We start from the raw sequence: 66,847 nt of genomic DNA, 5'->3' as shown, positions 1-66,847 counted from the left end.
TACAACAAGAAGATGAAAACAACCCCTTTATAAAGACTTGGATATTAAACGGCAAGAAACCTCTTTGCAAAGAAATTGGGGAATGTAATTATGCAGTTAAGAGTTTATGGTCGCTATACGAAACCTTGAAATTGATAACGGTTTATTGTGCAAAGAGCAAAGCACAGGAGGCATACTACGCGTCGTCGTACCCATGAAGGAAAGGCGTGCCGTTTTACAACAATGCCATGACAATAAGACATCAGGACATCTTGGAATCAGAAAAACATTAGGAAGATTAAAAGACAGGTTTTATTGGCCTGGAATGCGACGTGATGTGGTGGCCTGCATAACAGGATGTGAGACCTGTGTAAGAAGGAAAGGCCCACAAAAACGAAAGAGAGCCCCAATGCAGATTCAAAAGTCAGGCTACCCTATGGAAAGGATAGCCATCGACATTTTGGGCGAGTTGCCAAAAACCTCCAACGACAATAAGTACATACTGGTGATAGGTGATTATTACACAACATGGACAGAAAGTGAGAACATGGAAGTATCGACGGTTGCAAATATCTTAGTAACAGAAATTATTTGCAGATTCGGTGTACCCACAATGATTCATTCAGTTTGAGAGTGAGCTTTTCTCTGAAATGTGTAACCTTCACCAAATCAGCAAAACCCGTACAACACCATACCATCCACAATCCGATGGTATGGTTGAGAGGTTCAACAGTACTCTAGTAAAAACGCTAAGTGCGTACGTCGATGAGCATCATACAAACTGGGATCAGCTCCTACCCTATGTGATGATGGCTTACAGAACGACTGTACACGAAACAACCGGGTGCACTCCGAACCGTATGATGATTGGAAGAGAAGTAGTTACTCCTGTTGATATTATATACGAACTCCCAAGGAAAGTGAAGTCCATTCCGGTTAATGAATGGGTATGGGAGTTACAGGAGAGAATGGAAGACGCCCACCAGTCTGTTCAGAATCATGTTAACAGAGAAATTCTTCGGCAGAAGCAATATCATGACACACGTTTAAATTTAATAAAAATGACAAAGTGTTTGTTTTCTTTCCTGTACGTAAGCTTGAACAATCGCCTAACTTTACAAGTTATTGGCGGGGTCCCTTTAAAGTGTTAAAGCAATACTCAGATGTAACCTACCTAGTTAATTGTGACAGAAAAGACCGACAACAGGTAATTCACGTTGATCGCATGAGGCAATGCAAGGATCAACGTTTATTAGGTGAACCATTACTAGGTGAGCGTTTACAAGGGCTCGAGCCGTCAAATCAGGTATCCGAAATGAACGATCAAGCTCAAGATGTTGGCGAAAATGCCTCATTTGAATTTGATTTTGAGAAGAGATATGAGACCATTGAACAAGACGAATACATTAACTTACTAAGGTTAAGACGGGAAAGAAAGCCTCCCACTTAGTTAAATGACTATGTTCAAGATTAAAAAAATAAATGAAACGCTTATAGAAAGTATAATCATATACATAATATGTAATTTTGTATAAACATGTATATATTTACAATGATTTCTCTTTAATTACAGATGGCAAACACTAAGAAGACACCACGTGCACGATGGAGATGCCCAGTATGGCAGGTACGCTTTAACACGGAGAAAGACTTGGAGGACCACGTTCTGGCATGTGCGAAGAAAAGGTCTGCCGAGGAAAAGTTCCTATGTGACATTTGTCCATATGCTACCAGCAGAAACAGTGACTTTATGAGGCACTAGAGAAGAAGACATCCAACATCCTTATCATCATAGAGAATACAGACAGTGAATGGGAGAAGCAAAACCCGGGGACCATGTCAGATGTACTCGGAGAACCATCGAGAACCAAGACTAGTAAAACAAGCACCTCGGTGATGGCATTAAGTTTGCTCATCCAAGTCAGAGTGGTCAGGAAGACCACTTCTCCCCAGAAAGAGGCTACTAGACACCTTGGAGAGTTCTTTGGCACCACAGAAGGTAACGTCCGAGAAATTCACATTTCCAAGAATGCCAGCAAACACGATGCCAGCCACCACTGCAACTATTGTGGCATCTCCTTTGGCCAGCTCGTTCTTGGTTCCAAGGGTGGTTGAAACTGACTCGGATGAATCTTCAATGTCAAACCCTACGCCGTTGTTGTTCTCATCCTCACCAATGGATGTAGAGTGTATAACAACAACTACAACAGGAACCATCCCATAACCAGCATAGGTTGTAAGGCCAGCTGCTACTTCTGGGTTGATGTTGGTAGAGAGAAGAATCGTGAGACGATACAAAGAAAATGGCAAAGATGTCGAAGAAACAGAAATATGGTAAAGGTGAATGGAACAGTTGAAGTAATTAACATGCAAATATCATAGCTAGGTAGGCTTGACAGGACCATACAGTAATAAGTCCGGATACAAAGGAGAAGGTCCACTAAGACCCCTTTTTGGCCCCAAAATATAGCAGTTTTACAAAATTGTTAAAATGTAAATTTTTAGCTATTTATTGGAAAGAAGAATACTTCTGTTACATAAATATGGGCTGTTTTTGACAATACAATGCACATGTTTCGGGCACTAGCATCATTAATTCATGCTAAATTACTGAAATCTTCGAAATTTTAGCATTTTGGTTAACTTTTAGACGGTTTCCGTCTGAAATGGAAGTGGCCGCATTTGTGTTCATTCTTAATATTTAAATGTAAGTTGTATTTGATGATAATACATAACATATATAAAGGTTGAGAATGAACACGGATGCGGCCACTTTCATTTTTGACAAAAACCATCTGAAAAGTGACATATTATGGCATATTTGATAGATTTTTCATATTTAAGCTTGAATTTGGGCGTCTTTTATGACTAAATCAGTTCAAATCTTTCACATAAACTAATTGAATCGACTGAAGTAGACACTTAAGTATTTAAAAAGTGTCCAAAATCTTTCATCAGATGAACCTGAATTTTGAGGCCAAAATCGGCCATTACCGGACCTACTCCTTTCGATAGCTTTGTTTAGAGTGAGACTTATATACAAGTTCTCTGAATGTTCGCGAGGGATCGGACAATACAGACATTTCAGTTACTTGTTGAAGGAGAAAGATTTCCAAGAATTATGAAAACTTTTGTGTTTTACTGTTTATATATTATGACCTGTTTCTTTGAATATATAATAATGATGTCCGTCGGATGGGGACGTTAAATCCGAGGTCCCGTGTTCATGGAGTACCACGCTTTGTGCACGTTAAAGATCCCTCTCAGCAAGCCCTTTGAGTGGTCCATAAGTGGCCGGTTGTTAGGCAAAATTATTTCATACCGGTTTTGGCTTTGTGATGTTTTCGGTGGTTTTCAAATATACTATTTGGCTTGTTGGTTTACATGGTTAAAAATTGGTTGCTAAAAAAATCTGTCAGCATGCATATTTGAAATACAGATGTAAAACGACTTAAGGGTACTTAAAGTTGATGTGTTTAAGTTGATGCCCATGTTAAATGTTTCCTCCAATGTTAAGACAATAATATACAGTTGAGTGGGAATCTTGTCATGTCGGGTAGATCACACATCTACGAGTTGTTAGTTACTGAAGAAGTAACAGATGTTTTGTGATATTCAGCTTTCTGGTTTTTGAATGACATGGCTCGAGGCAATACCCGGATAGAGTTTGGGACTGGAAAATGTCCACTTGATGTAGATGTGCTCAATTGATTTAGGTAAATGCGGGGACGCATTTCTTGGGAGCGTGGGTAATATGATGAATTTGTTAACTTACCTGTTTCTTGCTTATTTTATAATCCAATTGAAAAGTCCAACATAAAGAAATATCATTCAAACCCTAGATTTATTCACCAATTGTTTTACTTTCACTTTCGATTTGTTTATAGATTTACTAGGTGATTAGTAATTGTTTAAGGGGTCAGGCACTGACCTACAAATCCGGAATTCCCGCGATCAGTTGTAACAAAGTACATAACCGTCACAATAATGCTTTGTAATCTTATATATGCTTAGGTGTTGTAAAACGTTTTAGGGATAAAGTCGTTTTTGGACCAGTCTATTATATGGACGAGTCTACAATTTGGTATATATACCAAGGTTTTCACAGTTTACATTGTTCTGAGTTTAGAATTCAAGACGAGCAGTTGGATACTACAGATACAGACTAAAGGTGAGATTAAGTATAATTATGAATAAGAATTATAAGCAGTGTTCCTGAATAAGGAACCAAGTGTTTAAGTAATTATAGCTGCTGAAGAAGCAGTGACTTCAGAGAGAAGCATTGGCTGTATACAAGGTGAAGCATTGGATACAAGCAAAGTAGTGACTCAGACCAAATAGTTTAACAAGCACTGGCCCACAAGTAGATATTAAGCAGTTACCACAAGTAAAGCACTGGTCCAGACCAAGTAGATATTAAGCAGTGGCCACAAGTAAAGCACTGGCTCAGTACATAGTTGATAAGCCGTTGCTTTTAGAAAGCACTGGCTAAGCAAAAGTAGATAAAGACTCGATATTAAGTAAAGCCTTATACCAAACAGGGACGTCATTATAATTATCATCCCTGGCATTTATCGTCTTATACCCAAAGCCTACTTAATCTTGACGCCCATCATCTAAATAAAGAGTACCCGAATATTCAGTTTATAAAGTAAAGCTACCAGTTGTTAAGCCTTGACTGTATCCAGAGAAACGACTCTGGTACGAAACCCAGAGTAGAGCAGTTGCGTACCCCCGGTACATGACACTAGAAATATCTTCATTTTCAAGTATTGGCATAATTTTATTTTAATTTACAGAATTATATTCTTTATCAAATCATGGGCACGAAAAGGCACTTTAAAAGAACCACTGTCCTCTAACTGGAAGTATTTTTTATTGTATTTGTTAGCGTAAAGATGATATCTAACAAATTCTCTCATATATCACAATTCGATGATTTCCAGATCTATAGTCCTATAACATAGACCCATTTTATTTATTTTGCTATTTGTTATTTTGTTATTTTCTATTTCTGTTTTATCTATCAATGTACCAAACAAGTTTGCACTAAAAAAGAAGAAATATCAGCGTAAAAAAGTTAAGAATTGAATAAGAATGTGTTAATATAATAGACTACCGGAACTAGAGCAACACATTTCACTAAATTGATTATTTGTTTAAAACAGAAAATACCCGACACTTCAATAAATTGCTGTTTTCCACCTTTGATCATAGATGAAAAGTGGTCAATAGTAACGTGGACCTATTATTCCCACCTTATATATCAGGTCTATGCTATTATCCCTCAATGCCGCATGCTTTATTGAGAAGCGCTAAATATTTGGTTTGCCCCAGTCGGGATTTAGCATAGGACACCCGCAATCTACCGGGCAGTTTAAAACACTACCAGCTAAATGCTTTATATATAAACAAAATTTCACAGTGCAAAATTTATACTTCTTACTTGGTTCAGGAAAAGCTGGGATTGTAATTTTAAAACTTCGCCCAGTACACACGGACGCTATATTAGTCGGTGATATAGGCAATCTGTCTGCATGTGTCTCACTTTTTATACATGCGTTTTTGAAATGGGAATCCAATAAGGAAAGTTCTTGATTCAAAAAATGAAAGTGGAGTATGTCATTGCAGCAAAAAAATATGAATGGCGATTTTCATAATGATGTGTGAACACTGGTTTAACCAACCTGCTGCAAAGTAACGTAATTATTAGTCTATGATGAAAATAAGATGACAATTTTTTTAAAGTGGACTCGTAGGGTTAACATGGTTATAGACATATGACTTCCCTAATCCGACAAACCCTTGCTTAAACAGGGTGTTCATACAGTTGGATGTATAAATACACAGCCTCGTAGGGTTAAAAGGGGAATTTTGACCACATCCAGCATATATTGTACCTTCATTCACCAGTGGCAGTCCATTGATCTCGCCCTTCCTACTTAACCTTCATATGGTACTTATCATCAATATGTTCTCATCCTTAATATGCTTGAAATATTTGCCAGTGGACATTCAGCAAGCACCAATTAAACTTTTATTCTGTGCAATATATTCAAAAGAACATCATTTCGGGGCCTTTTATAGCGGACTATGTGGTATGAGTTTTGCTCATTGTTAAAGGTCGTACAGTGGCCTATAGTTCTATGTAACTTCTATGTCATTTCGTCTCTGGTGGAGAGTTGTCTCATTAGCAATCTTACCACATCTTCTTAATTTTATATTTCACACATCTCTCTGACCTTTGTAAATGAAAAATTTACTTTGATAAATTTTGTCAAAGACAAACTATTAATTTCCTGGTTAAAAGTTTTATTTGAGGGGCATATAGACCTTGAATATCGCAGTTTTCATCTCTGTAAGATCAATAAAATGTACCAAATTTGAAAATGGCGAGTAGACAGATTTGTTGGTGTTACAAAGATATTGATTTCAACCATGATAGCTGTGTTTTGTGAAATCAATTTCACAACACCAAAAAATGGAAATAAATTGTCTTAAAAAATAAAATGCTTACAAGCAAACGGTGTGAACTATCAGGACCAATATTGTACCAATACAAACAAGAGGTATCAGGATAGATCACATATTTTTCCAGATTTACCTAGATACATCTGCATGTATGGTAGTCACAGCTATCAACACTTTTTCTTGTGTTAACAAGAGTGCACAAGCTGGAATGTCTCACCTGCTTTACTAATCATGATTGATTTTATGATCAACATAATGCATCAGTGCATAAAAACAGTTTGAGAAACACGAACCCAAGCTGTGTATCACCATAAACATTTCAAGTAGTTTTCAAGCCGCGCGGGTTTTTTCTAGTAAAGTTTATAATTCAATTACGAGTCCCCACCCTGAGTACTAACAAATGCTTTATAACGGAACATATGCTTTCAACTAATTTTTGTTTGATGGGCAGAGACTATATTTCATATTTGCATTTTTTTTTAAATTATTAAAATTTCATTACAATTATCCTTGCCATGATTATTTTTTTTAAATGAGAGCTAATCTAATGGTTGTGTGTTTCCTGCAATACAAAATAAAATGTTTCTCATCTTCAATTGTATTGCAGGACTGACATAATCGGTTGGCAAAACTGGTCTACACCTGTACTTGTTACAGTCTTTGTAATTATGACAGAGCAATACAGATTAAAAACAGCAGATGGAAACAGAGTTTTGATTACTAATATTCATTCACTATGACCAACATCAGCTTGGTTTGTAGTAGGATTGTCAACAGAAAGATCTGGTACATCTATAACCATATCAGTGTAATTCCTACTGGCTATATCCAGATCTGTTCTTCCGTATCTTTCAGGGAAGATTATTAAACAGAAAAGCCCAGCACCTATACTTCCTACGACTGCCCAATTGACCCAGGATGTCCCTGAAATACAAACAAGATGAACGATAAACATCATATGTTCAAAAAGAAGTTTCACACTTAGAGAAATATTTTTATGTACATTTATATTTCAAAAGCATTTTGAAACTTAGCTGTACTGTTAAGAACAGAATAGATAGCGTGAGTACAATGTATCAACAATATCTATAGTGTTACCAGATAGCATCATTGAATCATCTTTTTGCTTCCTCAGCTAATACCACTCTCGTTCTGTATGGAACTGTGCTTGTATCGACAAATTGTTGTACGTGCACACTAGTCTCTCGGATTAATTGTGTAGTTTTGTTTGTCTTGTGTTGGTTCTCTCATTCTTGTATTTTTACTATTTTTACTCTTTCTTGTGACAAAGAGTTCGCTCTCTTTTAGTCTCTACAACATGGTCTTATTTATTATTTTGGTATAAGGTAGAATACTTATATTTATCTTACCTCCTATAGATTTCTGGGGATATGATTGGTTAAAGGACTACACGTGGTGACTTACATATATTTGATATATGGTGTCCTAAAAATATGGGGCAAGTTACCATATGGGGTTAGCAAGGAGTTACTTCCCTTTCAAAACAAAAAAGAAATCTGAAAGGTTTCAACAGACGAAGAAATTGATAATGAACGATTGAAATAAAGTCATAAAACAAATTTAAAGCTAACAAGTTGTTTTTGTATAGACAAATGGAAGTAGATTCTCAATACTAAGTATTGAAGACTTAATCACTTTGATAGACCGCTAGTCCAAATACCACATGTGAAGATAGTTGGTAAGATAAATTCGTTACACGGTGTGCTAGTGACCTAATACGATACATATGGGGTCAGTAAATTCCATATGGGGATTCGAGCTTCGCTCTCACCCCACATGAAATTTACTGACCCCATATATATCGTATTAGGTCACTAACACACCGTGTAACTAATATTTGTCAATAATATATCCTCATACACGATCACCTTCTGGAATTGTGTGCCTACAATTTTTACAACGTACTCTTTGTGATACGTCATATTATATTTTACGTAAGTTAAATCTATATAAAGTATCAGTTATTCAAAAAAAATATTGTCGAACTTAATACCATAATGACAAGTACATAGCACATGGTTTAGGTCTTAAATTTCGTCAACAATGATCGATGTGAAAATTTGCGATCACTCATAGTATGTTCTATCTAAATGCCACCATACATCATGTACTGTGTTATTAACCAAGGTAAAGCTGACGATCGCGAGGACTGACGAAAGCTATATTTATATAGCCTAGTTGGTCAAGCGGTCTACGTGGTTGGTCACATTGTAGGAAATGTTGCCATGATGTCACAGAAGCATATGTTCAAATCCTGTTGAGCGAAGTACAAAAATTGGCTGACGCAGAACTAACATTATTGAGTATAATTGTAGAGTTGTAACATATTTAGACGTTTTTATATACATGTGTGGTCGAGTGGTCTAGCGCGCCGGGCATAGTGCAAGGCAATTTGGTGCCACGATATCTCAGTAGCATGAGTTCGAATCCCGGCCAGGGAAGAACAAAAATTTGCTTCCGCAAATTTACAGATCTAACATTGTTGGGCTGTTATTTAGACGAATTCTATATACAGAATGTGTTTTCAGCCTTGTATCACCATCATTGGTGATCCGATGGATAAAATATGTCGTAGAGTTGTCACTGGTTCAGTATATACGTACGTCTAAACAAGTGACAACTCTACGACAGATCCATCCATGGGATCACCAGTGAAGGTGATACACGACTGAAAACACATATCATATTCATAATTACTCTAAATATCAGCACAACAATGTTAAATCTTCAAATTTGCGGAAGCAAATTTTTGTTCTTCCCTCGCCGGGATTCGAACTCATGCTATTGGGATATCGTGACAACACCGCCTGCACTGATATATTACGTTCATTTACAGTCATATATTATATTGGGTAAGTAATGCTAGTTGATAAACATGACAGCCTTTTTTCATTTCATTTGTTCCTGTTTCCTTACCTATTCCAGGTATCTGTAGAACAAACAGTAATACTGTGCCACTAACGTTGTTTAACGTCGTTAGAAAGGCTCCAGTTACCCCTTCTGAGACCGGATATGACGTTTCAGAACATAGTTCATAAAATAACGCTATACCACCATTCACAAACATTCCTGCTAGAATACTAGAGGAGTATAACTGAACTGAAATGAAATGAAGAAAAAGAAATGGTAAATATAATATTCAGATCGGAAAAGGGCCACACAAAGTTAATATAATGTGACCATAACAAGTTTACAGACACCCCATCTCACCAACAATTATATATACTGGTATATATATTGTGTTGTTTCAGATCAAATTATTAGTTTGTCCGTTGCTAACGTCTTTGAGTCACATGGATCTCTGACGTCATTGAATCTGATGAATAGATCATCCATTTTTGCCATGAATGAAGATTTCTAGCAAAATTTGATTTGTTATACCTTTTGCATTTTTTTTTACACAATTCGACAAAACAAAACAAAATGAAGTACAAGAACTTACTTACCTCCTTTAAAGACATTTATGTGGCATAATTTTGCCTTTTCTTAAAAAAGGTATTCGACAGAAAATGATACACTTACTTGTAGAAAACGTTAATACTCTGGTACTTATAAGAGTAAACCATACAATTGCACATCCTCCACACAAAAATAAACACATGAGAAATAACTTCATATGTTTCATAAATATATCAGAAAACCTTAAAAAGAAAAGAAAAAATGTTTTCAGTCAGCCTATCCCATTGTAAATATACAGTCGTGAAAACATATCTTAGAAATATAAATGAATGCAACAGTAGTTTACCGATGTTCTATAATCTCGTAAATAGAATAAGAAAAGACAAATCCAGGCTCCGTAACAAATAAAAACTGATGGAATCGCAGGAACTCCAAATCAAGCGAAACCGGGTGCTATGTATACACCACCCGCCATTCAAACTCACACTCAGTCAAATGTCACAATCGGTAACATTACAGACTAGTCTTGTATCTAGAGATCTAAGACCATGAAAACATGCTGCTATTGAGTTGAGATGCATACACATCACATATATATCAGTCAACCATTTCGTGACGGTTAACGTAAAACGTATGAAGTGTCTATTTCAGTCGTTCTTTCTCATAGCTATGTTGGAGGAACATTTTTAGTATAAAGAGCACATCCCATTAAATGAAGTCAACATGCATGAGCGTATCGTATGAATTGATATATGTAGACGATATAGGAAGTGACAGAGGGTATGTTACTGCTGAGAAACGGGAATTTGACAATAAGAAGGTTGAATCTTAACGTATGTAATAGATTCTAGTTTAAATGTTGTCCGGTATCTGTGTCAATATCGAAGAAAAGATCAAGATATGATGCAGACTTTCTAGTTTCGGTAGTATCCTTAATACTAAGTTCACTGAGATATAGGAAATGCAAGTACTCACTAAAACGTGGGTTATAAGTGACAGGATATCATTAATATTTCTGAAACTGAAATCAAAGAACTTTACAAGACGCTTTTTTTGTCATTGAGAAGGTTCTGTTTAAATTCTGCTTCACACGAGTACAAACAAAAAACAAGTCGGCCAATAGGAGTGCACAGGTATTGCCAATTGGAATATCGACTGTCTGTTGAATATAAATCCACCAATCTCAATAAAAAGTGTCCAGCATTTTGATGATATCACCATTCGTGTATTTGTTGTTTGAAACAATGACAGTGTTGTTTTTCTCAAAATAAGATTTTTCATAACCTAACACAAGAAATGTGTATCTAAGTACTTTTGTTGAAAAAGCTCTGGCGTAAACAAATCAAAAGGTTTGATATTACTGCAAAATTGTAAAGATTGTGATTAAAGATTTTGTAGTAAATCTTTAGAATGTTTTAGAATCTACATCTGTTTGATACCACTGCTGGTTGAATATACCTCATGAAATTATTTCTAAAGGCCATCTTTTACGGTAGAAAGAATGGTGGTAAGAACTTGAGAAAGATGTTTACTAGTCAAACAACTTGACGACCAGCCTATATATTATATTCTTTGTAATGATTTTTGTAACGTTTAGGCGAGAGATATTCATCTTCCCTTTTCCTCCATGAAATCAAAGGTGCATGTTAAAAAATACCGATGTCTGAAGAATCGAATAGACATACTTTGATTTCTGTATTTGCAGGTTTTAAAAAAAAAAACTAACATTAAAAGAGAGGCGGAATATACAAAAGGGATATACAAACTCATCAGTCGATGACAAACTGATTCGATACGATCTTACATATTTTTTACTAATGTTTTTATTTTTGTTTATTATCATTATTTTTATGATAGTATTATAGTATAATACAATTAAATGTTTCCCCTGAACTGTTTTTTTTATTATATGATCTATTATGTTCCGTTAGTAATTCAAAAAATAGCAAGTAGAAAGAGAATTCCTGACTGCCAAACCAAACTTGTTTACCTTTCTGAATATTCATATGATGCATGATTAAAGACAAGAACCACCTTAATGTTGATCTTTAGTGTGATGAAAGCTATTTTGCTTCCAGAAAATTCAGATTTCCAATCAACTCTGTAAAATTTATTCACAACTTTTTTTAGTTATTCATCTATTGTTAAACGGAGGTTGATCCCTAGATGTTATCATTTTTTTAAATTTTGTTGGGTGGCTGTCTCAGTCAAGTATGTCCTTCATATCCTATTAATACTTTTTGCCATATCTTGTTTCTAACTTCTGCCCAACCAAATTTAATTGATTTTCTTTATTGGAGAGGAGTGTGAGGAGTAAAATGTCCATCTGGGTTATGTTTTACCAAACCTTCGGTTATCTTACCTTGCTACAAAAACACAAGATATACCTCCTGCTATTGTGGCGTAAAACCCTATCCAACCTGCTTCCATCTACAAAAAATAATTATATTCAAAAGAAAATCTTCATAGCTATTATATATCAGTTTTGTTACAACGTGTATAAGTCGAATCAAAATTAAGTTAAAGAAGTAATGTTACTCAAATACCCTTCTCCCGTATTCCACGTTGGATTCTAGTTTACTTTACTAAATGGAAAAGTTTGACTTTCACAAAGGTTTGTACATAGGTTATATTTTTACCACTTACCTGAGAAATTCCTACAGGGTTGAGTATTAAATCCAGTACAGCACCCCATGCTCCAAACACACCCGTTGGTATTGCACAAGCTAATGAGATTAACCACAAAGGACCATTACTGTAGTATAAAAATTAAAAACAGATTTTATATCTCAGTTTTCGATTAGGATACAAGACAAACACTCATACATTCACATTCATAAAATCAAGTTCGTGTATCGTTATAAGCCCAAGTTTATGCAAAATTAGTCGAACGAGAGCATCTATAAAAATAAGAAGATGTGGTATGATTGCCAACGAGACAACTCTCTACAAGAGACCAAATGACTTGATATAAAGGAATATGTAGACAGCTCTCTCAAAAGCAAAAAAACCCTAACCGTAAAATATAAGGGCATACACTACAAGAACGGGGACACATTCTACTGCATCCACACATCACGAGTAACAAACCCTGCAGTAAATATAAAAATAAGAAGATGTGGTATGATTGCCAATGAGACAACTCTCCACAAGAGACCAACTGACTTAATATAATGGAATAGGAAGACAGCTCTCTCACAAGCAAAAAAACCCTAACTGTAAAATAAAAGGGCATACACTACATACACGGGGACACATTCTACTGCATCCACACAGCACGAGTAACAAACCCTGCAGGAAATATAAAAATAAAAAGATCTAGCCTTTTATGTTGAATGTGACCTCCTTATGGATTACACAAAAGGTTTGCCAGTAAGGATTCGGGCGGGGGTGAAGCGGCCGTGCACCCTCTAAAAAGAAAAAAATATTTTGGCATAAAAAACGTTAACAAAATTAGTTAGGATGCCTTCATAACCTCAAATCCGAGATCCGCCCCTTTTTGGAGACCGCTATCAAATCATATCTTTATGTCGTTGGGTTCCTGTCTAATTAAGGTATACAACCACATTTCCATTTACTCATATTATTTAATTATGTTTTAAATACACGTCTTGATAAATCTTTAATTAAAATCAATATTATAGTTGAGTGTCAATTGGGTTAAAAAATAAAGCAAGAACTTTTGACTATATGTTTGTTTTAAAAACCATTATTGATAAGTATTGTAATTCTGGTAATGGAAGACTGTATGACTGCTTTGTTGATTTTCAGAAAACATATGATACTGTTATTCACAATGATATCAAATTGATTTTTTGGAAATAGGTGTTGGATCTTTTTTCTATAATATTATTAAAATATGTATACACCGAGCAAATCATGCATAAAGATAATAACACAAGTTTTAGCTTTCTAAAAAGCTTTGGAGTGCTTCGCTGTATCATACTTTTAAGTAAGATGTTGTCTATGTGATTGTTTAAGTATAGAAAACTTTGTGCATATACTCATAAGTGTGGTATTATAAGCCCGTCATAGATGGGAGCTTGAGTTTTTCCATGAACACTTCCTACAATAACTCAAATTTGCTTTAACCAAATCCCACAAAATATAAAAGTGTCATGCACTAGCTGTAGTATGATTGGATCAATTTAACATATTTACACTTTTTTGGTATTGGTGAATCTAGACTCGCTTTGGAATTGTAAATTTTATGGTTAATCGTTCGAGTTGTGGGACTTTATCATTCATATTTTTACGCAATAATTATTATCATATGGATACGTTTCATATATGTTTTCCTACACAGCCATTTTACTAAATTGTTGTACGAAACGGGTGCTTTCATAAAACAAATCATGAAAAATACTCGCCAAATGATTTATACCATTGTCTGTAATTTTGTGTTTATGTTTGTGATTTTTTTCTCTCAAAGCATTGGGTCAAGCTATGATAGGGTCTGCATCCAAATCCAAATAGTTTTTGCACTTAATTTTTACATTTCATATTACAATGTCCTTTCAGCACCTGCCCTTGGTGACCCCTGCATTTGGATAACTGCTTAGTATTCTTGTCCATGTGCATCAGCCACGAGGAGGACTAGATAATGATTTTTTGAATATTAGTTTATAGATATAAGAAGATGTGGTATGAGTGCCAATGAGACAACTCTCCATACAAGTCACAATTTGTAAAAGTAAACCAATGTAGGTCAAAGTACGGCCTTCAACACGGAGCCTTGGCTCACACCGAACAGCAAGCTATAAAGGGCCCCAAAAATGACTAGTGTAAAACCATTCAAACAGGAAAACCAACGGTCTAATCTATATAAAAACCGGGAAACGAGAAACACTTATGAACCACATCGACAAACGACAACCACTGAACATCAGGTTCCTGACTTAGGACATGTGCAAACAAATGCAGCGGGTTTAGACGTTTTAATAGGCGCCAACCTTCACCCTACCCGAAACAATAGTGTAACATCACAACATAGAAAGACACACTATAAAATATCAATTGAAATGGCTTAACTCAATCAAAAGACATATTAACAAAAACAAGTGAACACACACTGACCGAATAAATTTGATCTATGACACAATGTAAACACAAAATTAATAAAACAAGGGGGATAGATGTAAAACAATATCAGAAAGACAACCATAACCTTGGACAAAATGCCGCCATATAAAATAACGTACACAGGTAAATAAAAATAATTTTGTTGTAAGGTATACATGGAGTACGGAAATAATTTTTACAAAATAAATAATTTTGTTGTTATTAGTACGAGAACAAAAGTGAAAATTTATCGTCATACTAAACACTTATCAAAGGTGGTATATATTAAAAATAATGAGACTAGATATAACACTGAATAAGTTAACATTAAATAACAAAAATACATTACAAATTGTATCAACAGGTCAAATTAACACGAAAGTACGATTTGAGAGTACTCGCAGTTACTGAAAGCTAGTTAAAAGCCAAAAACAATTAATAATAAAAAATCATGCATCAGAGACTAAAATCACATCCCAGGGATTTAGTGTTTTAACGTCATGGACAGTCAAAGAAGACATGACTTGTGCAATGTATTGTAAAGTGTTTAAATATTCATATCTATGTATTTGCTCGAGTGTCCTTCGAGCATCTGCCATTGGTGACTCCTGCATTTGGACAACTATTATATTTTTCTCATATGCATCAGTCACGAGGAGGACTTAACTCATAAAAGCTTATTTCAGAATGGATGGGATGCTGCTTCTGGTGCATGGTCAACAAACACTAAAATTATGGTTTATATGGCTATATTATTAAATTTTATTTCCAATAGAGGACCCATTATGGGCATAATCAGTATAATGATTTTTTTATATTAAACATTTACAAACATGAAATATATATTTCATGTTTGTAATTGTTTAATATAAAAGATCACTGTACTGATTATACGCATAATGGGTCCACTATTGTAAATAAAACAATTTATCTCATCTTATCATATTTGTAAAATAATCGAAACTATACTTACGTTAATAATTTACAGATAGCATTTAAATAGTCGACTCTTTTGACTGATGCTGTGTAGCTTGGTGCCGAAGGAGGTTTATCAGGAAAATATATTAGGACGGCAATAAATACTACAGCTGCTAATCCACATTCTAAAACAGAATTATTCAAATATTAAAAATATCTTTATACAATCATAAAACTATTAGGTCTTTTTATGTTATTATTGTCATTTTTTTGTGATTGGAAAACACTGGAATGTTTAAGACCAAGTGACCATCTGTCACTTCGTAAGTAGCTGTTTTGTTGGTTGAACTTTGGTGGGCTCTGATAGTTTATCAAAACCTGTCATAACTAGTCTATACTCGGATATATTTAAAGGTAGGCAGTTGTCTATAGATGAAGACCGAATGTTTACCTCTATAATGTTTTTGTTTTTTGTGTTGGCGAATTTCATGGTAACGTTCCTTGTTACTTACATTCAAATACCAAACATATCACTTTATTTTACATTAGATGGATTAATTGTTGTAACTGTTGTTTGTTCAGCTTCAAATGGCAAACAGTTCATTCCTAATCAGGACAAGAACCAATAACGTTGATAGATGAGAATTTTTGATTGACACTAAACAATGAGAAATTCCTGTACCGCGTTTCAATTTGTGTGAATTCTTGGAAAGTGAATTTCCTACCCTCCTCCCCCACCTGAGATTTAAACACTGTCACATGAAATAACATTATTCAATTTTGCTGTAAAGATGACAGTGATACTTGCATTGCCGACAAGGAAGGACGAAACAGGTTTGGCAAATATCAAGACAGTGTTTATTTCTTTCATTATATGCTGATCAACATGTAGTCAATAATGCGATCATAATTTATTCCTAACGAAAATGCATCTTTATAAATGGTGTGCGTTTGCTTGAGATTCGGATCAACGAATATCCTTGTGCTTTAAATATCAAAAACATAATTTTATTTGATAACACATAACAAATTTATTTCAAAAGAAATATCAAAACTTTTCATCGTTTGAGAAAGTTTTGTAGTGATTTAAATCTAAAGTTGATTCACATTCATCCGTGTACTTTAAAAGACACTCTGAGTGCATAAGAATGTTCAAAGGAAACAAGTTAAGGATGGTCTATTACAATTTGAAGTATTCGAATTCACTTCTAATTTAATATATCCACAATGAAACATTTAAAACAAACAGGAGTCGGTACCACTGGGGCAATCAAAACACGGTAGTCGAAGGACTCCACCATGGCCAAAAGAAAATCGAAGAAAAGGCAAACAACGGTAAACAGTCCTTACTTACAAATAAATCTGAGCAACGTTGATAAAGTTGATATACCTTATTTGGTAGTATTATTACGTAGGTAGTAGTATGGACTTGGAAAATATCAAGATTTCATTTCTCCATGACGATTAAAAAAATCAACTGATTTTGACAAACCACGGTACATTGTTTTCCAATAATAACGGTAACGGTTAAAAAATTGAGACCTCTGACGAATCATGATATTTACTGTCCAATCGATTTTTTTCGAAGTTAACCGTCTGTGTTGTTAATAATCATCCGTTTTCTCGTTCTCTTTGTATCGGACACTTACCATAATACATTAATCGCATGATGTCGTCTTTCAATTGCTCAAAATTTAACAGCACTGCAAAAAAAAAAGATTAAAATATCACCAGGCAGTCTGTTTTTATGAAATTTTGTTTCAGACTTAAAATATATATTTTTACCTTCATTTTTTTTTGTTGGGTTAAGGTAAAAAATAAATGATATATGTTAAAATAAAATAAAATTGCACTGTGCATTGATACCAGATTTACTCTGTTTATACATGATGTTATAAGGACATGGTAGAAACTCAATGTTGTACAAACAAATTGGAAAAACAATTTTATAAAACTTGAAGTTTAAAATAAACTAGAGGTTTTGCAAACAAAAGTAATTAACTGATGACCCCACCCCTATCATTTATCTCAATGTTTTGAATAATTGTTGGCATTGACAAGAGACAGACTCTTCTAGTGGGCAACATTACACCAACTATACTTAATGACCTTCAAAGAAAGTCAAGTTTTGAACTAAACGCGACATGCACAGACTGGTAAAGAGAGTGATTCTATCCTCGGAAACTCATTCGCGGGAGGATAAAATGATTACACATAACACATAAACTCTCGACCAATTATCTGACAGTGGACCTTAAACAACTTTTCAAAGAGATTTGTGTGCGAATGTTGGTAGTTAATTTTACGGACCATGCCCAAAATAGCCTGGTTCTGTAGTCCAATTTGAGACCCCAAAAGAGGAATAGAAATATTGTAACTTAGGTCTTCTTCCGACCCTCATTTTTCAGTGGTAGTCCGACTTTCATCCCAGACGGCCTCTATTACAAGACTTACCCATTGTATTTATTATTAATTTGTTCTTGTCCTGAAAATGCATGAAATATTTGCTACTAGACGTTAAGCAACCAACAATCAATCAATGAAACGTAATTGAGAATAGGCAGGTTTTTTTTGTGAACAGAAACTGCTAATCTCTTCGGATCACACGAGTTAACCCAGATTTTAGGAGACATGTGTGCTTCTCAATCTTTGTTTTTCTGTGAACTGTTGGATGTCTTTTTGACTTGTGATCCTGACTATCGATCTTCAACTTATGGTTTTATTGCCCCTTGATTTTGTTTTCCGTTTTTACATTCTCAGGTCATCTACATCCTACCAAGGTATGTACCTGTCGCGATTTAACATACATATTTACTTTCGGACGTTCAGAAACCAACAATAATTCTTATAGCATACATCTTCAAAAATATTTTTGTAAACGAATTGGTAACTCCTTTGTAGAGACCTTGTTACCTTGACTTGCAACGTCACACATTAAGACCTTGGCCAAATCGCTGTCCATACAAGTGGGAGGTTTAGCTAGCTATAAAACCAGGTTTCGGAAAATGCCTGTACCAAGTCTGGAATATGACAGTTGTTTTCATTCGTTCCGTTGGTTGATAAAGTCCAACGTTTTTGATTTTGTCAGTCTTTATTGACTTTCCCTTCCCTTTTTGAATTTACCTTGGAGTTCGGTATTTTTGTTATACTTTTTGACAACGAAGGATGCATGAATACGAAATCACGTCCAGTTTTATATGAGACGTTATATCTATGGTGCGTTCGGAAAGGAAAATGCTCTTTCCACGTTAAAAAACCCGAGCAACAATTATTGTAACGGGTCATCTCGTGACCTCCTGTAAGATTACATCATATTAATACCTACTTAATTCTTTATTTTAACTGGAAGTCAAAATCAAACAACACTTTTGCGATTTACAATACATTGCACATCACTGTTGTTCTCATACTGAATTTATTTGCATTTATAAACCAAACACAAAACCAATCAATCAATCAATCAATATTAACAGTCTTACTCAATTGTCTTAAATTTTAGATTTAATAAAACCTATAAGCGTTCATATTTGTCACCGAACGACATTCAATATAGTTGAAAAAAAAAAACCAAACTACATGTTAACCAAAAATGTACATTATTTTTTTTTATTTCATCGTCTTCCAATAAGATTTAACCCCTTTCTTTTAAGGTAGAACTCCAAATAGATACTGTGCAATTAAATGATTGTTTGCTTAACGTCTAGAGTGGTTAATATTTCGTACACATTCAGGACGACGAAAACACAATGAAGATTCCTTTTGTTGAAAAGGAAAAATATTTGTCCTCAGATTTATATTTTCAATGCTTATTTGTATTGGTGTCACATTTAAAGATGGGATATTAACACAGGTCTCAGTACATTTGGAGACCAAATAATCGAAACTGGAGCCCAACGATAAAATTAAGACGGGAATCTAGATCCCATGTTATCACCGGCACAAACTGTCAAATGAATGCCAGGTAACAGGTAACTAATATCATTATCATTTTACTTTTAACATAATAAAATATCCATATTTGGAATATCTTAATATATTTTGAAGCTTTATTTTTGTCTTTACTTTCATACCTGTATGATTATGAGATATATTTGCCGCAGTTGTGGTTATTCCATTATCAAAATTGAAAGAGTTTCCACTAAAAATAAAAGAAAGAAAGTTTTGCTGACCTACTTTATGAGATTTTGTATAGTAATAACAAGTATATAATTTATGTAATCAAATCACTATCAAGACTATGATGGTAATCTTTTGATGTCAACAGAAAAATCGGAATTCATATGAAAATCAACTGTGCTTCTCTTTTTGCTTAATTTGTCCCCTTTTCCTCGTTTGTGATATCAGCTAATGAGACTTTTCACCGATTATTTGCTTACCATGAGCAATATAAAGAGGGCCTAATGTGGATAACGATTAATTTGTTTAGCCTTCCAAAGCACTCAAGAACCCCGTCTTTTGATTGGGTGCTTTACTCACTATTTAGTTTTTATGTGTATTGAAGACTAAAGTTTGTCTTTTTGTCGATATTTGTTTTTTGCCAAGGTTTTGTCGGGCTCTCTTCGACTTATGAATTTTGATTGTCCGTTTGGTATATTCCGTCTCTTTCTTCAATGTAAGTGGTGTTTTCTTGTTGTGTTATTCTTAATGCATTATACGTTTTCTGTTATTTATTTGGATGAGCATTTATAACAGGTAGCAAGATACAAAGGATAGACAGATTACTTTTTCACAATTTCATTTAATTAACAACATTTTTAAAATTTAACATAAAACCAATAAACACTTAAAACATGTGAATTCCCATTCTACACCAACAACTTATTCGAGAGCACTCAAAGTAAACTTTCTTATATCTTAAAAATATACCTCTCAGTTGATACCATATTCACGTGCTTGCGTTTCCACTAATGATTCGTTGCTTACAAGGAAGCTATTGAACTGCAAGGTTCGTAATGGTTCAAGCCATCACTTCGAAAGTTTAACGGTTATCTTGTTTGATTGTTGATAGTTGAATGCTTATAGTCCAGTGGCAAACATATCATGCATGTCCTGTAACAGGGGATAGACTGGGATGAAGGTTGGGAGATTTGGAATGTCACTGGAAAATTATGGTATATACGATAGGGACAGAAATTTGAGCCTTCCAACAGGCCACCTATGGACCCTGTTGCAAGGGCTCAAAACGTGCAGAGAGCGTGGCACTCTCTCTACACGAGGCTTCGAATTTAAAGTTCCAATTCTGATTAGACGTTATTCATCCTGCGCACATGGCCTGATGTTTGAGATTGGCAGACGATTCCATGTAAACTTTCATATAAGCTTCCTATAAACCGATTTTATATTGATTTTGTGTTATTTATTACATAATATATTTTGACGGTCTTTTTTAAAATGAAAAAAAAAAAGAATTTTTAGATTGCATCGACACTGGCCATTAGTTATGCCGAAATGAATGTCTTTCAAATCTTTACACTTGTATAATCAAGTTTGTTTAGCAATGTCATTTCCAGCTCATCCAATTCCTATGAAGTTTGCTGTTTTGTTGTTTTCTCTAGACTTGTACATTGTTTCTATTATAAACAACAAATAAAAACTATTTTCAAACCCAATCGGAAACAGTTTGGCAAGAGGTTCGATTTCACAACCATCTTACAAGGATTGTCTTCCCCTAATACACAGGTTTTCCATTAAATTTGAAAGACGTATTTGTTCGTTCCCAAGCATTCAAGATACTAGTGTGTTGTCAATCCAATCTCATTTTACCAAAAGAAACCATTATATATCTAACTTCTAAATAATACGATCCATAATATTGACAGTCAATGCTGATTTGCTTCGTGTTTTGATATAAGATAACTGTCGGGTAAAATTTGTTCAAGATACAGAGTTAAACTTATAATACATTTCTTTGACCATTAGGTCAAGATCTATCAGGCAGATTATTGTTCTTATTATTACCTTAAATCTCGTGTTACTACTGTCTTGTATTTTGGAGCCGACACCAGCTGTGGACCTGCAATTATAGATCATTATACCCAAGAAGAAAAATCACATGTTTGTTGCGTTGGAGCAGAGAGCCGCAGCTCTACACTTCAAAGACAGATAACATGGAGTAGTATTTTTGAAAAGAGACAAGTTGGCGACTTTTTGACTTATTTACAGGGTTGTATTTTGGAACATATGGCAGTAGTAGATCTGTTAAATATAATACAAATGGCGTAAGTGGCAATTTGAAGCGTAGTCGAGCTATGGACATGAAATTTAGTACATGTATGACATATTAAAGGTGTCAAACAAACAATTCAACAAATCAGCATTGAAAACATATTTAAAAATAACCCTACTCCGACAAAACACAGTGCCTTTGATGTTGTCATTTACTAAATCTAACTAATAAGTATGAATAAGTATACATGAATGAAACTATATATTTGGAACATTTTTGAGCTCCAAATTACTTGTCCATGAAATTGCATGACAGTTTTAGAGTAGATTGCTACATAGTACAGTATTCTTAATGAATGTTTCCTGAGTGTTTTTGTTGTAGTAGTAGGTGACTTGCAAAACGTCTTTTTTGTCACTACAAGACTTTTAACATGGGTTGAAAATTGGCATATAAAAAGGCGATATTGTACAATTCAGGATATACCCGGTTGAAAAAAGGTAAAATACCAGTTAAATTTGAAAATTTGGTTGATTTTATTTGGGCTTTGAATTGGTGGTATGTCACCCCAAAGTGTTGTATTTTAAAATTAACACATTTGAGAAATTTATTAAAAAGACACATTTTTCCAATTTTATAACTTTCATCCTTTTTGCAGGTTCTAATATACCCACACTCTAACTGAAAATCCCAACCGGATGGCTAATATAAACACTCCAAATATTCAAATTCATATCTTTTTATTAAAATAAAGTTCATTGATTTAAATCCCCCCTCCCTTAGGGGAAACCATGACTCCAGGGGTTACTCGAAAATTCGAACACAATATTTTGTGTACACTGTAAGATTTGTTTAAAGTTTTATCCGTAAAAAAAAAACATAAATCTTACCTAATGTAAAACATTCAAAATTTTCAACCATGTAAGAACAGTTTAAAAAAAAACAAGTATTTTTGAATGGGATACCATGCCTTCTAAGGTCATATAAAATTTCAACATTTTCTTTATTTCAATAAAACACTGTCTGTTTCATAAAATATTAATACTATTGGTCAAAATTTCGTACACAATTTGAGCCATGATTCAAGTTCAACTTTTTACAGTACACCGAGTTCTTTAAAATATTTCGCTTATGCTTTCTTTTTTCTTGATCGCAAAACAAAGGCATTTTGCAGAATACACCATAGTGCACAGTTTCTATGTTTTGTTATTGTGGACTTTAAGTTGATTTCAGTTTTCCGCAGGATATTTGTCAACATTTTTAAGAGGAACCACACTTTAACATCTTCTTTAATACATATATAGTTACCGAAAAATAGCATGTTGTGTTAAAACAGATACATTTCTTTCTAATCCTCTTTTATTACCACAGTAAGACACTGTACCAAATTACGTAAATGAACAAATTCAAAGAAACAAAGTACTATAAAACTGTGACTATTTACCGATTGAGAAGGATACTGCAAATCCTGCGTATCCCATGAACGCGGAAATGGCAGTTGCTGTAGCTCTCTGATTTGGCGGGAACCAAATGGAAGCCAACAGCGAAGGTCCTGCAAACAACGCAGTCCCAGCTATGCCATTCAGTACCGCTGACAAATATATCAACCTAGTATATAATGACAAATTGTACATGAGAAACTATAACCTATGATTTAAGTGAGTGAATTTGTTTCCGAATAAATTCGCAAATTTCATAATCAGTTCCACGATTAAAGCAATACACAAAATTTGATCTTATAATGTCATTAACACATTAGAAACAAGAAATGATTGTAACAGGATGCTGTTACGAAGTCTCCCAAACAAAGCTCCCATAATTCGTTATTCCCAGGGTCGCCTGACATTGGGCAAAGTCCAGTGAAAATTGGTTTGGTCTAGTAAAGTTATATGCATTAGTGATGCCTGGGGACTAACCCTGTATATCATTCAAATCATCTTGGCATGACAAACCAGAATATATATGGTTTAGGGGTGGGGATCTCGACCATTTACAAGATACTAGAACATTGGGGGTGGGGGAACCCCTGGGGCCTAACCCTATACGTCATTCAAATGTTCGAGACATGACGAACAGGAATATGTATGGTTTAGGGGTGGGGATCTCGACCATTTACAAGATACTAGAACATTGGGGATGGGGGAACCCCTGGGGCCTAACCCTATAAGTCATTCAAATGTTCGAGACATGATGAACAGGAATATGTATGGTTTAGTGGTGGGGATCTCGACCATTTACAAGATATTAGAACTTTCTTAAATGGCAGGGGGTCGGGATGACCCCTGGGGACTAACCCTGTATATCATTCAAACCATCTTCGCATGACAAACCAGAATATATATGGTTTAGGGGTGGGGGTCTTGACCACTTACAAGATATTAGAACTTTCTTAAATGGTAGGGGGTGGGGGTGACCCCTCGGGACTAACCCTGTATTTCATTTGATGTGTTTTATCATGACAAACCAGAATATATGGTTTAGGGGTGGGGATCAGGACCATTTACAAGATATTAGAACTTTCTCAAATGGCAGGGGGTCGGGATGACCATTGGGACTAACCCTGTATATCATTCAAACCATCTTAGCATGACAAACCAGAATATATATGGTTTAGGGGTGGGGATCTTGACCATTTACAAGATATAAGAACTTTCTTAAATGGCAGGGGGTGGGGGTGACCCCTAGGGACTAACCCTGTATTTCATTTGTTGTGCTTCAACATGACAAACCAGAATATATATGGTTTAGGGGTGGGGATCTCGACCATTTACAAGATATTAGAACTTTCTCAAATGGCAGGGGGTCGGGATGACCCCTGGGGACTAACCCTGTATATCATTCAAACCATCTTAGCATGACAAACCAGAATATATATGGTTTAGGGGTGGGGATCTTGACCACTTACGAGGTATTAGAACTTTCTTAAATGGCAGGGGGTGGGGGTGACCCCTGGGGACTAACCCTGTATTTCATTTAATGTGCTTTATCATTTAGAACATTTTCAATTAAAAAGATTGTGTCTATCACAAACGGTTTTCAAATTATAATCATTTGAAAATTAAAAAAAATAAAATCCCATAGGGTTCTATAGTAAAACCCTCCTTTCTTTTTGTCCCTCAAAGTACCCCTTTATATAGCCCATTGCACAAACAAAACTCTGATTGCACAACTAGACATGTTAGTCTAACATATTGTGAAACCCTAAGTTAATCTGACAAGCGGTTTTGGAGAACGGGTGCGGACAAGTTCAAATTTAAAAGCGGTGGAAGAGGAAGAGGAAGAGGAAGAAGAAGAATAATAATAATAATAATAATAAGAACTGAGCAAAAACAATAAGTCATCCCAAACTTCGTTTGGGAGACTTAATTAATTGTCAGAGGGATTTCAAATCTACAATATTGATTAATGTTTCTAGGATAGCGCCAACAGTTCTTATGAAGTTTTCTTGAAATTTTGTAAGGTTTCCATTTATCAAAACTCATTGGATGAGTTCGATAATCAGAAAACTCTGAAATATAAACGTTTTTCCCCATCTGTTATAAAACATCTGCTTACAACCTAAGATAGTAAAAACGAAATGCTAGTTTTCACATGTCTTCCATTGATTATCGATCTGCTTCCTACCCCATGAACTAATTTAAATGAAAAAAAAAGGAAATAACAAAAATAACAATCTCGAAGATGAGGTAAATATATTCTTACCATGAGGCGTACTTCGGGATGCTTGTAATGCATCTCAATCCTGCGGCCAAAAGAACCAGGGCATCACAAATAATGACGGAGATTCTTAAACCTGAAAAGGGAATCACATTCACGAAATAAAACAGTAAAATAAGGTAGCTTATAATATTCCTTAGCATTCACTTTTTTTGGAGGAAAACATCAATAATACAGAACTTAAAAATGTAAGCTGCTGTACACTAGCGATTTTATTTGTTATTTTTTTATCACTCTTACCATTTGATGTTAAACGACCGTGGTCTCAGTTGAGTAACGCCATATTGCGCGTGACTACGGTGTGTTTTGTACAGACTTGTGTCCGTAAGAAAACGAAATTAACAGGTTGGCTACACTAACCTTCTACGTCATTTGGTATCTGGCGGAGAGTTTTATCATTGGCAATCATAACACATCTTCTTATTATTATATAGATTAATTGCCAGATATTTAACAACAAATATGTAATACTCATTCCCCCGATATTTATACAAAGACATTTAGATGAAGCAGCTTTTAACACAAAACAGAAAGATAAAAAAAAGAGACGAAATATTTCCAATCTTATAAAATTTGAACAGCATTCGACGATAAAATATTAGTTACACAGTGTGGTATTGATCTAATACGATATATAAGGGCACAGTAAATTCCATATGAAATTTACTGACCCCATACATATCGTATTAGGTCACTAGCACACTGTGTAACGAATTTATCTTACATAGATATAAGAAGATGTGGTATGAGGGCCAATGAGACAACTCTCCATCTACGTCACAATTTGTAAAAGTAAACCATTATAGGTCAAAGTACGGCCTTCAATACGGAGCCTTGGCTCACACCGAACAGCAAGCTATAAAGAACCCCAAAAATTACTAGTGTAAAACCATTCAAACAGGAAAACCAACGGTCTAATCTATATAAAAAACGAGAAACACTTATGAACAACATCAACAAACGACAGACTATTTTAACGTTTAGCATTTAGACTATATAATTAGTTGCCTATCAAAGTGATCAAGTCTTCAATATTAAGAACCTATACTTCCATTGGTTTATACAAAAACAAAAGCCAACAATATCAACTTGTTAACTTTAATGCGTTTTCTGCATTTAGTTTCAGTCGTTCCTCATCAATTTTTTCATCTGTTGTTTTGGGCGAAACGTTTCAGATTTTTCTTCAACGTCATGTTGTTTTATAAAGGGACGTAACACTGCTACTAACCGTGTATTAAAATAAAACACACCCACTAACCCCGTATTAAATATACAGGTTCTCCACGAGTTTGCTTTTAACACATGATATTCCTAGAAATGAAAAGGAGGTAAGATGAAAAATATTCCAAAACCAGGTATATAAAGCAAGTCTAAACAACGGTAAAATACCGGGTATATTAACTAAGATAAACAAGTTGTGTTTAATGTTCTTTTACCCCATGTAAACAGAGACTGGATATAATAAGGAGACAATTGATATTTTGGACGAAGAAAACAAGAAAGAAAATACTATGGTAATAAGACGACGGAAAGACAAACAACCAGAGAGATTGAGCGAGCCTACATTGCCACGTTAGTTTTGAGTTAGTGTAGTGCCAACCATTCTTTGCTCCAACTCCTACTTGCAATGTGCTTATTAATTGTTGGCAGAGAAGTAGCAAACATCGATGTTAAAGGGATAAGAATTTTTTTCAGCCCACATTCATAGCAGTCACAGTACTTCAAGTATTGATTAAAAAAATGCCATTCTTTGTAAATATGACATATATTTTCGTTTTTTAAAGCATAATATTCTCAATGTCATCTTCGATCTGTTTTACTGATGGCATTTGCAGTTTTTTTTTATGAAACATCTTGTATCATAAATATAATGTAAAATTAAAAAAAAAATGTGTATTTTCTACATTGCCAGTTTTTGCAATTTACCAAATAAAGTAATCTTCATTGTAAAAGGTATATTTGTCCAAATTTCAATCTGTTCTAATCGTGTCTGTGTATATGTTTGGAATTTTTAAGTCCTCAGTGCGCTTCAACTTCGTGCTTTATTTGACAGTATAAACTTTTTTGATTCGAGCGTCACTGATGAGTCTTTTGTAGACGAAACCCGCGTTTACCGTAAATATTTTTAAGCCTGGTATTTATGATGAGCATATTGATAAAAGTTGATTGAGACTTATTTGCTATATATCTAACAAAATTCCCTTTAATTAGATTTTTTTTATGATTTTTATTAGTTTATTATCATATAAATAGTTATGCAAAACGTTAATATGAATTTTTAATTCATATACACATGATATATGAATGCAGACTTGTTTTAATCTATATTTTAGGAGAATGACGTAACTTTTAAAGGACATGAAATCAATACACACTTAAAGTTCGGAATGAGCAATAGCCTAAGGGATGTTATACAAAAGTACTTGACCATTAAGGTTCAACAAGAGGTCAGCTTTTAAACGGACATGTAATAAAAAGAAATGAAATAATATTGAAACTTTGTAAGTGATCACCTAGTTATTTCAAGTACAACCATTATGGTAATTTAATATTCGTTAAAATGTTATGTATGCAAACAAATTTTGCACAAAAAATATTAATTTGACACTTCCTGTTTGTTATATTTTTAACAACGCATATTTGTAGTTCTGGTCCCATTTATAAGGTCATTAAATTTATTGGCTAGGTTCTCGAAATAGGTACTGTATGTGTTCTACCACAGCGGAATATTTTACTATTTATTAACGTAAATGTACATTGCCAATGAAAGTCGAGACAGTTGTACTGGCTTGTAATTTGACTTGAAAATAATCAAATATAAATTATTTTGTGTACCTTTTTCGTCCATGAAGTAACTAGCCAAGAACACAGTAAAAATAAAAGCAATATTGCCCAAATTCGGAAACATTCCAATTTTTCCATCGCTCCATCCGAATACCTCCTTTGCAGACTGTGCTATTGGGCCCCATGTATTCCAGACAATGTTCTGTGTAAAACCACTTATAGCAAAAGCTAATAAAAGCCACCACCTTCGTTTATAAACTATGTCTTGACGAATCGGTTTAAGTAGGTGTTCGATATCCTCCATATCCGTTATTAGTAATTTGTCTCAATGCTTATTCTCAACAAATTTTAAAGAAAAATGCATACATATACACATCAGAGGCATATTTTAACATTTTTATTCCATTCTGTTTATGTAATTTGATTAAAACCGTTTACGTTAACATCGTAACACACACCAAAATATTTATGTATTCGTATTATGATAACGGTCACAAGATTAGCTGACCTACTTATAAAGAGAAAGTAGATCTAAAATAAAAACATTATACGGAAATGTGAGTTACGGAATGAAATTTGAAAAAAAAAAATACAGATGGGAAACCTCTTACACTTTTAAAGGTTCCCAATGTTAAAACTGTTTTGCTTAGCGTTATTTATGGTTCATTCAGAGTATGGTCAGGAATAAACTAAGAATGCCCCTGCAGACATAACATTATCTTATATATAGGGAAAACATGAAAAAATAATAAAATTAGACTTACTCAAATATGATGAAATTTTTATTGTTGTTTGCTTAATTTCCAGCGGCATGTAATTCATATGTATTCAAGGCCATTAAATTTAACAATAAATCCAACAGGTAGAAAAGGGGTATATCTGGGTGGGGGGTTCGGAAATAATCGCCACTAGAAAAGGATATGTTAAATCGGTGTAGAAATTTTACCTTGCATTAAGTAACCAGCAGACCTATTAAAGAGTCGTTGAAACGATTCTTATGCATACAGATTATTGGATTTAACCACTCTTTTCCTACCCGACGTGGCTACAAATTTATGTATACGGACGCCCTTTAGCAATTGGTTTTATTGCTGGAAAGGAGAGGTTCGGTGAGTTTACAAGCGATTACAAGTTTCTTTGCATGGTTATAGGTTGCACTTTGTAAATACAGCTGTTTCTCAAACCACGCCTCTTTTGGGGAGATATATAATATTCATAGATATGTTAATTTGTTAACGTACTGGTTCCCATTTATGATTTCTGTGTTTCATCTCATAGAGACATCACTTGGGAATGTAACCAGTATAGAAAAACATGGTAGCGCCAAAATTTTAATTCTTAGGAGGTCCAAATATGGAGGTAAGGGTAGTATAGAATTTTAGTACAAGTTTAAACTCTTAGAAGTTCAGGGCATATACATGTTGAAAATATGCCGCACAGCCCTATATTTTGACCTTTGAATAAAATAGTAGTGCATATAAACTTTCCGTTCTGGGATATTATTTTTCACGAAACTTCATAGTAAAAGTGTCACAGTTTCAGCCGCAAAGGGAGTTCCTATGGGAAATTGCATTGTCTATATTTACAGAATTGCAACCTATATAGGGTTAAAAAATAGAACATACAGATTTTCACAAAATCTGGTTTATCTCAGAGATTTTAAAGAATTTAACTGAAATATGAAGTTTTATAAATATTTCATGAAGCTTGAGAAAATCCTGAGCCTTAACTATGATGACTCAGCATAAATTCACAGTTTACAGTATGCATGGTTTACTTAAAGCCCTGAATTCAAAATAAATTCATAATATATGCCTATTTGTAATTTAAATTGTTTAGAAGTGCTTATATTTACTCTTCGCAGTCATTGCAACTCATTGATCCTTCTTAAATATTTTTGTTGGGGTGTTTTTGTCCTGTCGATAACCCAAAAGTAAGCCGTAACACCTAAATGTGCTTTTTTGTGACCGGGACATTAAAAAGTACAAGCTAGAATTACAAAAGACCTCAATAAAACTTACAACAGTGTGTTCTATCCTAAATATATACTAAATATTCCACATTGCTAGAAACAGGGAAAATATTTAGGAAATGTGAGGCCCCAGGGACAAAAAACAGAAAAAAATGCCTACCCCTGGGTCATAAAACAGATAATTTAACTTGTAAATGCTATGATTTTATTATTTTCAAGGTCTTTTGTAAAGAAAACAATAACTGTGCTGGGAAGTTATGCAAAAATAAGACGTAAGCAGTCATTTCTATCAAACTTTTAGTGAATTTATGCACCAGACTGATATCTTCTTAAATACAACTTTTGCAAATTTGGCTTTGTTTAGACAATTCTAGTTCATATATTAACTAACTTATGTTAGATATATGGTTAGGGATGATACTGTTGAGACAAGAATTCTTAACTGACCATTTGAGACAGAAATTATGAACTTTCATTGACAAATAGGCATTCAGTAAGATGTGGACTGGAGACACAGGCAGGATTGGATACTTTGTATAATCTTGAAAGTTGGAATGATTAACTACTAAACAATACACTTATAGTATAACAACATGCTTTCAATTTGTTATCAGAATAGTTTCAAACAGGTTTAAGACAGTTCATGTCAGAAAACATGCACATAGGGTAAGCTAGCAATAATTAAAGTCTTGTTTTCAAATTCTTTAAAATATTGAAACAGGGGTAGGGGTATAAAATGTACTGTAAAAGGAAACTTAGAGTATATGCAGTGATTTCTTTAAGGCTATAATTCTGATAAATAAGTATTGTTGTGAGAAAAAGTGTTTTTAGAGAGTTTTCTATTTGAATAAATGTTTGTATAGGTTGCACTTTGTAAATACAACTGTTTCTCAAACCACGCCTCTTTTGGGGAGATATATAATATTCATAGATATGTTAATTTGTTAACGTACTGGTTCCCATTTATGATTTCTGTGTTTCATCTCATAGAGACATCACTTGGGAATGTAACCAGTATAGAAAAACATGGTAGCGCCAAAATTTTAATTCTTAGGAGGTCCAAATATGGAGGTAAGGGTAGTATAGAATTTTAGTACAAGTTAAAACTCTTAGAAGTTCAGGGCATATACATGTTGAAAATATGCCGCACAGCCCTATATTTTGACCTTTGAATAAAATAGTAGTGCATATAAACTTTCCGTTCTGGGATATTATTTTTCACGAAACTTCATAGTAAAAGTGTCACAGTTTCAGCCGCAAAGGGAGTTCCTATGGGAAATTGCATTGTCTATATTTACAGAATTGCAACCTATATAGGGTTAAAAAATAGAACATACAGATTTTCACAAAATCTGGTTTATCTCAGAGATTTTAAAGAATTTAACTGAAATATGAAGTTTTATAAATATTTCATGAAGCTTGAGAAAATCCTGAGCCTTAACTATGATGACTCAGCATAAATTCACAGTTTACAGTATGCATGGTTTACTTAAAGCCCTGAATTCAAAATAAATTCATAATATATGCCTATTTGTAATTTAAATTGTTTAGAAGTGCTTATATTTACTCTTCGCAGTCATTGCAACTCATTGATCCTTCTTAAATATTTTTGTTGGGGTGTTTTTGTCCTGTCGATAACCCAAAAGTAAGCCGTAACACCTAAATGTGCTTTTTTGTGACCGGGACATTAAAAAGTACAAGCTAGAATTACAAAAGACCTCAATAAAACTTACAACAGTGTGTTCTATCCTAAATATATACTAAATATTCCACATTGCTAGAAACAGGGAAAATATTTAGGAAATGTGAGGCCCCAGGGACAAAAAACAGAAAAAAATGCCTACCCCTGGGTCATAAAACAGATAATTTAACTTGTAAATGCTATGATTTTATTATTTTCAAGGTCTTTTGTAAAGAAAACAATAACTGTGCTGGGAAGTTATGCAAAAATAAGACGTAAGCAGTCATTTCTATCAAACTTTTAGTGAATTTATGCACCAGACTGATATCTTCTTAAATACAACTTTTGCAAATTTGGCTTTGTTTAGACAATTCTAGTTCATATATTAACTAACTTATGTTAGATATATGGTTAGGGATGATACTGTTGAGACAAGAATTCTTAACTGACCATTTGAGACAGAAATTATGAACTTTCATTGACAAATAGGCATTCAGTAAGATGTGGACTGGAGACACAGGCAGGATTGGATACTTTGTATAATCTTGAAAGTTGGAATGATTAACTACTAAACAATACACTTATAGTATAACAACATGCTTTCAATTTGTTATCAGAATAGTTTCAAACAGGTTTAAGACAGTTCATGTCAGAAAACATGCACATAGGGTAAGCTAGCAATAATTAAAGTCTTGTTTTCAAATTCTTTAAAATATTGAAACAGGGGTAGGGGTATAAAATGTACTGTAAAAGGAAACTTAGAGTATATGCAGTGATTTCTTTAAGGCTATAATTCTGATAAATAAGTATTGTTGTGAGAAAAAGTGTTTTTAGAGAGTTTTCTATTTGAATAAATGTTTGTATAGGTTGCACTTTGTAAATACAACTGTTTCTCAAACCACGCCTCTTTTGGGGAGATATATAATATTCATAGATATGTTAATTTGTTAACGTACTGGTTCCCATTTATGATTTCTGTGTTTCATCTCATAGAGACATCACTTGGGAATGTAACCAGTATAGAAAAACATGGTAGCGCCAAAATTTTAATTCTTAGGAGGTCCAAATATGGAGGTAAGGGTAGTATAGAATTTTAGTACAAGTTTAAACTCTTAGAAGTTCAGGGCATATACATGTTGAAAATATGCCGCACAGCCCTATATTTTGACCTTTGAATAAAATAGTAGTGCATATAAACTTTCCGTTCTGGGATATTATTTTTCACGAAACTTCATAGTAAAAGTGTCACAGTTTCAGCCGCAAAGGGAGTTCCTATGGGAAATTGCATTGTCTATATTTACAGAATTGCAACCTATATAGGGTTAAAAAATAGAACATACAGATTTTCACAAAATCTGGTTTATCTCAGAGATTTTAAAGAATTTAACTGAAATATGAAGTTTTATAAATATTTCATGAAGCTTGAGAAAATCCTGAACCTTAACTATGATGACTCAGCATAAATTCACAGTTTACAGTATGCATGGTTTACTTAAAGCCCTGAATTCAAAATAAATTCATAATATATGCCTATTTGTAATTTAAATTGTTTAGAAGTGCTTATATTTACTCTTCGCAGTCATTGCAACTCATTGATCCTTCTTAAATATTTTTGTTGGGGTGTTTTTGTCCTGTCGATAACCCAAAAGTAAGCCGTAACACCTAAATGTGCTTTTTTGTGACCGGGACATTAAAAAGTACAAGCTAGAATTACAAAAGACCTCAATAAAACTTACAACAGTGTGTTCTATCCTAAATATATACTAAATATTCCACATTGCTAGAAACAGGGAAAATATTTAGGAAATGTGAGGCCCCAGGGACAAAAAACAGAAAAAAATGCCTACCCCTGGGTCATAAAACAGATAATTTAACTTGTAAATGCTATGATTTTATTATTTTCAAGGTCTTTTGTAAAGAAAACAATAACTGTGCTGGGAAGTTATGCAAAAATAAGACGTAAGCAGTCATTTCTATCAAACTTTTAGTGAATTTATGCACCAGACTGATATCTTCTTAAATACAACTTTTGCAAATTTGGCTTTGTTTAGACAATTCTAGTTCATATATTAACTAACTTATGTTAGATATATGGTTAGGGATGATACTGTTGAGACAAGAATTCTTAACTGACCATTTGAGACAGAAATTATGAACTTTCATTGACAAATAGGCATTCAGTAAGATGTGGACTGGAGACACAGGCAGGATTGGATACTTTGTATAATCTTGAAAGTTGGAATGATTAACTACTAAACAATACACTTATAGTATAACAACATGCTTTCAATTTGTTATCAGAATAGTTTCAAACAGGTTTAAGACAGTTCATGTCAGAAAACATGCACATAGGGTAAGCTAGCAATAATTAAAGTCTTGTTTTCAAATTCTTTAAAATATTGAAACAGGGGTAGGGGTATAAAATGTACTGTAAAAGGAAACTTAGAGTATATGCAGTGATTTCTTTAAGGCTATAATTCTGATAAATAAGTATTGTTGTGAGAAAAAGTGTTTTTAGAGAGTTTTCTATTTGAATAAATGTTTGTATAGGTTGCACTTTGTAAATACAACTGTTTCTCAAACCACGCCTCTTTTGGGGAGATATATAATATTCATAGATATGTTAATTTGTTAACGTACTGGTTCCCATTTATGATTTCTGTGTTTCATCTCATAGAGACATCACTTGGGAATGTAACCAGTATAGAAAAACATGGTAGCGCCAAAATTTTAATTCTTAGGAGGTCCAAATATGGAGGTAAGGGTAGTATAGAATTTTAGTACAAGTTTAAACTCTTAGAAGTTCAGGGCATATACATGTTGAAAATATGCCGCACAGTCCTATATTTTGACCTTTGAATAAAATAGTAGTGCATATAAACTTTCCGTTCTGGGATATTATTTTTCACGAAACTTCATAGTAAAAGTGTCACAGTTTCAGCCGCAAAGGGAGTTCCTATGGGAAATTGCATTGTCTATATTTACAGAATTGCAACCTATATAGGGTTAAAAAATAGAACATACAGATTTTCACAAAATCTGGTTTATCTCAGAGATTTTAAAGAATTTAACTGAAATATGAAGTTTTATAAATATTTCATGAAGCTTGAGAAAATCCTGAGCCTTAACTATGATGACTCAGCATAAGTTCACAGTTTACAGTATGCATGGTTTACTTAAAGCCCTGAATTCAAAATAAATTCATAATATATGCCTATTTGTAATTTAAATTGTTTAGAAGTGCTTATATTTACTCTTCGCAGTCATTGCAACTCATTGATCCTTCTTAAATATTTTTGTTGGGGTGTTTTTGTCCTGTCGATAACCCAAAAGTAAGCCGTAACACCTAAATGTGCTTTTTTGTGACCGGGACATTAAAAAGTACAAGCTAGAATTACAAAAGACCTCAATAAAACTTACAACAGTGTGTTCTATCCTAAATATATACTAAATATTCCACATTGCTAGAAACACGGAAAATATTTAGGAAATGTGAGGCCCCAGGGACAAAAAACAGAAAAAAATGCCTACCCCTGGGTCATAAAACAGATAATTTAACTTGTAAATGCTATGATTTTATTATTTTCAAGGTCTTTTGTAAAGAAAACAATAACTGTGCTGGGAAGTTATGCAAAAATAAGACGTAAGCAGTCATTTCTATCAAACTTTTAGTGAATTTATGCACCAGACTGATATCTTCTTAAATACAACTTTTGCAAATTTGGCTTTGTTTAGACAATTCTAGTTCATATATTAACTAACTTATGTTAGATATATGGTTAGGGATGATACTGTTGAGACAAGAATTCTTAACTGACCATTTGAGACAGAAATTATGAACTTTCATTGACAAATAGGCATTCAGTAAGATGTGGACTGGAGACACAGGCAGGATTGGATACTTTGTATAATCTTGAAAGTTGGAATGATTAACTACTAAACAATACACTTATAGTATAACAACATGCTTTCAATTTGTTATCAGAATAGTTTCAAACAGGTTTAAGACAGTTCATGTCAGAAAACATGCACATAGGGTAAGCTAGCAATAATTAAAGTCTTGTTTTCAAATTCTTTAAAATATTGAAACAGGGGTAGGGGTATAAAATGTACTGTAAAAGGAAACTTAGAGTATATGCAGTGATTTCTTTAAGGCTATAATTCTGATAAATAAGTATTGTTGTGAGAAAAAGTGTTTTTAGAGAGTTTTCTATTTGAATAAATGTTTGTATAGGTTGCACTTTGTAAATACAACTGTTTCTCAAACCACGCCTCTTTTGGGGAGATATATAATATTCATAGATATGTTAATTTGTTAACGTACTGGTTCCCATTTATGATTTCTGTGTTTCATCTCATAGAGACATCACTTGGGAATGTAACCAGTATAGAAAAACATGGTAGCGCCAAAATTTTAATTCTTAGGAGGTCCAAATATGGAGGTAAGGGTAGTATAGAATTTTAGTACAAGTTTAAACTCTTAGAAGTTCAGGGCATATACATGTTGAAAATATGCCGCACAGCCCTATATTTTGACCTTTGAATAAAATAGTAGTGCATATAAACTTTCCGTTCTGGGATATTATTTTTCACGAAACTTCATAGTAAAAGTGTCACAGTTTCAGCCGCAAAGGGAGTTCCTATGGGAAATTGCATTGTCTATATTTACAGAATTGCAACCTATATAGGGTTAAAAAATAGAACATACAGATTTTCACAAAATCTGGTTTATCTCAGAGATTTTAAAGAATTTAACTGAAATATGAAGTTTTATAAATATTTCATGAAGCTTGAGAAAATCCTGAGCCTTAACTATGATGACTCAGCATAAATTCACAGTTTACAGTATGCATGGTTTACTTAAAGCCCTGAATTCAAAATAAATTCATAATATATGCCTATTTGTAATTTAAATTGTTTAGAAGTGCTTATATTTACTCTTCGCAGTCATTGCAACTCATTGATCCTTCTTAAATATTTTTGTTGGGGTGTTTTTGTCCTGTCGATAACCCAAAAGTAAGCCGTAACACCTAAATGTGCTTTTTTGTGACCGGGACATTAAAAAGTACAAGCTAGAATTACAAAAGACCTCAATAAAACTTACAACAGTGTGTTCTATCCTAAATATATACTAAATATTCCACATTGCTAGAAACAGGGAAAATATTTAGGAAATGTGAGGCCCCAGGGACAAAAAACAGAAAAAAATGCCTACCCCTGAGTCATAAAACAGATAATTTAACTTGTAAATGCTATGATTTTATTATTTTCAAGGTCTTTTGTAAAGAAAACAATAACTGTGCTGGGAAGTTATGCAAAAATAAGACGTAAGCAGTCATTTCTATCAAACTTTTAGTGAATTTATGCACCAGACTGATATCTTCTTAAATACAACTTTTGCAAATTTGGCTTTGTTTAGACAATTCTAGTTCATATATTAACTAACTTATGTTAGATATATGGTTAGGGATGATACTGTTGAGACAAGAATTCTTAACTGACCATTTGAGACAGAAATTATGAACTTTCATTGACAAATAGGCATTCAGTAAGATGTGGACTGGAGACACAGGCAGGATTGGATACTTTGTATAATCTTGAAAGTTGGAATGATTAACTACTAAACAATACACTTATAGTATAACAACATGCTTTCAATTTGTTATCAGAATAGTTTCAAACAGGTTTAAGACAGTTCATGTCAGAAAACATGCACATAGGGTAAGCTAGCAATAATTAAAGTCTTGTTTTCAAATTCTTTAAAATATTGAAACAGGGGTAGGGGTATAAAATGTACTGTAAAAGGAAACTTAGAGTATATGCAGTGATTTCTTTAAGGCTATAATTCTGATAAATAAGTATTGTTGTGAGAAAAAGTGTTTTTAGAGAGTTTTCTATTTGAATAAATGTTTGTATATAGGGTTAAAAAATAGAACATACAGATTTTCACAAAATCTGGTTTATCTCAGAGATTTTAAAGAATTTAACTGAAATATGAAGTTTTATAAATATTTCATGAAGCTTGAGAAAATCCTGAGCCTTAACTATGATGACTCAGCATAAATTCACAGTTTACAGTATGCATGGTTTACTTAAAGCCCTGAATTCAAAATAAATTCATAATATATGCCTATTTGTAATTTAAATTGTTTAGAAGTGCTTATATTTACTCTTCGCAGTCATTGCAACTCATTGATCCTTCTTAAATATTTTTGTTGGGGTGTTTTTGTCCTGTCGATAACCCAAAAGTAAGCCGTAACACCTAAATGTGCTTTTTTGTGACCGGGACATTAAAAAGTACAAGCTAGAATTACAAAAGACCTCAATAAAACTTACAACAGTGTGTTCTATCCTAAATATATACTAAATATTCCACATTGCTAGAAACAGGGAAAATATTTAGGAAATGTGAGGCCCCAGGGACAAAAAACAGAAAAAAATGCCTACCCCTGGGTCATAAAACAGATAATTTAACTTGTAAATGCTATGATTTTATTATTTTCAAGGTCTTTTGTAAAGAAAACAATAACTGTGCTGGGAAGTTATGCAAAAATAAGACGTAAGCAGTCATTTCTATCAAACTTTTAGTGAATTTATGCACCAGACTGATATCTTCTTAAATACAACTTTTGCAAATTTGGCTTTGTTTAGACAATTCTAGTTCATATATTAACTAACTTATGTTAGATATATGGTTAGGGATGATACTGTTGAGACAAGAATTCTTAACTGACCATTTGAGACAGAAATTATGAACTTTCATTGACAAATAGGCATTCAGTAAGATGTGGACTGGAGACACAGGCAGGATTGGATACTTTGTATAATCTTGAAAGTTGGAATGATTAACTACTAAACAATACACTTATAGTATAACAACATGCTTTCAATTTGTTATCAGAATAGTTTCAAACAGGTTTAAGACAGTTCATGTCAGAAAACATGCACATAGGGTAAGCTGGCAATAATTAAAGTCTTGTTTTCAAATTCTTTAAAATATTGAAACAGGGGTAGGGGTATAAAATGTACTGTAAAAGGAAACTTAGAGTATATGCAGTGATTTCTTTAAGGCTATAATTCTGATAAATAAGTATTGTTGTGAGAAAAAGTGTTTTTAGAGAGTTTTCTATTTGAATAAATGTTTGTATAGGTTGCACTTTGTAAATACAACTGTTTCTCAAACCACGCCTCTTTTGGGGAGATATATAATATTCATAGATATGTTAATTTGTTAACGTACTGGTTCCCATTTATGATTTCTGTGTTTCATCTCATAGAGACATCACTTGGGAATGTAACCAGTATAGAAAAACATGGTAGCGCCAAAATTTTAATTCTTAGGAGGTCCAAATATGGAGGTAAGGGTAGTATAGAATTTTAGTACAAGTTTAAACTCTTAGAAGTTCAGGGCATATACATGTTGAAAATATGCCGCACAGCCCTATATTTTGACCTTTGAATAAAATAGTAGTGCATATAAACTTTCCGTTCTGGGATATTATTTTTCACGAAACTTCATAGTAAAGGTGTCACAGTTTCAGCCGCAAAGGGAGTTCCTATGGGAAATTGCATTGTCTATATTTACAGAATTGCAACCTATACCACATATGAACTTATAAAAGAACATATATGCAATGTATCCAATAAAACAAAGTATGAAAAAGCTGACACCTTCGTGTTCCAAATTTTTAACTACCTGTCCGATTAAATTCGAATCAATCTCTAGTAAAAAGAAATTATGAGATCCTTCTGCTTGAACATTTCAGCTTGATAAGCAGCAAAAATAAGACATGTTCTTTGTGTAGCAAAGTTGACCGTAGATCAAATTTTAAAAAGGAACTGTTGTTTGCAATAGAAGGCTATTTATCCAAATTAACTGCAGTCAGGCAGTACAAAACTACGAAACAACTATTTTGGCTATTTATCATGTACTATAATGAGATACAATTTCGTAAAACCTGTCGAGAAATATGGTGTTAAGAGCGCTTACAAGATAATTTGTCATGCGATGTGTATTTCAAAGGTAGTATACCCATGTTCAGTGTACACTCAAGTTTATTGATTGATCGTTTCTTAACGCCATTTTAACACATCGTGGCAACAAGGATATAAATGATGATATGGAATTAAAATAACACAGTAAAATGATCTATTTTCAATCAAATTAAATATCTAAAAGGATTACGATAAACTTCATTTAGTTTATTGAGTTTTTAATCTATTAAGATATTTTTTATTTAAGAATTGAATTCCACGATTCACTTTCGGACGTAGACTATTGGAACTATGCAAGAAAAATAATTTATACATTGCAAATTCTAGAGTGGACTGCGACAAATATATAGGAAATGTTAATTGCAATGATACAAGTGTTGTGGATTATATATAATTACTTGCTTTAATCACCTAATATGTTTTCCAATTTGAATATTTAAAGTAGAGGATTTGAATCTCCTGTTTTAGATGTTCATTGTCAGTTAAATTTATCACTCATAATTGATGCAATTGTAAATGACAAATGACATGGTTACAAAAAAAAAACCCCAAAATATCAGATGAAATAGTGATAGGAATACAGAATTTATAGAACACGCAAGAATGAATGAAGCAAACAATATCAGAAATATAGAAACTACTTCCAACGTTGGACGTTGTTGCTTTTTAAACAAAATACATTACAGTTTGATATTAAAACAGATGTTAATAATTTGTGTGATATATTTGAAAAATCATCTGCTAATGTATTTGGAATGATATACAAAAATTCTAAATATAGGAAATTTAATAACAAAACTTCGTAAACAAATAGTGCATCTAAAGAAATATTTTTCACAGACACAAAAGAAAATATGGACGTTTTAAAAGTCTCCTTTAAAATAAGACCACACTGAGGAAGGCAAGTAGAGGGTACAAAATAAAGGCAACAGTAGTATACCGCTGTTCGAAACTCATAAATCGATAGAGATAAAAACAAATCCGGGTTAAAAACTAAAACTGAGGGAAACGCATCAAATATAAGAGGAGAACAACGACACAACAAAACACAACATTAAAATGTAACACACACAGAAACGAACTATAATATAACAATGGCCATTTTCCTGACTTGGTACAGGACATTTTAAGAAAAAAATGGTGGGTTGAAACTGGTTTTGTGGCATGCCAAACCTCCCGCTTTAATGGCAACGTCAAACAAAACACCAAAACGACAACATCACATGACAGGACCACAATACAAATAAATGGGAGAACATATAGGACAAAGAAACACACGAATAATAGCTAACAAAAGGAACTAGGCTTAAAATTCAATACGCCAGACGTGCGTCTCGTCCACATAAGACCATCCAGTGACGCTCAGATGAAAAAAGCTTGAAAGCCAAAACAAGTACAAAGCCGAAGAGCACCGAGGACCAAAACTTCCAAAAAGTTGCGCCTAACACGGCCAGGGTTTTCTGCCTGGGACAAGAACATCCTTATTATTTAGAATAATTTATAATTTTGCAAACAGTAAATTTTATAAAATGACTTTATGATAGATATACATGATAAAACCGAAGTGGGGACTAACTACAGAATAAAAACGGATACATTACATAAAACAACTTAATCCAACATATAAAAATACACAGCCGAGTTAGCCAAAGCATCAACGCACAAAGTGACGTCACATTTGAAATTCTAAAAAAACACACAAAGTGACGTCACATTTGAATTTGTAAAAATATTTCCCAAAAATAAGATAGGATTAGGATTGATTCAAGATTAGATTTGTAATACTGACATTACATGTATTAATAACAATGAAAATTGTGGTAGTAATTAGATAATTAATTGTATTATCTAGCTATGTCGGTGTTTCTTCTGAATCAAACTAAACCAAATATATCGTATAAATTTCGTTGAACCAAACTAAAATCTAATAAATGAAGGGGGTGATTATCTACCTTTACCATAACACACGAATATAACAGAAAAGACAATGAGACATTTGACAAAATCCGACGAGAATAACAAATATAACATCAAAATTAAATACATGAATTTGGGATAGAAAGGTACCGTGACACGTCTTATAGCAATGCGGTTTCACACTCAGCAAAACAGTCACAATCGGGAATAAGTCACGTTCGGTAATTAAAAGATCAGACGACGTAATGACAAACCACAATCTAACACGTGGTAAAAATGTCCTTAGTTAGTTTGGAAAAAGACACATCGTATGGACTAACCAATTCGTGATGGTGTCCGTAAAATTTACGGAGTGTCATTTTTAATCTGTCCTCATAACTTTGTTGGAGCAGTTTCTGTGTAAGGAGCACACTCCTGTAGATGAAGTCCGTATAGTGTGAACAAGCACGAGAATAACGTATAAATTGAGATATGTAAACACCATACGAAGGGGCAGAGGGTATGTTACTGCTGAGAAATGGGAAATTGATAATTGGGAAGTTAAAATCGTCCCGTTTATCATAGATTTTCGTGTGAAGTCGTCCATCTGTGTCAATATTGAGGAAAAGATCAAGGTATGAAGCAGTCCTTCTAGTATCAGTAGTATCCTTAATTTCAAGTTCACTGGGATATGTGAGGTGTAAGTATTGGCTGAAATATGGGTTATTCAATGATAGAACATCATCAATATATCGGAAAGTAAAATTAAAGAATTTCGCAAGGTGCTTTTTCTTTTTGTCTTTTAGAAGGTTCTGAAAGAATTCTGCTTCATACGAGTACAAAAACAAATCGGCCAGTAGGGGTGCACAATTAGTTCCCATTGGAATACCGACTGTCTGTTGAAATATAAATCCTCCAAACTCAACAAATATTTTGTCGATCAAAAAGTCCAGCATTTTGATAATATCATCTTCAGTATATTTTTTTGTAGATTCAGTGTGGTTTTTCACAAAATATGAATTATTGTAACCCAAAACAAGAATTTGTATCTACGATTTCCATTTTTATAGAAAAAGCTCTGTTTAATGAGATGGTGAAGTCGATCTTTCAACTGAGCATGGGGAATAGTAGTGTAAAGCGTAGAAAAATCAAAAGTCTTTATGTTGCTGCAAAATTGCAAAGATTGTGATCGAAGATTAAGCAGTAGATCTTTCGAATTTTTGAGAATCCACATCTGGTTAACACCACTGGTAGAATATATCTCATCACAATATTTTTGAAGCCCATCTTTAACTGTAGAAAGAATAGTAGTCAGTACTTTCGAAAGATGTTTAGTTGAACATTTTGATGACCCAGCTATGTATCGTTCTTTATATGGAGTTTTGTGTAGTTTTGGTATCCAGTATAATGATGGTAAATTTTCTTCGTTTTCTTTGATGTTGATACCAAAAGAAAGAAGGGCAGATTTGTGATTTTGTAAAATTTCGTCCTTGGTTAATGATGTTAAAGAATATGTCGGGTTACCAGTAGTTCTATTTATTCCAAGCTCTGTTGTGAGACATTGCAAATAATGGTTTTCACATATGAAGACAATATTATTGAAGGCTTTATCTGCTGGAACAACGACATATTTGTCATGCAAAGAGGATAAAGCATCCACAACATCCTGATCCAGTGTACAAACGAGAGATGAACAATCAATTTTAATATTATCAGATAAAAACTGCTAATACTCTCAGACAAAAAATCTAAAACTGATCCCAAAGGCTTATGGAAAATATTAAACAATATTGACAAATCCAAGTATAGCTCTAATGACCAAGGTTACTTTGGATACTTTTTATGAATATTTTAAAAACTTAAATGAGGCTGTTGATGGGGATAAAGAACTTAAGATATTGATTTTGATAAAAAAAAAATCCGCCAGAGAACATTGAGAATATTCTTAATTCGGAAATCAAATTGGAAGAAATTCTGGCTGTTGTGAACAATCTTGGAAACAATAAAGCCTCTGGGTGTAATAATGTTGCAAACGAACGTATCAAAAATACTGTTCATTTCATGACGCCAATATATTGTTAACTGTTTAAAGTATAGTATCAAATTCCTGGAAAATGTAAAAACTTGTGGTCAGATGATACTATCTTAAATGTTTTTAAAAGTAATGGTAATATATATAAACCAAGTCAAACAGGTTTAAGAAAAAGCTGTAGTACAACTGATAATATTTTCACTTTGTAGGCTTTCATTTCTATATATCAGTCACTTGGCAAAACATATTTTGTACCTTTGAGGATTTCTCAAGGGATTTTGATACAATATCTAGAGCCTCCTTGTAGGTTTAGTTACAAAATGAAAATATAACTGGGAAAATATTAAAAGTACTGCACAGTTTGTATTATGTTAACAGTCAAGAATATTCTGCATTCTTAATGTGTGGCATCGGAGTAAGACATGGAGAGAATTTCCCCCTTTCCTCTTTGCACTGATTTAAATGACCCAGAGACACGTTAGTTTTCTCGTTGAATTGGTTTACATTTGTCATTTTAGGGCCTTTTATATCTTGCTATGCGTTATGGGTTTTGTTCATTGTAGAAGGCCATACAGCGACATATATTTGCCAACTTCTTCATCATTTGGTCTCTGGTGGAGAGTTGTCTCATTGGCAATCATACCACGTCTTCCTATTTTTTATATAGAATATTTATTTATTCAGATTGATAATAGTAGTTTATTAAAAGTTGACGAATTATGTTTTGATAAATCTTCATATTCATGTCAAGATATTTGCAATACTTTATGCAGATGACACCATAATTTTCGCAGAAAGTCCAGTCTTTACATAACGCTATGGGTAGTTTTGAAGCCTTTTGTACGAAATGAAGGTTGAAAGTGAATTTTAATGATAATGAAAATTGTAATGTTTTGAAAGAGAAAAATCATAACATCACCCAACCCAAAAACACTATTCAGCCTCAATAGAAGATACGTAACATATCTGTTGACTTGCAAGTAAGATTATTCGATACCCTCATATTTCCCATCCTGGGTGTGGGTGTAAGGGTTCACCTACAATTCTGTAAAAAACTACTTAAGATAAGAACAACTACGGCTTATTTTATGTTTGATGAAGAACTTGACAGAGCTCCAATTGAAGTAGCTGTTAATTTGAAAATTCGTAAGGGTTCCGCGGAACCCAGTGTCTCGCCTACTTTTGCTGTTGTCTATGTTTTCAGTGTGATAGGGGAATGCACGTAATAGAACAGTTAATTGAATAAAACGTTTGAAATGTATGAAAAAAGTTATGCTTGTAAAAAATGAATACAATATGCAATCAAATCTATAGATTTATAAAAGAGTTGAAACATAAATTTATTGAATGAATAAATGATAAAGAAGATAATTTTTACATTTTCCTCTAGATACTATCTTTTTGATTGTAAGAAGTTTCTGTTCAAGTTCGGTACATGGTACATGCATTTTCCGAAGAAAATGGTGGTTTAAGGTAGCACTACAGTCTTGTAATGATTTTTTAGTGAATTGTTTTTATCACATTATTTTAAAATATTTGCCCATCTGAACATTTTGTAAAAATGTCCCGAGTCATTATCATGTCACAACAGGGGAAAAAAATTAAATTATGTAAATAAAAGTACATGGTAAATACTTTACATATAAGAGCATATGGGAGGAGCTAACCTTTAATAATATATTGATACCAAGTGTCCAGCTGTTAATCTCTGACCACAAGATAGATAATGTGGTCTTATCTAATTATGTTGCAATTAAAAGTAGTTTATATAACTATTGAGGTAAATAATGAAAATATAAAAGTGGGGAAAATCTGTGAAAAATGTGTAAGAGTATCTTTGAAAGCATATGAAAATGTTCTTACCAAGACAAATAGAGTTTGTATCTGAAATCTGAATCTGACAGTAGCAACAGGGACATTCACAACAATTATTATTCTAGACAAATCACCTGAATAGTAGTGAAAGTGTTTTTTTTTTCTTCAAAACTTGACATAACAACTAGAATTTACAGTTCTTTTTTGTAGAGGACTGTAGGTAGTATGAAAATATCTTTAGTGCACATTCTTAGGTTTCCGTGTCCTAGTTAATTTCACAATACCATATATTTCTTTATTTAAATATGAATTATTATTATATTTCCTAGTGACAATAATGTTTAAAAATTGATTACATGCGGCTGGTCACTCTTCATATTCTCTTATCTTGGACTTTCTGGACAGAGGGGAGCTTTGACCATATTTAACTACTACATTACAGATGTTGGTCAAATCTGTGACGTCAAGCTCCCGCCAAATGCTAAATTAGTGTTGTTAAGGGATAGACAGTTTACAAATAATGCAAAAATTAGTTTAAGTGTATAAAAGAAACAAACTGTGTGGTTCTATTGATAACATAATGGTGTCAGAACACTCCTGGTGTGTTACCAGAGGAATTTTGATATTTATGTTGCATTTATAGGGGTTCAAAGGGGGATATTCAGTTTTAAAGTGATTTTTCCTAACAATTTTTTTATGAGATCTGTTATCAAAGAATGAAAATAAGGACTTTATGAGTACCCCCTTTGGTTTGGCTTTGATATATGTGATTAAAAGGAGTATTTTCTACAAAACCATGTCCCAGTTTTTTGGATAATTTGTTTCTGAATGAATTTATAGGTCTCCAAAGATGAAAGGTGAATCGAGGTACGGCACCCAGCAGTTAAATAAATACATCTTTTAACTGGAGGCATTTATCAAAAAATCTGCGACAGGATTTTGTAGCTGGTGTATGGTCAATTAGAGAGATGAATTTTTTTTTTACTACCATTTGACCTGAATGTGCTATTTTCATCCAAGTCGGAAGGGCACTTTTTTGGTAGTACATGAGCTACATTTTTATTTGATCATACCAACAACATCTTTATCTATATAGAAAGACAAAATAATATTTCAGCTTTCAAATGAACTAAACATTTTAAAAATCCATTGAGTAGTTTTTGAGAAACTTACCTTTAAAGACTGTTGGTTGGAGTTAAAAGTCTGACTGTACGTAGTGCTACCTTAAACCTGGTTTCATAGCTAGCCAAACCTCCTACTTGTACGACAGTTGTTGATAGTTCCGTTATATTACAAAAATTGGGCGAGCAACCCAAACAGACATAATAGGTTAATGTGACAATAATTGGGATCCAGCAGTCAAAACTGTGTAAACATACATCACAGACATTACAACACAACTGACTAAAAAATTCCAACAATATCATGTTAAAAAGTATTTTTATGTGTTAAATATATAAGGAATAGATAAACGTAGCTGTATTTGGCAAAATCTTTCCGGAATTTTGAATCCTCAATGCTCTTCAACTTTGTACTTTATTTGGCCTTTCAACTTTTTTGATTCGAGTGTCACTGATGAGTCTTTTGTAGACGAAACGCGCGTCTATCGTATACACTTTTAAGCCTGGTATCTATGACGTGTGTATATATAATTAGTCATCTAAAGTACTGTTTATTAAAAAAAACTCAAAATGTAATCTGATGTAAAAAGTGCAGAACTCTGAAGTCTCGTAATTATAACAATTACTGAACTGAACACTGCGTGTCACAACCAGCGGCATGAATAGAATACAACATGTCCATTCTTTTCTGTAAAATCCGCCGCATCCTGTAGCAGTGGTTAAACTGTTGTCTGTAACTGCAAAAGAATTATATGTAATTTTTCATAATTTTCTATATCTATCAGCATATACAGTATCTAAAACCGGAACAAAACTGTTGCATATCTCGTGCAAAGGTTATCGTTAAATGAAGAAATCAGTTTTTGCTTGTTACATTGGTCTTGTTGATCGAGTTATTAGATTTGAGCATCGGAAGACTCTCTTGCCTATATTTAGTGAATAATTCAGCAGTGCTAAAAATCGAGATGATGTTGGTTATTCTTAAGAATAAAAACGAATTTATATTATACTAGAAAGAAATAATAAAAGGTAGATATCATCAATATGTGGTCTGTTTTCAAACATTTTCCAGATCATTCCGATTTTTATCAAAACCACTGGAAACTAAAGAGTTCACCCTGAAAAAAGTTATTGCTTATCGTCTTTTGGCAAATATTTCAAGCATGTTAACAATAAATCTAGATTAATGTTCTCCACTGTCGGTCGACCAGGATTGGAATTTGGGTGCTTCATGCTCTTAAACTTCTTACTTTTAATTCATTTGGCCTTTTAATATTTTTTGATTCGAGCGTCATTGAATTCTTCAGTAGACGAAACGCGCGTCTGATGTACAAAAAATATATGCCTGGTATCTTTGACGATTTTTTTTCAGAATACCACATGAGCTGAGGAAATGTTAAAAGGAAAATGAAATTTGCTCTGCAACAAACCACACACAGAACCCATAAACAGGATCTCTTTAAACATAGAATACGTTCGTTGCACTCTCTTTACACAAGACATTGAATAAGCAGTCACAATTCACGCTAGACGATGCTGTGTATTATTATTCTGTAATATTCTTCACTTGGTACAGGCATTTCCTTATGTAGTAAATGGTGGATTAAACCTGGTTTTATAGTTAGCTGAACCTCTCACTTTTATGACAGTTGCATAAAACTCCATTATATTTACAACAATGTGTGAACAAAACAAACAGACATAATAGGTAAAAATGTCAAAAATAGGGGTACAGCAGTCGACATTGTATTATAATCGTAATCTTTATATAAAAACAAACAAATATGTCAACAAAGAAAAACGAAATGGCATATAGACAAAGCAAATAAGCAAAAATGAAAGACAAAAATACAAAAAAAAAAGCACAACAAAATGGCGGGATACATAAGTACCGAGTCACGCCAAAAGGATATTATCAAAAATAGACTAAATAGTAAAGGTTAATAATTTACAAAAACAAATAAAAGAACACTATAACACGTAATTAAGACGATAAACAACGTCAGTACCTAAAAAATATACTTCAAAACCATCATGTATTATTTGTGAAGTTGATACGGAATATTTAACAATGTCTTGGTATCTTCCGATGAACTATTTTAGAAAAAGGACAAGACGTTCTTTGACATAACCCAGGTTCATCAACCTTCTTCTCAGACACTGGTGACGTTTCATCAAGTCTGAGTAGCAGCTGCAAGCTCTTGAATACCGAATGAGTTGGGGAAAAGTATATCCCATATGCAGGTGAAGTTGGTATATTGCTACTAAGGTGGGGGAAATTGATAATTTCAAAATTAAAATCGTCTCGTTTGTCATGGATTCTGGTACTGAGATGACCACTAATGTCAAATTCGAGGTACAAGTCTAAAAATGAGGCGGATGAAGCCGTGTCTGTTGTTTCTTTAATTTTTAGTTCTGTAGGATATATTAATGGAAAGAACATCATCAATATTTCTGAATGTAAAATTAAATGATCTGGCTTCTTTGATCTTCTTTTTTTTTCGTAAAGGAATTCCGACTCGTATGAAAATCAAGAATAGGTCGACAAGGAGAGGCGCACAGTTCGTTCCAATAGGAATGCCGACAATTTGTTGAAAAACTCTACCTCCAAATTCAACAAATATGTTGTCAATAAGAAACGCATGCATACTGATCACTTGTTCCTCTATGTAGCATATTTTACCTTTACACTTCGTAGGCATGGCTTTAAGGCCTAGAAAACTCCAGGGTACCATACTACTATTAGGGTGTTAGGGATATCTGTTTCCCTCTACAGAGATTTTTAAGTCAGTTTAAGAACTATATGAATTAATCTTAAAAATAAAAGATGGAGGAAGTTACCAAGAGGACATTCAAAACTCACAAGTCTTAGGTAAACTGACAATGCCATGGCAATAAAGGGACAGAAAATAATTGACGTATATACACATTTGTACGCCATTAATTAAAGTCAAACAAGTTCCTGTAACATGTTGTGTCATAATTAAAAGTGATTGTTGCTTGACGCCAGAGGGTTATTCGGAGACAGATTTAGGGTCATTCGGAGCAAATTCAGCTACATACCCAAAAGTTTGAATACGTCTATTGGCTCACAGTTGTTGTTAATAAAACACTACGCTAGCATTTCTCTCAATAATATGACGACCTCCCAATTGCTAAAGTATTAACATAACGATTGAAAAACAATTTCGATACGTCAGGATTTTTAAACGAGTTATCAGTCGCGGTTAAAAATGAATATTATTTTTCATATACTTTACGGACACCTATCCGATATTTAACGATTGATTTCTTCACTTGGTAGGGTTCGCGTGCTTAGTTTTTAGCTTTCTGTGTAGTGTTTTGTGTACTGTTGTTTGTCTTTTTGTTTTTTGCCATGGCATTGTCACTTATTTCGACTTACGAGTTTGAATATCCCTTTGGTATTTTTCGCCTCTCCTTTTGAATGGTAATTACTTGCGTGAGAGACGTTCTATTTCTAGATATAGGCCTAAACTGATAAATACCAAAAACAATGATGATTGATACGTTTAAGCTTTACGTTCATTGAGGAATATTTCATGCATGTTCATGACAACATCACATTTATACGTTATACAAATCGTAGGTTCTGCAACCCAATTACATCTATAATCTAATTCGATGTAAAACAAAAAGTTAACGTATCGAATATTGTCAAGGTTCATCATAACAAATTGACAAACGCCTTTGAAGGAGGGTTGAGATGTCACAAAACATGTTTAAAACCGCCGCATTTTTGCGCCTGTCCCAAGTCAGGAGCCTCTGGCCTTTGTTAGTCTTGTATGTTTTTTAAAAATTTTTGTTCATTTATATGTTTTGGAGTTTAGTATGACGTCCATTTTCACTGAACTAGTACACATTTTTGTTTAGGGGCCAGCTGAAGCACGCCTCCGTGTCCGGGTTTTTCTCGCTGTGTTGAAGACCTTTTGGTGGCCTTCGGCTGTTTTCTGCTCTTCGGTCGGGTTGTTATCTCTTTGACACATTCCCCATTTCCATTCTCAATTTTATTGTTTACACCTAAAAAGTTCTTCTGGGTACAGAAAAACATGTAACGCTTCTACTTGATATATAAAAGTTAAATGCATTTTGTGTTTCACATATTTCAGGAAAATGAAAGCTTTTTTTTATCTTGATGGGCATTTTTTAATTTCCTGCAGAAGTGGTTAAAATAAACATTTTTTAAGTTCCTGCAGAAGGTGTTAAGTTAAACCAACTAAGTTTGGTTAAATCTTTGATAGCCCATCTCAGGTAACTATTATATAGTATTTTATGGACAATAGATATCTAGAAAACAATTTGTGATTTAAAGGGTGTAACTTAGTGGACTGTATCAAATATATGTCAGTTGTTTGTTTATTTTACCATCATCTGCAGTGATGAAAATAAATGCCCATAAAATTCCAAAAATGCATTTAACTCAATTTAGGTGTAAACCTTTTCTTCTTCTTTACGTATGTACTTCCAATTATGGAACACCTTCTCACTGGAACAATTTCCAGAACCAGGAGTTATAAAAGTTTATGTCGCACACACAAAAGTTTCTTTTATATATATGCATTTACACTAAAATCCACTGTCCACGGATTAAAACCTAACTTTGGTTTTATGCAATAAAAAGCAGGACACCCCTGTCTCTACCTTATCGAGTATGTACATAACAGTTCATATCACAAATGGTCTGTATACGTATTAGTTTTTGAACAGTTAATATGACGGGTCTTATGCGCTCTGTAAAATACTAGTTTCCTTTGTACGACATATTAGTAGACATTTTCTGTATTTTGTCTAGATAGTTTCGATTTTTAATCTAAGGCAAAAAACAAATGTACTGTCAATTATCAATTTTATTATATCTGACTGTTTATCAAACTTTGCTATCCGTCCAGTAATACCAATAACAGAGATCACTGAAGACTTTAGATTGGAGAATGTTTTTTGTCTTGAAGAGCCATTTTTCAGAAGTTTTCCATGATAATTTTGACGGCGGCCGTTTTCTGAGTGAATCCATGCCAAGCAGATTGTACAAAGTTAACGTACCTGCGACCTTACAGAAGAAACTTAGATTATTATCCAAATTCATAATAAGTTGTCTATCTACCAACTCCTGTTTTGTTGAATTGTCATATGAAATAATGATATGAAGAAATGAGAGTTTTCTTTTATGAATTTCAGCCTCAATTGTTAATTCACCTAAGAGCAGGTTACAGCTCTAGTAGCTGTTCGTGTAGGCATTGACTGGAAATTTCTTAAATTGTTAATATGGAAGCGTGTAAAGATGTGCAATTGCTTCTGGTTAAGTGGTAGAATCTCCATACCATACAACAGACGTGGAATGACGTAGCTCTGATAAATTTAAAATGTTTGTTGGTGAAGGCCGTTTGTACCGTGCAAACAAGTGTTCATCACGGAACACAGAGTTCTTCTCGCTATGCTGATACTTGCGTTTATATTTAATTCATTGTCCTTTATTTCTGCTCTTAATTGACCGAGATGTGTAGTATTTTCTAAAGGATATATAGAGTTGGTGCCTTAACTCTATTGTAAATCGGATTAGTTATTATTGTAGGTTTATTTAGGATAACTGCCTTAGTTTTTGAAGGATTGATGGTTTCTCTAGACTGGCTGGCATGCTGATTGGTTACTGAGGGCATACATTGTTGTTCCTGCTGGCAGTTTCTTTATCGTCTTCGCAAGTTGGACAGCCAACGTAACTTGTGCCGATTTTAAGACCTAAACTATGCGATTTAAGGACCTCAAGCAGATTGTTCACATAAACTTTATATAGAAAATGTGAAAGAATGCCACCCTGGCGTACTCCTTATTGAATCTGGAATCTGTCACTGATATTTCTTTTTAATTTGACCTACGAGACGGGACCACTGTACAGATGTTTTTACTACAGTTCACAGTGGATGGTTTTGTGTGTGATCATGAATTGCGCCCAACATTATTATGTGATCAAATCCCTTCTGGCTATCAACATAACCAGATACAGAGGTTCAAAAGTGAGATGATTAACTTCCGCTCTAGCCTCAATTATAAGACCAGCCATAAGCATAGACATGCCCTTTGTAAATCCAAAGTCGAAGTGTTGACTATTTGAAATTCTGAGTCAGCGATGGCAGGATTGTACATCCAAAAAAGCTTTAATACAACTGGTGTTACGGCAATTCCACCGTAGTTGTCAATTACCATTTGATTTTCCCCTTTTTTAGTTCAGGTATTACAATGCCAGACTTTAATAAATGAGGAATATGTTAAAATAGTATTAAAATTGTGTCACTATTGCTTGAGAATTTCTAAAATGTTCTGCAGCAAGACATAATTCATCTGTTGCCTTGCCAAAATGAAGCTGCTTAACGACATTGCAGATATTTGGGTACTGAATTTCGGTTTAATATTTTCCAGTTCGCAAAGTTGTTGGATGTTATTGTGTCGGACATTTAAGAGTTTAAAGAGTTCTAGAAATTTTGAAGCACACAAAAGGTGACTTTGCATCTATGCAAGCCGTCAATGAAGATTTCATGGCAAAATTGTGTCTCAAAGTTCCGCCGAAAATTCTCTCTCAAAGTCCAGACGGAAAAAATGGCTTCAGCGTTATGAAGTAGGAAGGCGTCACAGAATTTTTTTTAAAGCCTTTAAATATTATTTGGACCACCCCTTTCCCTCTTGGCAGTTAGAAATTATCGATTTTCTCATTGGTAACGCTGCATCTGATATACATGTCCATATACACCTTACCGCTATTTGTCCGCCATTACTAGACATCACAAAGGTTCCCGTAAAATTTTGACGTCATGATAGAAAATATCTGACGCCACAATGAAAAAGTGATTGTTGTATGACGCCAATAGTTCAATAGGCGCAGATTCTCGGGTCAACCGGCGCAGATTTCCAAATACCAATAAGGTGTATTTGGTAGTACAGTACCTAATATTTGATTTTGGAATTCATACAATATACTCAAAAATATTACCTTTATATTATTTAAAATGATAGTGTGGTGCCGTAAGTTTGTATAGGAAGAACCATTCCACATTCTACACCATGCTATTGTATTCCCTGGGTTGAGTGACGTCACAGGGAGATTCCCTTAACTTCCGTCTACCTTGATAACTACATTTGTTTTTGCTGTCTGCTAATCATACAGTGACAACTTTATATTATAACCTGATATTATCCGGTTGATACAGAATATTGCAGGTGAGTTTCACACTACACCTTCCATATTTACTTTCGTACCATATCGGTACGACAATAGCTTCATTGTTTGAAAACCGTTCTCAACCATTTATGTTCATTTGTTATGATGTACCTTGCAGAAAACATCAAAAGTGAAGAAAATATCAGATTTTAGTGTAATTGAACAATTTATTTGTATAACTTTCAAGATTAACCTCTTGTTATCATGGACTAGCCAACTTAGGTTAAATGTGCTAGATTATTGTTCTTGCAACATTTGATATCTGCTAGGCTTGATTGTGGATGAAATAACATTTACAAACAAACAAACAATATTAACTTCTTGTCATTAAAACATAGTGCATTTGTAAATCTAACAATCTTGTAATGCAATAAACTCTATAGACGACGTGGCGAACGTCAGAGGCGTTAGGTTTTAAAACAAACAAAATAACAGGAACAAGTTTTTCAAAAGAGCACAACGTTACATAAGCGCTATTACAAGTAAATACTAGTAGTCAAAAATGTATTTCATATTGTTACAAGTATAAATGAATACCAGTAAATAAATTCAGCAATTATTAATATATAAGTAAATAACATTTGAATCTTTCAAATCATACAAGTGTGTTGATCTGACGCGAGTGGTGCCGGGCATGAACAGTAAAATACACCCAACCTCTCCATGGGTGGACATACTGGGGTGAGTGACCAAGGAGTGAAACCCAGAATGGCATCCAAGAACTGCGTAGCACTGAGTGGCATCTGAGTACTGCATATCACGGAGTGGCATCATTTGCCAGGTCTTGGGGTGACACTCCAAGGGTGACTGGGGATTAGAAATATGGTCACTTTAGTCTTCTTCCGACCGGCAGTAAAACACTCGCCAAAGTTGGCGGTCCGTTTGGCTGTGCGAGATGTATCAAGTACGAAGCCACGTCGGGTTAGAATGAGGACGTTAAATCCGATGCCTCGTGTAGAGAGAGTGTCACGTTCTCTGCACGTTAAGAACCCTTGCAACAACTCTTAGAGGGGTCCGTAGGTGGCCTGTTGCAAGGCCAAATTTCTGTCCCTATCCAATATACTCTCAATTTCCAGTGGCAGTCTAAATTTCCCCGACCTTATCCCGGACGGCCTCAATTACAAGACCTACCTATTATATTTATTGTTCGTTTGTTCTCGTCTTGAACATGCATGAAATTTTTGCCGCTGGACGTTAAGCAATCAATCTTTGGGTCGTGGAAAACTATCACCACACCTGTCAGCTTTACAGAAACCTCCGGAGCAGGAGACACCGTTTTCTAATAAAATCCCACGAGCATGTATTGGGAGAAAGTCAATTAGAAAGGAGACGTGTGCATGTGGCTGCCGAATGCAATGGTTATGTCCCTGGTACGCCAATACTCCACTCCCCTGCTCTCTGAAGGTTTCTCTTGGCTGTTTTTCAGTTATCCCAGAAGATAGAGATATGCTCTTTGGTCAGGAATCTGGGAAACGGGACCAACTAGGACTGACACGGGGAAGGAATATGAGAACGGGAATAGGCCTTGAAGAGACCTCTTGGAGCAAGAGGTTCAAATGATACAACTGAAATCCACGTCTTACAAAATACATTTGCTTTAGCCGGGTTGGCTGGAGGCTTACCTGTTCATTGGAGCTGAAGATGACTTCCACGAGAAAAGCCCGCCGCTGACGGCCCTGAATATTATAATACATATGATTAGGAAGTAGCAGACGTAGTCCTTTTAGAGAGGAAAAAAAAAAAAAAAAAACGACGTATAGGCCGAAGGCCTACTTTTTTATCATACAAAATCCAATTTTTTTAATCTATGATTCTCATGAACTTGTCTATACATTCCAAAATATAATGATATTCATCTCCAATTGCATTTCCGTGACACAAGTTATACGGTGTATTTTCTCCGGGTATATCTATCTATCTACCAGATTCAATTGGAAGCTTGTGATTTATTGATCTAAATTTTATAGAGTAAAACAATCTTTATCGTCTAGCATATTGTAATAGTTCTCAAAAGCGAAAGTTTCTTTCTAAATGCAACAAATAACCGTTTTCTCATCGGATTTTGTCAAATGTCTTATCGTTTGTAGTTGAAAATCTTATTTTTTTCTGTTGTATTCGTGTGTTATGGTAAAGATAATTAATCACCCAGTTCATTTATTAGATTGTAGTTTGGGTCAACTAAATTTATACGATATATTTGGTTAATAGTTTGATTTAGAAAAAACACCGACATAGCAAGATAATACAATTAATTATCTAATTACTACCACAATTTTATATTAATTAGTATTGTAATTTTCATTGTTATTAATAAATGTTATATGAGTATTACAAACCTAATCTTGAAATCTATCCTAATTCTATCCTATTTTGGGGAAAATTCTTAGAAATTCAAATGTGACGTCACTTTGTGCGTTGATTTCTTTGGCTAACTCGGCTGTGAATTTTTATGTGCTGGTTTATGTTGTTTTATGTATCCGTTTTTATTCTGTAGTTAGTCACCACTTCGGTGTTATCATGTATATCTATTATATAGTCATTTTTATAAATTTACTGTTTGCAAAAGTATGAATTATTCTAAATACTAAGGATGTTCTTATCCCAGACAGAAAACCTTAACCGTATTTGGCACAACTTTTTGGAATTTTTGGTCCTCAATGCTCTTCAACTTTGTACTTGTTTTGGCTTTCGAACTTTTTTGATCTGAGCGTCACTGGTTAGTCTTGTGTGGACGAAACGCGCGTCTTGTGTATTAAATTTTAAACCTGGTACCTTTTGTTAGCTATTATTCGTATGTTTTTCTGTCCTATATGTTCTCCCATTTATTTGTATTGTAGTCCTGTCATGTAATGTTGTCATTTTAATGTTATATTTAAAATTGCCATAAAAGCGGGAGGTTTGGCTATCCACAAAACAAGGTTCAACCCACCATTTTTTTCTTAAAATGTCCTGTACCAAGTCAGGAAAATGGCCATTAATTGTTATATAATTATAGTTCGTTTCTGTGTGTACATTTTAATGCTGTGTTTCTGTTATGTCGTAGTTCTCCTCTTATATTTGATGTGTTTCCCTCAGTATTAGTTTGTAACCCGGATTTGTTTTTTTCTCAATCGATTTATGAATTTGAAAAGCGGTATAGATGGAACGGTAGTATTTCCTGACCCATAAGGGATAATGATAGCCTTTTTAGAATTTGCACCACTTTCTAACACTGCAAAAAAATCTACATTCACAGTTAACTGAAGTACTTCCATTTTACTATTCAGAAATGAATTTGAATGTGTATCATGACCGTTAACTTTTTTTGCTATTTTTAAAAATCTAAGGCCACTAGTGCTTTTAGGTCTTTTATCGTGCAGTGAATACAAAACTTAAAAAAAATCTCAAAAATTCATTTTCATCTGTATGTAAAATTATTTCATATTTTTCTACACCTGATTCATCCCTCAGTTTGGGAAAGTATGTTCAGTTGATACTGTATTTTTTGTCCAATCACACTGTTCAGATACATTGACTTGGGTAGGGTACACAAAAGAGCAACCTAAATACTGGAATGCAAATACTACCGTGCTACCTTAACCAAGACATTACAAACTTGAAATCAGTCATGTCACTTATGATGCATAGACTTCTTACTATGAAACATATTACAATAAGGAATACTAGTCTACACTTATTTTTAACCAAAAAAAAGTCAAAGATTACACCCCTACCCCAGCTGGCAGATTTTCACTTTTTTTTCATCTTACCATTTTTACTTAAGGAGTGAACAAAACCCAAATATACCATGTTTCAAATCAACACAGAAGTCAAACATGGTGATTCAGGAGGTATTATTGAATTGCCAACTCTATTTATAGTTAATCTGACTGAAAGAAACAGTTTAAGCACCAAATCATGAAAAATGATATTAAAGTCCATTCAACATTTTACAGCATGCCTTTCATTACTCTAAGCATTTCCAGATTATGAAGGCAACACAACAAGACTCTTTAGATGGCAATTAACTATTATTCTAAAATCTTTTTGACAATACATGTACTAGAATATATCTCTAAGTTGACTGTTTGTCTATTTCTCATGTATACATTATGTTAAATTATGTCCCCTTACATAATCAGTTTACCTTTATTATGCTTTTCATTGTCAGAAAATCAAAACAATTAATAACATTTGCAGGGAAAATGAATAAACTATTAAATCTTGCTGATATACAATCATAATTACATTCTTTGTCAAAAAAAATGTCTTGTCAGTGTAAAGAACCCCCTATTGCTATCTCTATTTCAGCCAAATATGAGGGCTAAATGAATAAGTAAGGACCCCTTAACTACTTAATGGTTTCAAAAAAGCTCATACTGGTGTCATGTTACCACAGAACTATAAATTAAACCTGAAGAAAACTAGTATAGCTGTACTTGTGTGGAAAAAAATAAAAAATTATGCAATTCATCTATTTCGGTGAAAATAATAGGACGTACAGGCAACTAAAATATGTCGCGTCTCAATTTCCAGTGGTTGCACATGTGTCAGACAGTGCGAAAAGTTAAAGCGAGCATTTATAATTAAAAAAGTACTGCAAGTTACTTAAAAATAATGAAGTTCTACTTTCTAGGTAAATTTTTACATTATTACCCACAGATCAGGCAAAATTTGCTGAATCAGCAATTTTCACTCCCAGGGATGGAATTTAAGGGCTATTTTTATTATAGTTGCCTTTAATCAACTTTTAATTAATAAACATAGAAATTGCATAGGTAAAAAAAAATCCTTTATTGATTTAGTGTGAACATATATATCCCCCTTAACCAAGACATTACAAACTTGAAATCAGTCATGACACTTATGATGCATAGACTTCTTACTATGAAACATATTACAATAAGGAATACTAGTCTACACTTATTTTTAACCAAAAAAAAGTCAAAGATTACACCCCTACCCCAGCTGGCAGATTTTCACTTTTTTTCATCTTACCATTTTTACTTAAGGAGTGAACAAAACCCAAATATACCATGTTTCAAATCAACACAGAAGTCAAACATGGTGATTCAGGAGGTATTATTGAATTGACAACTCTATTTATAGTTAATCTGACTGAAAGAAACAGTTTAAGCACCAAATCATGAAAAATGATATTAAAGTCCATTCATCATTTTACAGCATGCCTTACATTACTTTAAGCATTTCCAGATTATGAAGGCAACACAACAAGACTCTTTAGATGGCAATTAACTATTATTCTAAAATCTATTTGACAATACATGTACTAGAATATATCTCTAAGTTGACTGTTTGTCTATTTCTCATGTATACATTAAGTTAAATTATGTCCCCTTACATAATCAGTTTACCTTTATTATGCTTTTCATTGTCAGAAAATCAAAACAATTAATAACATTTGCAGGGAAAATGAATAAACTATTAAATCTTGCTGATATACAATCATAATTACATTCTTTGTAAAAAAAAATGTCTTGTCAGTGTAAAGAAACCCCTATTGCTATCTCTATTTCAGCCAAATATGAGGGCTAAATGAATAAGTAAGGACCCCTTAACTACTTAATGGTTTCAAAAAAGCTCATACTGGTGTCATGTTACCACAGAACTATAAATTAAACCTGAAGAAAACTAGTATAGCTGTACTTGTGTGGAAAAAAATAAAAAATTATGCAATTCATCTATTTTGGTGAAAATAATGGGACGTACAGGCAACTAAAATATGTCGCGTCTCAATTTCCAGTGGTTGCACATGTGTCAGACAGTGCGAAAAGTTAAAGCGAGCATTTGTAATTAAAAAAGTACTGCAAGTTACTTAAAAATAATGAAGTTCTACTTTCTAGGTAAATTTTTACATTATTACCCACAGATCAGGCAAAATTTGCTGAATCAGCAATTTTCACTCCCAGGGATGGAATTTATTCCATTTTATTATAGTTGCCTTTAATCAACTTTTAATTGATAAACATAGAAATTGCATAGGTAAAAAAAAATCCTTTATTGATTTAGTGTAAACATATATATCCCCCTTAAGGTGGCACGGTAGTATTTCCTGGCCCATAAGGGATAATGATAGCCTTTTTAGAATTTGCACCACTTTCTAACACTGCAAATAATTCTACATTCACAGTTAACTGAAGTACTTTTATTTTACTATTCAGAAATGAATTTGAATGTGTATCATGACCGTTTACTTTTTTTGCTATTTTTAAAAATCTAAGGCCACTAGTGCTTTTAGGTCTTTTATCGTGCAGTGAATACAAAACTTAAAAAAAATCTCAAAAATTCATTTTCATCTGTATGTAAAATTATTTCATATTTTTCTACACCTGATTCATCCCTCAGTTTGGGAAAGTATGTTCAGTTGATACTGTATTTTTTGTCCAATCACACTGTTCAGATACATTGACTTGGGTAGGGTACACAAAAGAGCAACCTAAATACTGGAATGCAAATACTACCGTGCTACCTTAACCAAGACATTACAAACTTGAAATCAGTCATGTCACTTATGATGCATAGACTTCTTACTATGAAACATATTACAATAAGGAATACTAGTCTACACTTATTTTTAACCAAAAAAAAGTCAAAGATTACACCCCTACCCCAGCTGGCAGATTTTCACTTTTTTTTCATCTTACCATTTTTACTTAAGGAGTGAACAAAACCCAAATATACCATGTTTCAAATCAACACAGAAGTCAAACATGGTGATTCAGGAGGTATTATTGAATTGCCAACTCTATTTATAGTTAATCTGACTGAAAGAAACAGTTTAAGCACCAAATCATGAAAAATGATATTAAAGTCCATTCAACATTTTACAGCATGCCTTTCATTACTCTAAGCATTTCCAGATTATGAAGGCAACACAACAAGACTCTTTAGATGGCAATTAACTATTATTCTAAAATCTTTTTGACAATACATGTACTAGAATATATCTCTAAGTTGACTGTTTGTCTATTTCTCATGTATACATTATGTTAAATTATGTCCCCTTACATAATCAGTTTACCTTTATTATGCTTTTCATTGTCAGAAAATCAAAACAATTAATAACATTTGCAGGGAAAATGAATAAACTATTAAATCTTGCTGATATACAATCATAATTACATTCTTTGTCAAAAAAAATGTCTTGTCAGTGTAAAGAACCACCTATTGCTATCTCTATTTCAGCCAAATATGAGGGCTAAATGAATAAGTAAGGACCCCTTAACTACTTAATGGTTTCAAAAAAGCTCATACTGGTGTCATGTTACCACAGAACTATAAATTAAACCTGAAGAAAACTAGTATAGCTGTACTTGTGTGGAAAAAAATAAAAAATTATGCAATTCATCTATTTCGGTGAAAATAATAGGACGTACAGGCAACTAAAATATGTCGCGTCTCAATTTCCAGTGGTTGCACATGTGTCAGACAGTGCGAAAAGTTAAAGCGAGCATTTATAATTAAAAAAGTACTGCAAGTTACTTAAAAATAATGAAGTTCTACTTTCTAGGTAAATTTTTACATTATTACCCACAGATCAGGCAAAATTTGCTGAATCAGCAATTTTCACTCCCAGGGATGGAATTTAAGGGCTATTTTTATTATAGTTGCCTTTAATCAACTTTTAATTAATAAACATAGAAATTGCATAGGTAAAAAAAAATCCTTTATTGATTTAGTGTGAACATATATATCCCCCTTAACCAAGACATTACAAACTTGAAATCAGTCATGACACTTATGATGCATAGACTTCTTACTATGAAACATATTACAATAAGGAATACTAGTCTACACTTATTTTTAACCAAAAAAAAGTCAAAGATTACACCCCTACCCCAGCTGGCAGATTTTCACTTTTTTTCATCTTACCATTTTTACTTAAGGAGTGAACAAAACCCAAATATACCATGTTTCAAATCAACACAGAAGTCAAACATGGTGATTCAGGAGGTATTATTGAATTGACAACTCTATTTATAGTTAATCTGACTGAAAGAAACAGTTTAAGCACCAAATCATGAAAAATGATATTAAAGTCCATTCATCATTTTACAGCATGCCTTACATTACTTTAAGCATTTCCAGATTATGAAGGCAACACAACAAGACTCTTTAGATGGCAATTAACTATTATTCTAAAATCTATTTGACAATACATGTACTAGAATATATCTCTAAGTTGACTGTTTGTCTATTTCTCATGTATACATTAAGTTAAATTATGTCCCCTTACATAATCAGTTTACCTTTATTATGCTTTTCATTGTCAGAAAATCAAAACAATTAATAACATTTGCAGGGAAAATGAATAAACTATTAAATCTTGCTGATATACAATCATAATTACATTCTTTGTAAAAAAAAATGTCTTGTCAGTGTAAAGAAACCCCTATTGCTATCTCTATTTCAGCCAAATATGAGGGCTAAATGAATAAGTAAGGACCCCTTAACTACTTAATGGTTTCAAAAAAGCTCATACTGGTGTCATGTTACCACAGAACTATAAATTAAACCTGAAGAAAACTAGTATAGCTGTACTTGTGTGGAAAAAAATAAAAAATTATGCAATTCATCTATTTTGGTGAAAATAATAGGACGTACAGGCAACTAAAATATGTCGCGTCTCAATTTCCAGTGGTTGCACATGTGTCAGACAGTGCGAAAAGTTAAAGCGAGCATTTGTAATTAAAAAAGTACTGCAAGTTACTTAAAAATAATGAAGTTCTACTTTCTAGGTAAATTTTTACATTATTACCCACAGATCAGGCAAAATTTGCTGAATCAGCAATTTTCACTCCCAGGGATGGAATTTATTCCATTTTATTATAGTTGCCTTTAATCAACTTTTAATTGATAAACATAGAAATTGCATAGGTAAAAAAAAATCCTTTATTGATTTAGTGTAAACATATATATCCCCCTTAAGGTGGCACGGTAGTATTTCCTGGCCCATAAGGGATAATGATAGCCTTTTTAGAATTTGCACCACTTTCTAACACTGCAAATAATTGTACATTCACAGTTAACTGAAGTACTTTTATTTTACTATTCAGAAATGAATTTGAATGTGTATCATGACCGTTTACTTTTTTTGCTATTTTTAAAAATCTAAGGCCACTAGTGCTTTTAGGTCTTTTATCGTGCAGTGAATACAAAATTTAAAAAAAATCTCAAAAATTCATTTTCATCTGTATGTAAAATTATTTCATATTTTTCTACACCTGATTCATCCCTCAGTTTGGGAAAGTATGTTCAGTTGATACTGTATTTTTTGTCCAATCACACTGTTCAGATACATTGACTTGGGTAGGGTACACAAAAGAGCAACCTAAATACTGGAATGCAAATACTACCGTGCTACCTTAACCAAGACATTACAAACTTGAAATCAGTCATGACACTTATGATGCATAGACTTCTTACTATGAAACATATTACAATAAGGAATACTAGTCTACACTTATTTTTAACCAAAAAAAAGTCAAAGATTACACCCCTACCCCAGCTGGCAGATTTTCACTTTTTTTTCATCTTACCATTTTTACTTAAGGAGTGAACAAAACCCAAATATACCATGTTTCAAATCAACACAGAAGTCAAACATGGTGATTCAGGAGGTATTATTGAATTGACAACTCTATTTATAGTTAATCTGACTGAAAGAAACAGTTTAAGCACCAAATCATGAAAAATGATATTAAAGTCCATTCATCATTTTACAGCATGCCTTACATTACTTTAAGCATTTCCAGATTATGAAGGCAACACAACAAGACTCTTTAGATGGCAATTAACTATTATTCTAAAATCTATTTGACAATACATGTACTAGAATATATCTCTAAGTTGACTGTTTGTCTATTTCTCATGTATACATTAAGTTAAATTATGTCCCCTTACATAATCAGTTTACCTTTATTATGCTTTTCATTGTCAGAAAATCAAAACAATTAATAACATTTGCAGGGAAAATGAATAAACTATTAAATCTTGCTGATATACAATCATAATTACATTCTTTGTCAAAAAAAATGTCTTGTCAGTGTAAAGAACCCCCTATTGCTATCTCTATTTCAGCCAAATATGAGGGCTAAATGAATAAGTAAGGACCCCTTAACTACTTAATGGTTTCAAAAAAGCTCATACTGGTGTCATGTTACCACAGAACTATAAATTAAACCTGAAGAAAACTAGTATAGCTGTACTTGTGTGGAAAAAAATAAAAAATTATGCAATTCATCTATTTCGGTGAAAATAATAGGACGTACAGGCAACTAAAATATGTCGCGTCTCAATTTCCAGTGGTTGCACATGTGTCAGACAGTGCGAAAAGTTAAAGCGAGCATTTGTAATTAAAAAAGTACTGCAAGTTACTTAAAAATAATGAAGTTCTACTTTCTAGGTAAATTTTTACATTATTACCCACAGATCAGGCAAAATTTGCTGAATCAGCAATTTTCACTCCCAGGGATGGAATTTATTCCATTTTATTATAGTTGCCTTTAATCAACTTTTAATTGATAAACATAGAAATTGCATAGGTAAAAAAAAATCCTTTATTGATTTAGTGTAAACATATATATCCCCCTTAAGGTGGCACGGTAGTATTTCCTGGCCCATAAGGGATAATGATAGCCTTTTTAGAATTTGCACCACTTTCTAACACTGCAAAAAATTCTACATTCACAGTTAACTGAAGTACTTTTATTTTACTATTCAGAAATGAATTTGAATGTGTATCATGACCGTTTACTTTTTTTGCTATTTTTAAAAATCTAAGGCCACTAGTGCTTTTAGGTCTTTTATCGTGCAGTGAATACAAAATTTAAAAAAAATCTCAAAAATTCATTTTCATCTGTATGTAAAATTATTTCATATTTTTCTACACCTGATTCATCCCTCAGTTTGGGAAAGTATGTTCAGTTGATACTGTATTTTTTGTCCAATCACACTGTTCAGATACATTGACTTGGGTAGGGTACACAAAAGAGCAACCTAAATACTGGAATGCAAATACTACCGTGCTACCTATACTACTGTTGCCTTTATTTGGGAAAATCATTAATATTTGAACTCCCAAGATTGAATAGATTGATCTTTGAGACTTGTTTTGATCGCATTTTGTAACCAGTCATAATTGTAAAAGTTTTGATACGCCCATATGTAAGAAGACCACATTTATTAAAAATACTTGGAAATATAACTCAGTAAAGCGAATCTTAAAATGCTATCATTTTCTAATTTGATCAATAGTTAATACATATTGTAGCATACATTTTCTTGTTTACCTTTCTACATTCTAACTGCAGCAGGGGACTTTATAAGCGACAATGAGAAGGTCCGGGGATTGGATCCCCACATCTCTCAAAGGGATCTACACAGAATGTTTAAGAGAAGGAAATTTGACTAGCAAATCCGGGGTCCGAAAATCCTATGTCCATGAAAGCCTCTGCCACATGTTCACAGAGAACGTTCCCCTCTAGATTTTGCGCTCCGAGCTTCAAGCCGGAGACTGGACACACGAGTTCAGCCCAACCGATCCACCATGCCCCACAGAGCGAGGTGTCTCAACCTCACCGAAGGCTGGTCCTCCCGGTTCAACCGTCCACAACAATTTCAAAACTTGTATGTAAATAAACAAAACTTGAGTTTCCGTGATAATTGTTTGAATTCGATGTTTTTTTTTTTTGCGAATTAAAACGTTCAGTAAACAGATGGAAATCAGAATGCTATATTTATTACAAATCAAAATTGCCCTTTGATTCATCCTTCTGGTAAGCTGATACCTAATGATGCTATATATTAACTTTAAATGTCTCATCTGAGTTAGCAAGGTTGCTAAATTGATCATTTGCTACTGGTATACAATACCATTGACGCCCACATGACCGTGACACCTTACTATATGTCAATCGAGCAATTATAAATGACAAAAGGATAAAAGAGTATGAAATTCTGTCTATAAATTTTGACAATTCCCTTTTTCGAAAAAAAAAACTGTCCAATTTAGTTGATCTTCGTAACTATCTAAGATAAAATGTGAATTGAAGATGTATTGTAAAAGCCTTATTGTTTTTTATATTTTAATTTTATCTTTTTACTGGGATATTTGAGTCAAACTGGCTATTCACTAAACGTATCTCCGCGTCGTCGATAACTTTTCAAAAATACTTTCCGATCTTGCGGAGTTCACACAAAATATCCATTAAACCTCATCTCTTTTCTCAAATATATGGGTATTATTTGCAAACCATCTGTATTGCAAATTCTGTAGAAAATCCCATAAACGCCTTTTAAAAATGATGAACACCAAGTCATAGTACTGTTATTGTAAATTCAGTTAATGTAAAAATAAGAAGATGCGGTTTGATTGCGAATGAGACAGCTCTCCAGCAGAGACAAATGGATATAAGAAGATGTGGTATGAGTGCCAATGAGACAACTCTCCATCCAAGTCAAAATTTATAAAAGTAAACCATTATAGGTCACAGTACGGTCTTCAACACGGAGCCTTGGCTCACACCGAACAGTAAGCTATAATGGGCCCCAAAAAATTACTAGTGTAAAACCATTCAAACGGGAAAACCAACGGTC

The 66,847-nt window shown here is 33.5% G+C and overlaps 1 protein-coding gene and 1 long non-coding RNA gene across 3 annotated transcripts; one reads left to right on the top strand and one right to left on the bottom strand.

Moving 5' to 3' along the window:
* Nucleotides 1–6,274: 6,274 nt before the first annotated feature.
* LOC127727196 (solute carrier family 49 member 4-like) lies at nt 6,275–29,021 on the bottom strand. 2 transcript variants are annotated; one of them, XM_052234644.1, is made up of 12 exons: nt 28,565–29,021; nt 25,715–25,805; nt 23,457–23,620; nt 21,808–21,862; nt 19,920–19,987; nt 17,499–17,552; nt 15,905–16,034; nt 12,517–12,625; nt 12,233–12,300; nt 9,994–10,112; nt 9,388–9,570; nt 6,275–7,374 (listed from the first exon to the last, which is right to left on the bottom strand). In XM_052234644.1, the coding sequence occupies exons 1-12, from the start codon at nt 28,815–28,817 to the stop codon at nt 7,178–7,180; spliced, it is 1,491 nt and encodes a 496-aa protein (XP_052090604.1). In that variant the 5' UTR covers nt 28,818–29,021; the 3' UTR covers nt 6,275–7,177. The 2 variants fall into 2 exon arrangements, with proteins under 2 accessions (XP_052090604.1, XP_052090605.1); XM_052234645.1 differs by lacking the exons at nt 21,808–21,862; nt 23,457–23,620; nt 25,715–25,805; nt 28,565–29,021 and adding an exon at nt 20,716–20,854.
* Nucleotides 29,022–29,664: 643 nt separating this feature from the next.
* On the top strand, nt 29,665–39,761 carry LOC127727195 (uncharacterized). The gene is made up of 4 exons (XR_007993824.1): nt 29,665–30,764; nt 32,450–34,132; nt 35,818–37,500; nt 38,734–39,761. It is a non-coding gene; the product is annotated as an uncharacterized LOC127727195 (long non-coding RNA).
* The last annotated feature ends 27,086 nt before the right edge of the window (nt 39,762–66,847 follow it).

Source organism: Mytilus californianus, unplaced genomic scaffold (genome assembly GCF_021869535.1).
Source record: "Mytilus californianus isolate M0D057914Y unplaced genomic scaffold, xbMytCali1.0.p SCAF_19, whole genome shotgun sequence".
NCBI lineage: Eukaryota > Metazoa > Mollusca > Bivalvia > Mytilida > Mytilidae > Mytilus > Mytilus californianus.
The sequence above is the reverse complement of the archived record's forward strand: the minus strand, read 5'-3'. Positions and strand labels throughout refer to the sequence as shown.

Bases quoted from the DNA above. Each gene is read 5' to 3' on its own strand.
- LOC127727196 (XM_052234644.1), bottom strand. From the start codon at position 28,817: ATGGAGGATATCGAACACCTACTTAAACCGATTCGTCAAGACATAGTT. The intron at 25,806-28,564 runs GTACACAAAATA...TTCCCTTTTCAG, and splicing joins TTACTTCATGGACGAAAAAG to GTTTAAGAATCTCCGTCATT. The intron at 10,113-12,232 runs GTAAGATAACCG...TTTCTTTTTAAG, and splicing joins TCTTGTGTTTTTGTAGCAAG to GTTTTCTGATATATTTATGA.